The sequence below is a fragment of the Callospermophilus lateralis genome, unplaced genomic scaffold (assembly GCF_048772815.1).
Source record: "Callospermophilus lateralis isolate mCalLat2 unplaced genomic scaffold, mCalLat2.hap1 Scaffold_7405, whole genome shotgun sequence".
In the NCBI taxonomy this organism is placed as follows: Eukaryota; Metazoa; Chordata; class Mammalia; order Rodentia; family Sciuridae; genus Callospermophilus; species Callospermophilus lateralis.
The window spans coordinates 4,880-76,968 of NW_027515424.1; the positions used below are offsets into that span (position 1 = coordinate 4,880).

A 72,089-nucleotide genomic window follows, 5' to 3' on the forward strand; every position below is an offset into this window, starting at 1 on the left:
AATGAAAAAAAATACTTTTAAACAAATAACTTCATGAAATGTATATCAAAAGAGTTAGTTAACATTTTCAAACAAATTTTGAAAAAATAACATATTAGAAAAAAATCTAAGAAATAGTACAAATGGAGTTAAAACGTCATCAATAGAAGAGGATTTGTAGAAGATGGTGGAATAAGACATCTGAATTATATCACCCTCTAAATTCATACACCGAAGCCCTAAGCCTCAGTGTGATACATTGGAGTTATATTTGGATATATAGTTTAGAAGAGATCATTATGAGATTAGTATTCTTATTTACAAAAAAAAAAAAAATAGACACTAGAGAGCTTGCTCTTTTCCTTCATCACATGAGAGAATAATCTGTAAGCCAGAAGGAGTCCTCAAGAGTGCTTGACTGTACTGGCACCCTTATCTCAAACTTCCAGTCTCCCGACTACATGAAAATTTGTTTATTAAGCCACACAGTTTAGGCATTTTAGTATAGCAGACCAAGCAGCTAATACAGAAGAAATTTAAAACAGCCCTCTGTGCTGTATTAGTGAAATCATGAATTTGTTTGTTACTGTGCAACATACGAATACATTTTAAAACAATTTATTGAACACTTTATTTTATATTTTCTTCAAAAAGCAAAGCAGAGTATGTCACCAGGGTATTCTGGAGACCATCCACTCTAAGGAGATTATTTCCATGTTATATTTATAAAGGCTTTAAAAACCACAAATTGTCATTTTGAAAGATTTTCACTCCTCAACTTTCTAAATTGTACCTGATGTGAAGATAAACAATCACTCCCAGGATTGCTTCAAAAAGAAAAATATTGGAAAGTAGTGAAACCAGTCACTATATTGGGGTTTTCTATTTCTTGATCATTTTAGCATGGTATATGTTAAAATAAAAATATTTCATTTATCTATAGAGCATGTTCAGTAGAAGGCCAAACTATTGTAATCTGAGATTCTGTGGTGATAGTCTGACTTGTAGTGTGTCACAAAGAATTACTTTTAAAAATTCTAATAACTATATTACTTACTTATTTTTAGACATGACAAAATAGATACTTCAAAAGAGACTTCATTTGTATGAAAATGTAAAATACATAAGATATTTACCATTAAATAAAGTCAAGCATATTGTGAGGAGGGAAATGAACATTCTTTTTTTTTTTTTTTAAGTTTGCAAAGTTGATTCAGAAGAAATTTTTGTCCTTCTAAGAGATGTTTTTGGTAAGAAAACTGGGTTATCACCAAACATTGAAATAATATTATGAAAAGGGTTGACAGCTCTGATAATTCAGAAAAAGATAAATTCCTCAAAAATATTCAGCAGTCTGTTGAGATGCTGGTTCTTGTGGATGAGAATCCTAGGTTACTCAAGTGTGGCACCCTAGCCTATCAGTGCTAATTCATCTTTTCAATCAGTATGTATTTTTTGAATGATTAACAGGTGTTTTGGTACTACTAAGACAGAAGAAGTAGGCTGGGAAAAGTAAAAAAGCCCCAGATAGCTTAAAAGAAGGCGTTTAAATTGACAGAGGAGACTAGAATTTTATTCCCTATCCTGGTAGAAAACTATTATCTATTTGGGGACTGTGTGGTTTGAATGATCATTGTGTAATTGAATTCAAGTGTATTAACTGATTTCTTATTTCGAATACTGAAATCAAATAACTGTTTAAGAGATAAATATATGCAAAGTACACTGAAAATGCCATTTGCTGATTTTATTTTTTATTGACATTGTTACCTAAATATTCTGCACTTGGTCTGCTTTATAAAATTTCTCCTCAAAAATTAAGGTAATCTCAGATTTACCTCTGAGTCACCCTACCTTTTACATAAAATTTATCCTAAATTTTGGTAGAAGAGGTCTTGAATTATGCATCCTACCCATAGAAAAAGGATCTCAAAGTCCTCTTTTACTTTTGTATTCTCCCAGATTCTTTTAGTCCAAGCTGGTGTGGTTCTTTTAGAAAACTTCAAAAGTTTTGTATGTCAGTTTGTAATAGAATCCTTTATTTAATTCACCCAGAAAACTCTTTAAAATAAATCCTTGTTTCTTGCAATCTTTGTAAGCCTGCAGAAGGAACATCACCTCTAAGATTCTCAGATATCCTACTGTGTAGTCACAGAGGTAGGATAGACATGACCTTAAGATCCTTACAGGGGCTTTTGCCTCTGAAAGGATCTGTGAGATGTCCTTTTTAGTTTTTTGGGAGTCTTCATATGAACTTCATCTTTTTTTTCTGTTTAATTATTTATTTATTCTAATTTGTTATACATGATAGCAGAATGCAATTCATTTCATATTACACATACAGAGCACAATTTTTCAAGTCATTGATTGTACACAAAGTATTTTCACACCATTCGTGTCTTCATACATGTGCTTCAGGTAATGATGTCTAACTCATTCCACCATCATTCCTACTACCTTCTCCCCTCCATTTCCCTTCCTCCCCTTTGCCTTATGTAAAGTTCCTCCATTTCTCCCATGCTCCCCCCACATCGTCATTATGAGTTTCATATCAAAGAAATCATTAGGTCTTTGGTTTGGGGGATTGGCTTGCTTCACTTTGCATTATATTTTCCAACTTCATCCATTTATTGGCAAATGCCATTATTTTATATTCAATGTTGAGTAATGTTTATTGTGTGTATATAAACCAATGTTTCCTTATCCATTAATCTCCTGAAGGGCATCTAGGTTGATTCCAGAGCTATTGTGACTTGTGCTGCTATAAATATTGATGTGGCTGTGTCCCTGTAGTATTTTGTTTTTAAGTCCTTTGGGTATAAAGCAAGGAGTGAGATAGCTGGGTTGAATGGTGCACATAAACTTAATCTTTAAACTATGTTTTCCTTCACTATCTGAATTTGATCTTTGTCCAAAGCCATTTCTTAATTTTAGAATCATTTGCTCTCAGAGAAAAAAACCTGAAAAAATTAAAAGTTATTAATTTATTTTAAAACTTACAAGACTTGGCATCTTTAGATTAAATGGTTTATTCCTTATCTTCTTTTTTTCTACAACATAATTATTGTAGACAGCAAGAAGTCAGATGATATTTTCGATACTCCTCCTGTTACTATGATATTCTCATTTATAATGTTAAATTGCATAAGCATGATTCATTTTTTATATTGATCTTTTTGAAAGCACAAAATTTTGATGTTGTTGAACAAGCCTACTTTGTTTTGATTTAATAACATTAATAACCATTTTACTTTTAATTTATCTTGAACTATATCTTATTGTCTTTTTTTCTGAGTTATCTCCCTCAGAGCATTTAGTTAAAAAATTTCAGTGGGAAACCATTTTGTCACACTACTTATTTATTTTAATAGTTTATAAATATAATTCTCCAATTTTGAGATTACCAAAAGAAATTTGTAACTTTTAATTTTTATTGCACTGTTGAGAATGTGATATTTATCAAATGTTTCTTACAAAGAAAACTTCTAGGTACATAAAATACATTTAATAAATTGAAAAACTTGCAGATAAATTACACTGTATTATATTCTAGTCCATATCTTTTTTTAAAGCATTCAAATTTGACAGCTCAGCCAATAATGTTTAATTCTCATTTGAACTTTTTAAAATTGATTTTTAATTAATATATAACAGCAGAATGAATTAGAATTTATATTATACATATAGAGCATAAATTTTTCATATCTATGGTTCTATGCAAAGTTTATTCACTCCAATTCATATTTTCATACATGTACTTTGAATAATAATTACCATCACCTTAATTTCCGTAAAAAAATTACTTGTAAAACTTGTAAAAATATTAATAGTATTTCTTAGGTCAACAAATGTTGCATACAATACAGGATAGTAGTGCAAAGAAAAGGGAGGTCTTAGAAACAAACCGTCTAGTTTTGAATCTTAACTAAGTTATTATTCATAACTTGATCTTGGATAGATTTCTTGATTTTCCTAATCTGAAGTTAATTCATCTGTAGAGCTCAGTGTCATTGTAAAAATTAACTATAGTGAATATAAAATGCCTGGCACTTTATAGCTTGTAGCTCTTATGCTTTTTCTAAGTTCTCACAATAGGTACAGCACTTTAAAATCATGTGTTATATTTACCTGGAATTTAAGCCTCTGGTTCTTTTGCTCTCGTAATGTAGACATAGAATGTGCAACTATATAGGGCCAATATTATTACCTTACTCCAAAAGTATACTTTTAACACTGACAACGTTCTTGGTACTATCTTAGCAAAGGACATCGTGAGGAACAAACAGACATAAGTTCTGTCCAATTAGAAAACTAATTTAGAAGAAAGAAAAATAAGTGAATAACTAGATGAATAAGTACATATTATAAAATACACTCTACTCAAAATGTACAATTACTGCAAGGAAGCAGAACTGAAATGCCTGTGTTGCAATAGATTGTCCAAGAAGAGTCTGAGTCAATGAAATATAATCTGTTTCTTGAAGCATAAGTATGCTTAACACGTACATTAGAAATTATATTAGAATTAGAAATTATATTCTATGTCTGTCTTACTGTAAATCAAGTTCAAAGCAAGAAGTGTCACTTTGATATCCGTAAAACAAATTACTTGTAAAACTTGTAAAAATATTAATAGTATTTCTTAGATCAACAGATGTTGCATACAATACAGGATAGTAGTGCAAAGAAAAGGGAGGTCTTAGAAATAAAACGTCTAGTTTTGAATCTTGACTAAGTTATTATTCATAACTTGATCTTGGGTAGATTTCTTGACTTCCCTAATCTGGAGTTAATTCATCTGTAGAGCTCAGGGTCATTGTAAAAATAACTATAGTAAATATAAAATGCCTGGCACTTTATAGCTTGTAGCTCTTATGCTTTTTCTAAGTTCTCACAATAGGTACAGTGCTTTAAAATCATGTGTTATATTTATCTGGAAAATAAGCCTCATAGTGTTCCTTTGCTCTTATAAAGTATACATAGAATGTGCAACTATATAGGGCATCTGCTCTCTTATCTATTATGTAAATGCTTAGTATAGTGACATAAATGTTATCTGTTGTTGTTTAAACAGTATAAAGGATACATAAATTTTGGCTTCTATCTCAGAGCTGAGAGTGTTAATCTGTAATCCAAATAGAAAGGTGGACAAAAGACAGGTGAAGGGTACTTGCAGTTGGTGGCCCAGGTGGCTCCACAGAAAGGTGAATTGGATCATGAGGTCTAACCTCATCAGTGGATCAATCCACTGATGGGTTTATAATTTGACAGGATTATTGGGAGTTGGTAAAAACTGTAGGCAGTAGGGCATACATTTGTTACCAACTCCCAATGGGAGGGTAGGTCATTGGATTTGATTCCCTAGAAGGGGATATCTCATTCCTCAGATCTTTCTTTCCCTCACTTTTTTTTTTTTTTTTTTTTTTTTTTTATCTCTATGAGGTAAGCAGCTCTGTTTTGAAGCCAGGCTCCCTGGCTTGTTGATGTTCATTTTCTCCTGGTGTCTTTAAATATTCTTTCCCTTATACACATCTATATTCAAATTTCACCTTATAAGATTTCCAATCCTAGCAAATTAGAAGTCATCCTAATAATCTCGTGTTAATTTAATCCTCTCTTTAAAATGTTCTCTCCAAATACAGATACCTTCAGAGGCACTGGGGATTAGAACCCCAACATATTAATTTGGGGCAGGGACACTCTTCAGCTTATCCCAGAAGAATTTTTCTGTTTATCAAATCTCAAATGGGAAATGAAAAAAAAAAAGTACTCTAAAGGTAACTGATAAAACCATTATGTGCAATGTGTGGGGCTGGTTAGTTATTAAGTAACAAAGACATGCAAATACATACATAGAGTACACAATAGATACAACCATTTTCATTAGCCAAAAGCACATCGCCTTATTTAGAGAAAATGATAGAGCAAATGAACAAAATGTCCTGAGTAACTTTTATGTATAGACCATTGCTTTCAACTACTATCTCTCCGTCTTTCTCTTGCTTTCTCTTTTCTAGTCATGAATTTGAATTATCAAGAAAATATTTAAAATAGTTCAGAGAGTTAACCCTTCTGAACCACAGAGATCATTTCTTTTTTTTAAAATTTTTAAGGAAACATTAAGCATTTTACAATTTTGTCTCTGTCTACTCTATTTTAAGTCTCTTAAGAGCATCAAATATATTTTATGTGTCATGGACTCCAAGAGTCTTACACAGTGCTAGCTTAGTAAAGACACATGAGTGCTAGTAAATATTGGTTGGATAAAATGATGAATAATTTCAGATAAGTTAAGTCAGTCATTCAGGAGAATTATCAGGAGATTTCAGAACACAATTTTGATTGCTTTCAGGTGAGCATTTGATTCCCCTACACTGTTTACTTACATTGAATTTTTGAGTCAGTAGTTTTCTTTGTGTTATGAACTAAAAGTGAAAAGGAGAATAAAGAGAAGTCACTTGAACAATTAATCCTATATAAAGACATGTGCTTAGTCATCTTTTCTTACTTTCCAACTATAATTATTATGATATTATTATTATTATTATTATTATTATTATTATTATTATTATTATTACTGGTGCTGGGCATTGAACCCAGGGCCTTGTGCATGATAGGCAAGCACTGTACCAGCTGAGCTATATCCCCAGCCACTTTCTGATTATTATAACCATATTCATTACATGATATTATTCTATACAGATTTACCCAGAAAAAAAAATTATAATCCTTTCCATTGTATTCTACTACAACTATAATCTTACCTATTATTTTAAAATTTGAAAAATGTTATGTAATTGTCTGTTTCACTTTGTTTGAGAAATTTATATTATTTGTATCTTTGGCAATTTGAAAGTGATTCTTAAATTTTACTCATAATCATTAACTATAGAATGGTATATATGCATTGTAATTTTATTCTATACACTTCCTAGGGTATCTTGCTAAAGGCTCCTCTGTAGGAAAACTAACATTTAATTTAAAAATGCTCTTACTACTTGAAGAAATCACTTGGTGCTTGGCAATAGCACTCGGTACCTATGAATATAGTTAAAATAAGAAGACATATAGTTTTTTTGAAGACGATATAAAGATGACTATAACGATCTGAAAAGATGTTGGAAATCATTAGCATTAGGGAGATGCAATCTGAGACCATCTTGAGGCATCATCACACTTCACAGGTTAAACAAAGAAAACCAAAGTGGTAATACCAGATACAGATGATACAGGACGCAGAGAAACTGGATCTCTCATACCTTGCTGGTGAATACTGAGAATGGTACAGCCACTCTGAAAACAGGTCACTAGTTTCTTAAACAAGTAAACCTACCCTTATCACAGGGCCCAGCTCTGACTCTGGTGGATGTTTATTCCAATAAAAAGGAATGAAATGTTCACCCATGCAGCAACTCAGGTGAATCCCAAGGATATCATGCTGCATGGAAAAAGGCCAATCTCAAAAAGTCATATAGTGCATGATTCCATTCATAAAACATTCTTGAGATGACAAAATTATGGAGAGGGAGAAAAAGTTAGTGGATAGTGATGGGGGTGGTGTTGGCAGTGATGTTGTAAAAGGGTAGCAAGAGGGAGGAGAACTGGAGGACATTATATTAAGCAAAACAAGTCAGGCACAGAAAGACAAATACTGCCTGTTCACACTTACATGTGGAAACTAAAGGTGATCTCAAAGAAGTACAAGAAAGAATAGTGGTAACAGAGCCTGGGAGAGGTGTGTGTGGGTGTGTAGGCAGAGGATGATTAACAGGTGCAGGGGTGCAGATGGATGGAATGACTCCTTATTTTGTGTAACATGTAGGATAACTACGGCTCGCAATAAGTAATATTTCAAAACAGCTAATAATGAGAATTTTGAATGTTCCCCACACAAAGAATTGGCATGTCCTCTGTGAGAGATATGCCCATGACATGATTATTATACATTGTATTTATATATTGAAATGCCACTGTATACATATATTACATGCTATGATTACCATATGTAAACTCTACACATACACACAGACATACACACAACAGAAAATAGAAAGTGGAAAGAGAAATTTTAGTGGTAATGGAATAGTTCTCTATCTGGTTTGTATTGGTCACTACACAGATGATACAATGTCATAGAACTACAACACATTGTTCTAACATTGGTTGGTCTTCCTAGTTTTGATATTGCACTACAGTTGTATAAGAAGAAACCATTGGGGAAACCGAGTGGAAGGTACATACTACTGTTCTATACTTCCTTGAACACTTTCTGTGACTCTATAATTTTTCAAAACAACAAAAATCCCTTCACTTATTTCTTCCCATCTTGAATTGAGTTCTAAAAGAGGCAATACACTATTTTCTCTTTCTTTCCTCAATGCAATTTTCCATTACTTTATGTTACCATTGTTACGTTCTGGTGGGTTTCAAAACTCACTAGATTGAGCTTTCTCAGCAATGTTTTCTGCTTTTGTAACAGTAAATACGATTTTATGAAGAAAAAGTTTTGCAATCTCTGTACTCAAGCATAAGGCTAATTAATACACAGAACATAGTATGTTCATTCAGGAAACAGATATGCTTACATAGAAGGAAAATTTATTTTTAAGATAAACATTCAAAATATTGTATCAAATAGCTGAAGTAGTGATAGCTATCTATTTTTAGAAATATATAAATCCTCGCTTTTGACAAGTTGGTTATACTCAAGACATTACCAAATTGTAACTTGCTTTCATATTCTATATCACATATTTAATGTGAACAGAAAAATAAACAGGAATAAATTTTCAATTTATTCCCCAATCAAATGAAACACTATACAATGAAATGCTTTGCATTTTCATTTGTTGCACAGATGTGTCTGGAAGAAACTTGACTTGAAATCTGGGATATCTAGCCATCAATTATTCTCAGTGTGATACAGAGGATATACTTTTTAACTACTATTTTCACTGCTAAAGGATCCTTGAAAGCACTATTCAGGGATGATTGGGAAAATTTTTGAAATAAACAGTGAGATATTTATCCACTAGAGATACTTGGCTTAGGTCACAAGTTTAGAGAATAAACTATCAACTGTATACCAAGAAATCTAATTAATTTATGATTTTTCCTTATAAAGACTAAGGGATCACCTTATTTGTCAAAATTCTTTCAGTCTCTCACAAAAACTAAAAAATCAACATCCCAAGGAGAATTCTGATAGAACACTTAAATTGTTAAACATTTCTGCATATGAACATATGCTCTAAAAATATTTTTATACTTCTCTCTCTGTATAGATTTGTTAAATGTCTTTATGAGATAAAATATAAAAAGTGTTCCTGCAAGAAACTTTTTAAAACTTATTAAGCCCCCTTTCTATATAATACAGCAACGTTTATATTATTACTTTTATCATCTTCAATTCTTGGCTATTCTTATGTGCAGAAGTATATATTTTAGCAAAACTATTTCAACAAATACTTTTCCTTTTAGCTTCAAGTGTATTATATACTTTACATGGAGCTTAAAGTGCTGTATTGTTCTTGGAGCTGTTTTTCAGTCTTTCTTTTCATGATATTATATGCCCCTTAATAAATTCCATGAGAACAAAGCTCCAGAGTCCATAATCCTGAGGATGAAGTGGCCTGTATGGGGGATATTCAAGATGAAGTTGCTATTAATTCTGTACCCAAACCATCAAATTCCTTTAGAGGCATTAATCCTGAATATGAAAGGAGAAGAAATGTGTTGCCATGTGACAATACTATTCTTGTAGCCAAGGTGAGCTAAGGTCCTAGGCCAAAGACTACTGTGGTTTAGCCTTCCTTAGTGTGGCTCAGCCTTGCTCACTCTAAGTGCCACCTCCAGCTTCATATGCTCCCTGTGCTCAGCACTGGCCTACTCTTGTATAAAAAAATAAAAGCTGCATTTTGCCCTAAGCCTTACATAAAATAGAAAATGTATTTCTTAACTTAGTGACCCAGATTTCCTTTCAATGGGAAGAAGAATATCATCCCTTTCTTACTGGTTAATGGAAATTGCCAGGTAAAGTATGTATAATCACTCAAAAATCCTGAAGTAATTAAACTACTGAATGGACATTCCACATCTCTCCACCACCACTACTCTTAATCCTCATGCACACACACACATTACCGCCAAAGACCATTAGCTCATGTCTTTATGTAACCAGCCCTAGCTAAGAGCTGAGATTGGCACTGTGAAATAGATAGAAATATTGGTTTGAAGTCCTGTTGCTTTGGCATTTTCCAGAACATCTTAAAATGTCAGTGGTGAATATATGTTCAAATATTGTTGTCTGGCAAGTTGCCCAGAGCTCCAAAAATAAGATAGAATAAGTCCACATTTCATTAGTTACTGTGAAAGTTCCATCAAGCTTATCAGTTGGTTCTTAAGTCCCATTAGTTAAAGTCACCTGACTAGTTTTTCAGTTGTCAACTCTATCATTGTCCTTGCCTGAAGACCACAAGGTGTGTGTCAACACAGATGGACCCAAGGATTCAATGAAGCACTCCCTCTGCTTGTCAATGAGAGGAACTCTCTGTGGCTCCCACACACATCCTCAGGTGGATGGGCACTCCAGGATTCCATACCCTCATTTGCTTATTCATCTTGATCTGATTTTGTTCTGTATACAAATAAATGACTTGGAAACTCTCAGCGTGGCTGCTAGAGAAGTAAATCAAAGGGCTTCCTAAGCCTGAATCCAACTTAGGTCTTTAGAAGCAACAATTGAACCTCTTTCTCTTGCTCTACCAGGATAGGAAGGATACAGCACTATTTCCAACCAGTTCCCTAATTAAAATACCTTCAGAGTTGTCATTGTTTTTTAAAGTAGTTACTAAGCTGACTAAATAAGATTACATAGACTCAGCATCTCTAGGAAACCATAACAGGTAGAATATGGAGTTAGAAATGTTATTTTTAGCCCATATATTACAGCAAGAGATTAGCACTTGTGAAATTAGATTGTTGAAAAACTGCCTCATGAGGTTACTGAATTTCTTTATAGACCTGAAGATACATGAATCTCTGCACATACACAGATGAAAGTCCACACATTTTTTGTCAGGACAGTCATTTTGCATAAGATTCATTGGTATCTAAAACTCAAATTCAAATTCATTATGTGTTTGTGCCACTGGTGATTTGAATGACTTTGTGATCAATCTCAATTGCATAGGTTTAAAAAAGATTGTTTACATGATTTTTGTTTGTTTGTTTAGGTATGGGATTAAACCCAGGGATGCTTAACCACTGAGCCACATTCCCAGTTGTATTTATTTTATTTTGTTACAAAGTGTCTGTAAATTGCTGAGGCTGGCTTGGAACCCTTGGAATTAAAGGAATCTGTCACCACACCCTGCTAAGTTTACAAGATTTTTTTTTTTTTTTAATCCATGTCCTCATAAGACTAAGCCTTGATAAACAGGTAAAAAGTCCGATAGATAGGCACAAACTATTTTTAAAATAATTTTCCTAAAGATCAGATTATTTTGAAGTTATAGAAATCATATTATTTTTTTTGTTTCTTTTAGTAACATCATTGTTTGGTGCATTACAATTGTTCAAAATAACGGCCTTTGTTATTACACATTGGTACGTTCACATAACCTAATTTGGGTTATTAGATTTCCCAGTACCTTCTCTTACTCCTCCCTCTCCTCATGTCTGGAAATCACTTATTATCATCCCTGAGAGGGACATGAAAAAAGGAAATAAATTGCTGGATGACAGTTCTTCAGTGCCAAGGATCATTCAAAGTATCACCTACAGTGCATTGCTCCAAAATTGGGGGCAGAGACGAGGAAGCTACTCTGGTTAACTGTTGCAGAGTTTGATCAGTTCAATGGATTTTGGTCTTTGTTATATTTTGCCTGTCCCAAATAAAAGTTTTTCAAATGGACAAGCTAACCAGAAAAGCTGCTCCAGTCCCTTCTGTCCAGTCTAGTCTTTCTTACTCTAAGCAAATCATCCTAATGTTCCTCCCCAGCAACTGAGGAAACAAAGACTTATGATAGACATGAAAGAAAACTCCATTTTTTTATATCATTTGATACTCACTCCATGTCCATAAACTACTAAAGTGTTAGGGTCTGTAAACAAGTCAGGATGGCGCCTGGCATTTTGCCAGAGGGAGTGGTTTGTGAAGGAATGCCAGGGAGCCTTTAAGTGTGGAGATTCCTTATTGGTTGACTGCTGTATCTAGTTTATGTTAATTAAGATAAGCTGTGTTGAATGTATATATACCCCTCCTGTCCTACAATAAACAGCTCCCACTCCTGCTGTATCAATGTACACAAGTTGCTCCTCACACCCCGGTTATTTTGCTGCAGCCGGACTGTGGCACTAAAGGTTTGCAATAAATCATCTCAAATACTATTTCATCTGTGCTCATAAAAAGTAGACACATTTTAATTGTTGGAACCTTTTACCTCTCTTGGGACCGAGGCCATTATTGGTTGGTGGCTGAGGTGGCCTCATGGGTTCTTCCAGAGCATTTCCGTATACATGACCTGGCTGGATTGGTGTTCGCAGGCTTTTAGCCTCTGCATGGGCTTTTGACCTTAGTGCTGCCTAATGGTTAAATCTGAAATCTTCCTAGGCCCCTTAGTGATAGTGACGTACCTGCCCCTTCTTCGTTCTTCCTACTGTCTCTTCCTACTCCCTCCTTCTATCACTATATAAACTTGTCCCTGACAAAATAAAGTTGAGACTGTTGCACCTTCTTGGTTGACTCCTCTCCCGACTCAGTGTGATTGTGGGCCAGGTTGGGTGGCAGGCCAGGTTGAGATACTTACCCTCTAGCTCAGCCCAGGAGAAGCTAGTGTGCTTCACTACCTCTGTCAGAGGGTGGTTCCCACGGCTGGTGCCTTGGAGAGGACAGGCTGATCCTGCCTGCCTCCCGTGTACCCTTTGTCACAGGGAGCGACATTAATGTGAGACCAAATCAAATCCAGGGATAGACATTAATAGAATATCTCAAATAAGTATTTAATAAAAAGGCTAGCAAATTCAGGGTCTTTAATGAAACTTTAATAAAATTTATGAGACAAGGAAACTGAAAGCACAATATTTTCTTAGGAACTTTTCTGTTTGGTGTTATCTTCTTTACAACATAGAAGCTTTTCCTAAGAATGCAGGGAGTATGAAATTTCTAAGGCTCTCTTGCTGTTTTCTCCATTAAACCCCTGTCTTAAAAATCTTGAATCTATATTAATCTTTGTAATTTTCTGGCTACCTATATAACATATTTTGCTCAAGCATGCAGTGAGGTCGCTGTTTCCAAGAGCTCTTCAATTCTGAAATATAAGAAGTGTGTTTCCAGGCATTGAAACCCAAAGGCTCACCTAGACACAATGGAGTGAGCAGAATACATAAAAATCTCTCCTGACAAATCTGAACTCTGCTTTTCCCAACCATGTGAAGTCTATTGGAAGAAGATTCCAAGTAATTTGGCACGTCGAAGCAAAATATATACTTTGATATTCTTCTCAGGAGTAAGCCATGTTATGTTGCAGGAAGGCAGATTTTAGTGCTGAATTTCTGATTGTATCCCCCCAGAAGTTGTTCCAGGCATATCATGCAAGAATGTAACCTCCAGAAAATAAATTATAAAGGGAGAAAATTGGACTTCAGAAGGCTGGATAATATTTGCATGTTCATGCATTTTACCACACATCAGACCTTCTTCCTTCTTCCTTGCTCTGATGTGAAGCATGTGCTTCCATTTTTCATTTTGGCCTAACATGTTATCACTTAATAATAATTCAGTAAATTTACTTAGAACAAGAAAGTCACCTAATGACTCATGTCTGAGGGATGGTTTCAAAAAAAATTAATTGTGCATTTTGTACCATAGAGTATTCCCAGTGTTTCCTAGAATTGTTGCAACTGATGCTGGAAGCTTCGAAATAGAGCAGAAGGCATAAGGTCTGTGGCTTGTGACCCTTCCCAAAGTATGTAAGATCGGTAGACATTGAATGCAAACAAAAAACTATGCATCATTGAATTTTTTCCTGTCACTAAAATGCTAGCAGAGCTCAAGGAATTGTGAGTCCCTTTTTCTATAGTACAGGAAAAATAAGAAATTTCAAGACTTGAGTTACCTACAATTTCTGAGAACGTACCTTGGTACTTAGAAGGTTCTCAACTTAAAAACACAAAAAAAGAAATGTCATCATTTTCCATAGCATTTGGAAACTTTCCATAGGTTGGAAACTTTACTCTCAGAGGTCATCAGTTCTCAGATATTTATATGTTTTGAATACTTAGCCAATCTGACTTTGGGATGCATCTTCCAGTTGTTGTCTCAGTGATTTTGTTCATGCCTAACAACTGATGGCATCTTAATTTTGGTAAAATAATGTAAATGTTAAGGTGAAATTTAGAAATAAGAAAGGAAAAGCTGATATGGGTAGCTACTGGGTGTTTTGTCTCCCTTTTTTTTTATTTTTGTAAAGTGAAACAAAAGATAAACCAAAAGTTTCTATCTTAAGTTAGGTAAAATCAAAGAGGAGAAAAAAGAAGATAATATAGCTAATACTTCACTGCCACCTGTAATTTCTAAAACAACTAAGAGCATTTTTATTAAAATTAACTTTGTTGACATGTATATTAAATTATAGAGTAAATATTAAATAATTCAATCTATATTATATTATTTAAATTTACTTTGTTAAATTGTATTAATTTAAATGAAATTTAATGAATTTTTAAATATAAATCATACTATAATTCAAGTTAATCAACAATATCAGTTAATAAAATAAATGTAAATCAAACAATAGTATTAATAAAAGAAATTTAAACAATACTAATTAATAAAGTAAATTTAAATTCGATTAATTTATATTAAATGATAATATAATTTATATTTTAAAATATATTAAATTTAATTTAAATTAATTTTAATAAAAATGTTCTGAGTGGTTTTAGAGACGACAGGTGTCAGAGAAGTATGTGCTATGCAATCTGCTTTTTCTCTTCTCTGATTTCACCTACTTAAGATAGAAACTTTTGATTCATCTTTTACCTTAATTTATCAAAAGTTTGTAACTACTACTATTTTAAGCTTTTCATCTTTCAAAAACTGTTGTTAGCTTCTTTCTCTCCCCAACTTGTTTTGATCTACTGTTGTATAAAATGTGTTTATAAGAATTATTGTAGAGCCCCCAATAGTATGTAGATAAACAGTCCAGATATTTAATGATGCATTCTTACTAATTAACTTTTGCATTGGCAATGGATCATGTGATCCCACTTTGGGGTTGACTCATAAAAATACTCTTCCTTCTGGACATATTTAACATCTGGAAAACTGGATTAATGTGAAGTGACTTTTCTGTAGAAGTGGAAATAAGCAAAATGGATAGGGGTCATAGAATTGGGATTCAAAGCATCTTAGAATTTATCCACTAAGCTTCATGTTTAGGTCCTCCCCGTTGGAATTTTCCCTTGGCAGTTGTACAATGTTATCTTGGATAAAATAAATATTCTCAACTTTTTGCAACATTATATTTGGTTTTCATGTACTCTAAATCTGAGACCTCCTTCTTATGGGTTGGATTGTTCTTGTTTCCTGTAATTACATGTATCATTTTTATCTTAATGCCATTAAATTTAAGAAATATTATTCTTTTTTTAAAAAAAGAGGTTGGAACTAATGGTTCAAGAATGCTGCTCTGTACAGTTGCTCACAAAATTACATCAGAATTGATGACTGGTGATGATTAACTGCTACATTGGAACAAAATTCTATAAACAAAAAGTGCTACAAAAAACAAAACAAATTTTTAAAAAAGTACTATGGCAAAAAATCACAACAACAAGAACTCAAAAAATAAAATAAAATGCCTAGTACCTATACACTTACATACACCCGCTTTTTTGCTTTCTCTTACTGACACCACCATGATCTTTATGCAACAACTGCTCCATTTTGTCCTTTGGAATGTCCAGAATGCTCCCCATCAACTGCAATACTTCAAGACGTTTGCCTTTTGGTGCCTTGAAATGACCGATCAAAAGGTTTCTCATGAGGACCTTGTCTAGTTTTCCTTCTGTGCTGTTGACCAAAGTGGACAATTTCTGTTGTGCATGGTCCAACATTTCTTTTCGGAGCTCGTTTTGTTTTTTCAGTTCTTCCATCTCTTCTTCCTTGAGATCTAAGTCTTCTCTCAGTTTGGAAGCAGAATCCAACATAGCATTTGCTTCATGCAAACGTTCCTGCAATGATGATAATTCTCCTTCTAGCTTTTCGGCCTTGTTCTTCCATTCAGCTACCAACTGTTTTTCTTTGGCTAGTTCAGCAGAATGCATAGCTTTCTCTTCTTCTTGGGAGTGCTCTAGGTTACTTGATGACAGGGCACACTGCCTTACTCGTTCCTGGCAGAGCGAAAGCTGCAGTGCATTCTCATCCCTCTGTTGAGAGACCAGACTCAACTGTTCCTGCAGGGACTCTATCTGCACCCTGGCTTGATGACTTGCCTTAGAAGATGTAGCTAGCTTCTCCTCCAAGAGTGTGACTTTCTGTCTCAGTTGAATCTCTTTGTCTTCCGCAGCCAATATTTCCTGGGCGTAAGACTCTTCTGATTCCAAGAGCTGGCTGCGTAGCCTTTCTAGCTCCCGGTTTAGGCGTAATTCTTGGTCCTGTAAGTGTTGAACCTCTTTTGTTCTTAGGATTTTTACTTTGGTCTCTTGAAAAATATCAGAATTCAATGTTTGAGCATCTCCTCTTTCTCCAGGCAACTGGGCTTTTATTTTTTCAATAGTTGTCTGCAAGTTCTTAATCTCCTCCTCTTTGTCTAAAAGTAACTGGCTATGCGCAGCATTCATCTGCTCATATTGGTACTTCAATTCATCCATTTCCTCCTTCTGCTCCTGTAAAGACTGAAGTAGTTGCATTTTACGCTGGTTTTGATTTTCAATTATATTCAGATGGTCTTCAATTTCATCTTCCAGATGATTTTTGACTATATTCAGTTGAGATACCTCCAATTCTAGTTCTGTGATAGCATCAAGAGCTTTAGGCTCAGCCACTGGTACAGCTTGATTTTGCTGTTCCCTAAGTGTTTCCAGTTCGAATTGCAGATAGTTGTTTTCTGCTTTCATGTAGGTAAGATTTCTGTCCTTTCTTTCAATGACTTGCCTTAAAGTTTCATTTTCTCTTAAGGCCTGAGAACACTTATCTAAATCCTTTTGTAGTTCTGAATTTTTTTCTTCGAGTTTTTCAATAAAAACTTCTTTCTCATTTAGGACTTGTTTCAATTGCTCCTCGTCTTCTATATAAGATGCCAAAATTTCCTCCATTTCTTTTTCATCAGCAGTCATTTGCTCAATATTCTTTTTGAGTCCTGCTATTTCAAAGTCCTTCTCTTGATTGAGTTGCACTACACACTCGTGTTTCAGCTGTAAGGCAGAGGTATTCAAATGATGTGCATTGGAGAGTTCCTGAATAGTCTGCCTGTGATTATTTGCTTCTTCCAACAGTCTTTTTTCTGCCTGGTGAAGTTTGGCTTCTATCTCTTCTTTGTCTCTTTTTAGAGTCTCCATGATAGTGTCTTTTTCTTGAGAGATTTGATTGTTAGCAGCAATAGATTCTTCCAACTTACGCCTTACATCTTCACGTGCTAAAATCAACATTTCATTTTCTGTTTTGAGATCAATAGCAACTTTCTTTAAATTTTCATTGAGCTGTTCTACTTCAGAAAGATTTTGCCTTAAGTTGCCAATTTCTGCTTCCCGTTCTTTAAGCATGTCATCCTTACAATGACTGTTAGAGTCTTCATTCAGAGAACTTCGGTACTTACTCTTCAATCCAGACAGCTCATCTTCAATTTGTCTAATGGGATCCTTAAGCCCAAGGTTTTCCTGCTGGATGTTTAAACTATTTTTTTGTGACTGATTTAGCTGATCTACTAAATCTTCTACTTTACCTTCAAGCTTCTGCTTGGTTAAATGCAAATCACTGAGGCTCTGTGCATTCCCAGTCAACTTCTCCTTCTGCACATGCAACTCTTGGGATATGTTCATTTGATCATCCTCAAGTTGATGAACTCTCTTTTTTTCATCATCTAGTTCTTGTTCCAACTTCTTGATGACAAGGTCTCCTTCATTTTGTTGTTTGGATAGCTCATCTTTTATCAAAATCATGTGCTTTGTAGCTTCCTGATTCGGATGATCCAGTTCTTCTAACTCAGCTATCAGCATTTTCTTTTCATTGATAGTCTCATTCAGTTCTTCCTCCTTTGCCTTCAAGTGAACTTGTAAGTCTAGTAATCGTACATTCAAATTCATGTCTGTTGAAGCTCTGTTTTTCATGACTTGATGGTCACAGCTCAATTTTGACAGTGACATCTGAAGTTCCTCTTTTTCTTGACTCAATGATGACTTCTCTTTTTCTAAAGCTTCAACATGCATTTTAAGTTTCAGATTGTCTTCAGCAAGACGGTTATCCTGGTTTAAGCCATTTAGTCTCATGATTTCCTTCTCAGCATCAGCCAGGGCTTGTTTTAGCCTGAACACTTCTTCCACTGCTGAACTCGGAGGAAGGATTTTTCCCTTTTCTGCCACAGTAGAACTCTGCTCCAAAACTGACATTTCATGCTGATGATCATCTATGTCTGGACTTTGGTTTGGTTGAAGAGTCTTGATAGCATTTTGTACTTTGCAGATTTCACTTGTGTCAGAATGATATTTTCCCTGAGCCTCAGCAATCTGCCTCGAGTGACCAACTTCAGGTTCATATCTTGCAACTTTAATTGACAATCTGCTTGTTTCTTGTCGTGATAAAATTATGTCACTAAAATCCATGTCATCATCACGGAAGGCGGAAAAATGACTACTGATCCCGGAACCGAGTGGAGCCAGAGCAGTTGTTGTTGGTACGCCACCAGCTCCTGAAGGTACCCATTGAGCAGCTGCCTGTAGTTGAAACACTTGATTTTGCAGTACAATCTGTCTTGCTTTAAGATGGCGGCTGATCTCTACCTCTTTCTGTTGCAGTTGATATTGGTAACTTACAGACTGATGGTTTATTTGCAGCTCTGATGCTTCATGCTTTTCTTCCAGATCAGTACAATACTTTTTCAGTCTTTCATTCTCACATCTTAGTGTGGAATCAGTAGTTTTCATTTCCTCTTCCCAGCAATGATGTAATGCTGCTTCTGGGTCTCCTAAGTCATCCAGAAGTATTTCCCTGGTGAAGCTGGAGATATGGCCAGTGAGGGAAGCCAAGCTGCTCCCCACCTGACCCAAGAAGTGGCCCAAGCCTGAGACCAGGCCTCCAAACCAGGATGACATCGCCGCCACTTCAGTGATCCATCGGACCAGCTCCAAACACCGCGTCCATCACCGTCCACTTCTCTGCCCCGAACGTCCTCCAGCGTTGCTAGGGTCAATTATGACCCAAGCGCTCAGAATTCCTCACAGCGCGAGGTTCCTGGGGCTCCACCAATACCAACCATCCCTCCCTGCCTCTAAACTCAGAAGCCAGTCCTGGGCTTTGACCGGGGGCTGGCAGCCAGTAGCACACTCACCCCCTGCAGGGCCTCTGCTTCTTCCCTGCACTTGCCTGTCAGCTATTGGCTCACAGGATTGGGCAGGGTTGGCTGGGAGGAGCTAGAGATACAGGAAAGTGTCCTAGTTTGAGTCCAAAGGCACTCCCACGAAGAATCAATGTTGTAGTTGAAATCCAAAGGTACTTCACTGGACAGTTCCCTCTTGTCTGGGAGAGGTGGATTTTTTGTTGCTTTCAGTTGCATTCAGTTGACAAGGTGAGGTCTCGCTCCATTACAGAACGCAATCTATTTAATTAAAAGTCCCCGATTCAAAAGTAAATCTCACCCCAAAACACCAGAGTAATTACCAGAGTAATATTTGGCCAAATATGTGAGCATCATAGCTCAGATGGTTAATTTTATTTAACATATAAAATTAACCATCACAAAGTCTTAATCATTCTCAGAATTCAGATTATAATATGGATTAAATGTCACTAAAGAACCATCTTTACCCTTTCCAAAAATAATTTTTTGCTCTTAATCTATGAATGTTTGAGTTCATTTTAACATTATATGGTCCTTGTAAGTTCTGATTGAAGTTCATTTAAGTGCTCAAAAATTCCACTTCAATTGCACTTAAGAAACTTTGTTTTTGAGCCAAAAAGTTGATGTTCACTTAACCTATTGTTGTTTATCAATGCCAAATATAATCCAGGTTTGAACAGTGCAGAGTGAAATAAAAAGTTGAGAAATTTTCTACTATGGAGGAACAATCCTAAATTTAAATCCCATACCTAAAGTTAAGGATCAGAAGGAGTTAAGATAAGGCCCTGCTTTCCAAGGTGTTTAAATTCCAACAAGTTAATGAAGAGGCAGTTTTGTAGAGTTGGGGACAAAGCAAAGAGATGAAGCACATGGGATGTAACAGGCATACCAATTGGGACCAAAGCAATTTTGGAGCTAAACTGACAGAATGCATTTATAAAACCTCTCTCACTTGCAAGAGTTGAAGAGTAAATGAGAACATAGTGTGTAGTTCTCACCTGATGGCTGGTGCAGAGAAAGTGGCCAACAAATAGAGCCTGCTGCCATTTTGTTCATATTTGCTTTTTGTTTTGTTTAGGATCATTTTCCTTATTACCCTTTAGAAGGGGTTTGGGTTTGCTCCCATTACTCACTTCCCAGAGCCCATATTCAGGAGACTCTTTTCCTTGAGCTCTTCTTTCTATATGTGTATTCAGGGAGCAAATACTCAAGGTGGCAGAAATAAAATTTTAAGAAGGAAGAATTTTAGGAAAATTAATGGTTAAATAGATTCTAAGGATTATATTAATCACCTCATAATGTCTCTTGCCTTCAAGATAGAGCAAGTAGACATAATTCCTCAGATTGCTATCAGAAACTAGTGACTGCATTTGTGTCTTGTGCTAGAAAAGGAAATCTTCTTTGTCTTTCTTATTCATCTCCAAATCTGAGAGAGAAATCAGGCCTGTATTAGTCAATCTTTCTTCATAAAAGACTAATATGAAAATTTAAGCCCCTTTCAGCATCTGCTGAAGTTGAGAATCCACGCTATATCCCAGCTGTGTCTACTGTTGAAGAAGCCATCAACAATACCAAGTATCCTTTTCTCCCTTTTGACCATTCCTCCTGTGTGTGCGTGTGTGTGTGGGGGGTTGTGTTTGGGTGTCGGTGTGTGTGTGTGCGTTTTAGAAGGCACTACATAAAAAAAAATAAAGATGTTGTGTCCAATAAAGGCTAAATAATAAATATTTTTTTTAAAAAGAATTTAAAATGTCCATAAGTGTTATACAAACTGTGAAATTAGATGCTTTCGCATCTAGGGACTTTTATAACTAGGACAAAGAATTAAATGTAGTTCTGCTGTGTGTAAAATGATCAAAATAAATCACCAATATCATAAAGAAAGTTAAGTCTTGCCTATGTGGAAGCGATTGTTAAAGTCATGAGGATGGAGGATTTCACTGAGAAAAGAAGGCACATGGAGGAAAAGGAAGCTTCAGTTTTTCAATTGCTTATTATGTTTCAGCATTGGTTTGTTCTTTCCTAGACAGTATTTTATTTATTTAGTATAAAAATTTGGGGGGAATATCTAGTAGAAGAACTGGAAGAAAAAAAAAAGAGGAGAAGGATTTGAAGAAGAAAGAACATGAGAGGAGAAATGGATAAAGAAAAATCATGATATTGTTTGTGATTAAGGCAAAAGGAAAGAGGATGGGGGCAAAGGTTGGTGTACGTGGTCAGATGCTGCATGAGGGGCACATTGAGGATGAAACCTGAGGAAGTTGGTTATTGATGATCTTTGTGGTTCATGGGGAGTGAAAGTGGGATTTCAAGGTAGTCAGGATGAGCTGCTCCAAGGTTCAAGTCAGCATTCAACAAAGATAGTGCCTTTTCCTTCATATCCCCTTCACTCTACAGAACAAGACCTACTTCCCCTCATACTTTATCTCTTGTAACTTTCTCCTTGTGGTCTTCTGTCTCATTTCCTTCCATGTTTCTCTCTCTGAAAAAGAGGACCCTTGGATCCTGGATCCTCATTAAGCACATATTTATAAAATCCATTCATATACTGAATGCTGAAAAGGGAACAATGAAGTATTTTCCTTTCTAGTAGTTCTGAATATTTTCTTTATGTCAGAGACTCTTCCCTTTTATATATGTATAAATTGGTGATTTTGAAAAAAAAATATGTCATTTATATTGAATCTGTGAAAAATCACTAGTTCAAGACAAGTGTTAATTCTTACCTTGAGAGTTTTTGTTGATGTACATTAAGGTAGTCAGTAATTGATATATGGTTGGGTTATCTCCTGTTTTGCATTGATTTCATGGGTTTATCATGGAACTTTTTCTTAGGCAGATATACTTTATACTGATGCATTACATTTTCTTTGATTTTTCATTCCTAATATTTATAATCTAGTGGGTGCTAGGTTTTTATATCATTTCTTTCTTGCTTCTATTGCCAAACTGCTTATTAAAATACAGGCTAAAAAAATAATGTTATAATAAGAGTGGAATGAGTCTATTGTTTTTCTGAAAATCTTTCTAAGTTGTTCTCTTGGTTTCTGTTTCAATTTACAGCTACAGAAACTAAACAAACAACACCCCTCTAGGGAAGACAGGGATGTAACACACACAATGCTTATGGCCCTGTGAGACACATTTAAATTATTAGACAGGTGAAGAAAGGTCTTAAAGGGAAAGGTTGATTTTTTCCCATTTCTGTCTTGCACAGTAAGACAATGACAGCTCTTTGTGTGATTTTATAGTGTACAAATGTTCCAGTAGACTAGTCACCGATTTAATCAATCATCCAGATGTTTAATCAAACATTCAGATATTTTTGTCAACTCTATGTGAAATAATTTAATGCCCCAAAGTGACTTGTTATTATATTGTATAGAAGAATTGAACTATGGAAAGTATTGAATAGAACCCTTCCATACAACCTTAACAAAGAAATAGAAACTAACACACACCCATCAATTCTTATGGTCATGCTTATTTACAGTGATAATTTGAACTCAACAAAATTTGTTTTGTTCACAGAATCTAAGGCTTTAGTATAAGGTGATATTTTGAATATTTCTTCAGTTGTATAAATTGGAAAAATAATGTGAATTAGTAATTATATTTTATGTCTGTCTAACTGTAAATCAAGTTCAAAGCATGAAATGTCACTTTAATTTTTATAAAACAAATTACTTGTAAAACTTGTAAAAATATTAATAGTATTTCTTAGGTCAACAGATGTTGCATACAATACAGGATAGTAGTGCAAAGAATATGGAGGTCTTAGAAACAAACCATCTAGTTTTGAATCTCAACTAAGTTATTATACATAACTTGATCTTGGGTAGATTTCTTGACTTTCCTAATCTGAAGTTAATTCATCTGTAGAGCTCAGTGTCATTGTAAAAATTAACTATAGTGAATATAAAATGCCTGGCACTTTATAGCTTGTAGCTCTTATGCTTTTTCTAAGTTCTCACAATAGGTACAGTGCTTTAAAATCATGTGTTCTATTTATCTGGAAAATAAGCCTCATAGTGTTCCTTTGCTCTCCTAAAGTATACATAGAATGTGCAACTCTATAGGGCCAATATTATTACCTTACTCCAAAAGTATACTTTTAACACCGACAAGGTTCTTGGTACTATCTCAGCAAAGGAATTCGTGAGGAACAAACAGACATAATTTCTGTCCAATTAGAAAACTAATTTAGAAGAAAGAATAAATATGTGAATAACTAGATGAATAAGTACATATTATAAAATACACTCTACTCAAAATGTACAATTACTGCAAGGAAGCAGAACTGAAATGCCTGCTTTGCAATAGATAGTCCAAGAAGAGTCTGAGTCAATGAAATATCATCTGTTTCTTGAAGCATAAGTATGCTTAACACGTACATTAGAAATTATATTATAATTAGAAATTATATTTTATGTCTGTCTTACTGTAAATCAAGTTCAAAGCAAGAAATGTCACTTTAATATCCGTAAAACAAATTACTTGTAAAACTTGTAAAAATATTAATAGTATTTCTTAGATCAACAGATGTTGCATACAATACAGATAGTAGTGCAAAGAAAAGGGAGGTCTTAGAAATAAAACGTCTAGTTTTGAATCTTGACTAAGTTATTATTCATAACTTGATCTTGGGTAGATTTCTTGACTTCCCTAATCTGGAGTTAATTCATCTGTAGAGCTCAGTGTCATTGTAAAAATTAACTATAGTGAATATAAAATGCCTGGCACTTTATAGCTTGTAGCTCTTATGCTTTTTCTAAGTTCTCACAATAGGAACAGTGCTTTAAAATCATGTGTTCTATTTATCTGGAAAATAAGCCTCATAGTGTTCCTTTGCTCTCCTAAAGTGTACATAGAATGTGCAACTATATACGGCCAATATTATTACCTCACTCCAAAAGTATACTTTTAACAGTGACAAGGTTCTTGGTACTATCTCAGCAAAGGAATTCATGAGGAACAAACAGACATAAGTTCTGTCCAATTAGAAAACTAATTTAGAAGAAAGAATAAATAAGTGAATAACTAGATGAATAAGTACATATTTTAAAATATACTCTACTCAAAATGTACAATTATTACAAGAAAGCAGAACTGAAATGCTTGCTTTGCAATAGATTATCCAAAAAGAGTCTGAGTAAATGAAATATCATCTGTTTCTTGCAGCATTAAGTATGCTTAGCAGGTAAATTATGAAGAAATTTACAGTTCTAGGCAAAGAAAACTGATGTGTGAACTGTATCAGGAAAGAGTTTTTTTCTGCATTGACAAACTGAAACAAGACGGGTGGATTGGAACATCAGAATAAGGGGAGGCAGATCTGAGATCCCAGTGGAGGCTGGGGGAGTGGAAAAGACAAGGCATCAAAGGCATTTAGAGTAGCTTAGGTTTAATGTTTTTTTTTTTTTTTCTGGTATATAGGATTGAACCTAGGGCCATTAAACACTGAGTCACATTCGCAACCCTTTTTTAACTTTTTCTTTTGAGACAGGGTCTTTCTAACTTGTATAAAGACTCACAAAATCGCTGGGGCTTTCTTTGAACTCCTGATGATCCTGTCTCTAAATAAAATACCAAACAGTGAGATCCTGTCTCTAAATAAAATACCAAACAGGGCTGGGGATGTGGGTCCAGAGTCCCTGATTCAATCCCTAATAGCCACTCCCCCCCCCAAAAAAAAAGACATCTGCTCTCTTATCTATTATGTAAATGCTTAGTATAGTGACATAAATGTTATCTGTTGTTGTTTAAACAGTATAAAGGATACATAAATTTTGGCTTCTATCTCAGAGCTGAGAGTGTTAATCTGTAATCCAAATAGAAAGGTGGACAAAAGACAGGTGAAGGGTAACTTGCAGTTGGTGGCCCAGGTGGCTCCACAGAAAGGTGAATTGGATCATGAGGTCAAACCTCATCGGTGGATCAATCCACTGATGGGTTTATAATTTGACAGGATTATTGGGAGTTGGTAAAAACTGTAGGCAGTAGGGCATACATTTGTTACCAACTCCCAATGGGAGGGTAGGTCATTGGAGTTGATTCCCTAGAAGGGGACATCTCATTCCTCAGATCTTTCTTTCCCTCACTGGTGTTTTTTTTTTTTTTTTTTTTTTTTTTTTTTTTTTTATCTCTATGAGATAAGCAGCTCTGTTTTGAAGCCAGGCTCCCTGGCTTGTTGATGTTCATTTTCTCCTGGTGTCTTTAAATATTCTTTCCCTTATACACATCTATATACAAATTTCACCTTATAAGATTTCCAATCCTAGCAAATTAGAAGTCATCCTAATAATCTCGTGTTAATTTAATCCTCTCTTTAAAATGTTCTCTCCAAATACAGATACCTTCAGAGGCACTGGGGATTAGAACCCCAACATATTAATTTGGGGCAGGGACACTCTTCAGCATATCCCAGAAGAATTTTTCTGATTATCAAATCTCAAATGGGAAAGAAAAAAAAAAAGTACTCTAAAGGTAACTGATAAAACCGTTATGTGCAATCTGTGGGGCTGGTTAGTTATTAAGTAACAAAGACATGCAAATACATACATAGAGTACACAATAGATACAACCATTTTCATTAGCCAAAAGCACATCGCCTTATTTAGAGAAAGTGATAGAGCAAATGAACAAAATGTCCTGAGTAACTTTTATGTATAGACCATTGCTTTCAACTACTATCTCTCCGTCTTTCTCTTGCTTTCTCTTTTCTAGTCATGAATTTGAATTATCAAGAAAATATTTAAAATAGTTCAGAGAGTTAACCCTTCTGAACCACAGAGATCATTTCTTTTTTTTTTAAATTTTTAAGGAAACATTAAGCATTTTACAATTTTGTCTCTGTCTACTTTATTTTAAGTCTCTTAAGAGCATCAAATATATTTTATGTGTCATGGACTCCAAGAGTCTTACACAGTGCTAGCTTAGTAAAGACACATGAGTGCTAGTAAATATTGGTTGGATAAAATGATGAATAATTTCAGATAAGTTAAGTGAGTCATTCAGGAGAATTATCAGGAGATTTCAAAACACAATTTTGATTGCTTTCAGGTGAGCATTTGATTCCGCTACACTGTTTACTTACATTGAATTTTTGAGTCAGTAGTTTTCTTTGTGTTATGAACTAAAAGTGAAAAGGAGAATAAAGAGAAGTCACTTGAACAATTAATCCTATATAAAGACAAGTGCTTAGTCATCTTTTCTTACTTTCCGACTCTAATTCTTATGATATTATTATTATTATTATTATTATTATTATTATTATTATTATTACTGGTGCTGGGCATTGAACCCAGGGCCTTGTGCATGATAGGCAAGCACTGTACCAGCTGAGCTATATCCCCAGCCACTTTCTGATTATTATAACCATATTCATTACATGATATTCTTCTATACAGATTTACCCAGAAAAAAAAAATTATAATCCTTTCCATTGTATTCTACTACAACTATAATCTTACCTATTATTTTAAAATTTGAAAAATGTTATGTAATTGTCTGTTTCACTTTGTTTGAGAAATTTATATTATTTGTATCTTTGGCAATTTGAAAGTGATTCTTAAATTTTACTCATAATCATTAACTATAGAATGGTATATATGCATTGTAATTTTATTCTATACACTTCCTAGGGTATCTTGCTAAAGGGTCCTCTGTAGGAAAACTAACATTTAATTTAAAAATGCTCTTACTACTTGAAGAAATCACTTGGTGCTTGGCAATAGCACTCGGTACCTATGAATATAGTTAAAATAAGAAGACATATAGTTTTTTTGAAGACGATATAAAGATGACTATAACGATCTGAAAAGATGTTGGAAATCATTAGCATTAGGGAGATGCAATCTGAGACCATCTTGAGGCATCATCACACTTCACAGGTTAAACAAAGAAAACCAAAGTGGTAATACCAGATACAGATGATACAGGACGCAGAGAAACTGGATCTCTCATACCTTGCTGGTGAATACTGAGAATGGTACAGCCACTCTGAAAACAGGTCACTAGTTTCTTAAACAAGTAAACCTACCCTTATCACAGGGCCCAGCTCTGACTCTGGTGGATGTTTATTCCAATAAAAAGGAATGAAATGTTCACCCATGCAGCAACTCAAGTGAATCCCAAGGATATCATGCTGCATGGAAAAAGGCCAATCTCAAAAAGTCATATAGTGCATGATTCCATTCATAAAACATTCTTGAGATGACAAAATTATGGAGAGGGAGAAAAAGTTAGTGGATAGTGATGGGGGTGGTGTTGGCAGTGATGTTGTAAAAGGGTAGCAAGAGGGAGGAGAACTGGAGGACATTATATTAAGCAAAACAAGTCAGGCACAGAAAGACAAATACTGCCTGTTCACACTTACATGTGGAAACTAAAGGTGATCTCAAAGAAGTACAAGAAAGAATAGTGGTAACAGAGCCTGGGAGAGGCATGTATGGGTGTGTAGGCAGAGAATGATTAATAGGTGCAGGGGTGCAGATGGATGGAATGACTCCTTATTTTGTGTAACATGTAGGATAACTACGGCTCACAATAAGTAATATTTCAGAACAGCTAATAATGAGAATTTTGAATGTTCCCCACACAAAGAATTGGCATGTCCTCTGTGAGAGATATGCCCATGACATGATTATTATACATTGTATTTATATATTGAAATGCCACTGTATACATATATTACATGCTATGATTACCATATGTAAACTCTACACATACACACAGACATACACACATCAGAAAATAGAAAGTGGAAAGAGAAATTTTTGTGGTAATGGAATAGTTCTCTATCTGGTTTGTATTGGTCACTACACAGATGATACAGTGTCGTAGAACTACAACACATTGTTCTAACATTGGTTGGTCTTCCTAGTTTTGATATTGCACTACAGTTGTATAAGAAGAAACCATTGGGGAAACCGAGTGGAAGGTACATACTACTGTTCTATACTTCCTTGAACACTTTCTGTGACTCTATAATTTTTCAAAACAACAAAATCCCTTCACTTATTTCTTTCCATCTTGAATTGAGTTCTAAAAGAGGCAATACACTATTTTCTCTGTCTTTCCTCAATGCAATTTTCCATTATTTTATGTTACCATTGTTACGTTCTGGTGGGTTTCAAAACTCACTAGATTGAGCTTTCTCAGCAATGTTTTCTGCTTTTGTAACAGTAAATACGATTTTATGAAGAAAAAGTTTTGCAATCTCTGTACTCAAGCATAAAGCTAATTAATACACAGAACATAGTATGTTCATTCAGGAAACAGATATGCTTACATAGAAGGAAAATTTATTTTTAAGATAAACATTCAAAATAATGTATCAAATAGCTGAAGTAGTGATAGCTATCTATTTTTAGAAATATATAAATCCTCGCTTTTGACAAGTTGGTTATACTCAAGACATTACCAAATTGTAACTTGCTTTCATATTCTATATCACATATTTAATGTGAACAGAAAAATAAACAGGAATAAATTTTCAATTTATTCCCCAATCAAATGAAACACTATACAATGTAATGCTTTGCATTTTCATTTGTTGCACAGATGTGTCTGGAAGAAACTTGACTTGAAATCTGGGATATCTAGCCATCAATTATTCTCAGTGTGATACAGAGGATATACTTTTTAACTACTATTTTTACTGCTAAAGAATCCTTGAAAGCACTATTCAGGGATGATTGGGAAAATTTTTGAAATAAACAGTGAGATATTTATCCACTGGAGATACTTGGCTTAGGTCACAAGTTTAGAGAATAAACTATCAACTGTATACCAAGAAATCTAATTAATTTATGATTTTTCCTTATAAAGCCTAAGGGATCACCTTATTTGTCAAAATTCTTTCAGTCTCTCACAAAAACTAAAAAATCAACATCCCAAGGAGAATTCTGATAGAACACTTACATTGTTATACATTTCTGCATATGAACATTTGCTCTAAAAATATTTTTATACTTCTCTCTCTGTATATATTTGTTGAATGTCTTTATGAGATAAAATATAAAAAGTGTTCCTGTAAGAAACTTTTTAAAACTTATTAAGGCCCCTTTCTATATAATAAAGCAACGTTTATATTATTACTTTTATCATCTTCAATTCTTGGCTATTCTTATGTGCAGAAGTATATATTTTAGGAAAACTATTTCAACAAATACTTTTCCTTTTAGCTTCAAGTCTATTATATACTTTACATGGAGCTTAAAGTGCTGTATTGTTCTAGGAGCTGTTTTTCAGTCTTTCTTTTCATGATATGATATGCCCCTTAATAAATTCCATGAGAACAAAGCTCCAGAGTCCATAATCCTGAGGATGAAGTGGCCTGTATGGGGGATATTCAAGATGAAGTTGCTATTACTTCTGTACCCAAACCATCAAATTCCTTTAGAAGCATTAATCCTGAATATGAAAGGAGAAGAAATGTGTTGCCATATGACAATACTGTTCTTGTAGCCAAGGTGAGCTAAGGTCCTAGGCCAAAGACTACTGTGGTTTAGCCTTCCTTAGTGTGGCTCAGCCTTGCTCACTGTAAGTGCCACCTCCAGCTTCATATGCTCCCTGTGCTCACCACTGGCCTACTCTTGTATAAAAAAATAAAAGCTGCATTTAGCCCTAAGCCTTACATAAAATAGAAAATGTATTTCTTAACTTAGTGACCCAGATTTCCTTTCAATGGGAAGGAGAATATCATCCCTTTCTTACTGGTTAATGGAAATTGCCAGGTAAAGTATGTATAATCACTCAAAACTCCTAAAGTAATTAAACTACTGAATGGACATTCCACATCTCTCCACCACCACTACTCTTAGTCCTCATGCACACACACACATTACCGCCAAAGACCATTAGCTCATGTCTTTATGTAACCAGCCCTAGCTAAGAGCTGAGATTGGCACTGTGAAATAGATAGAAATATTGGTTTGAAGTCCTGTTGCTTTGGCATTTTCCAGAACATCTTAAAATGTCAGTGGTGAATATATGTTCAAATATTGTTGTCTGGCAAGTTGCCCAGAGCTCCAAAAATAAGATAGAATAAGTCCACATTTCATTAGTTACTGTGAAAGTTCCATCAAGCTTATCAGTTGGTTCTTAAGTCCCATTAGTTAAAGTCACCTGACTAGTTTTTCAGTTGTCAACTCTATCATTGTCCTTGCCTGAAGACCACAAGGTGTGTGTCAACACAGATGGACCCAAGGATTCAATGAAGCACTCCCTCTGCTTGTCAATGAGAGGAACTCTCTGTGGCTCCCACACACATCCTCAGGTGCATGGGCACTCCAGGATTCCATACCCTCATTTGCTTATTCATCTTGATCTGATTTTGTTCTGTATACACATAAATGACTTGGAAACTCTCAGCGTGGCTGCTGGAGAAGTAAATCAAAGGGCTTCCTAAGCCTGAATCCAACTTAGGTCTTTAGAAGCAACAATTGAACCTCTTTCTCTTGCTCTACCAGGATAGGAAGGATACAGCACTATTTCCAACCAGTTCCCTAATTAAAATACCTTCAGAGTTGTCATTGTTTTTTAAAGTAGTTACTAAGCTGACTAAATAAGATTACATAGGCTCAGCATCTCTAGGAAACCATAACAGGTAGAATATGGAGTTAGAAATGTTATTTTTAGCCCATATATTACAGCAAGAGATTAGCACTTGTGAAATTAGATTGTTGAAAAACTGCCTCATGAGGTTACTGAATTTCTTTATAGACCTGAAGATACATGAATCTCTGCACATACACAGATGAAAGTCCACACATTTTTTGTCAGGACAGTCATTTTGCATAAGATTCATTGGTATCTAAAACTCAAATTCAAATTCATTATGTGTTTGTGCCACTGGTGATTTGAATGACTTTGTGATCAATCTCAATTGCATAGGTTTAAAAAAAGATTGTTTATATGATTTTTGTTTGTTTGTTTAGGTATGGGATTAAACCCAGGGATGCTTAACCACTGAGCCACATTCCCAGTTGTATTTATTTTATTTTGTTACAGAGTGTCTGTAAATTGCTGAGGCTGGCTTGGAACCCCTGGAATTAAAGGAATCTGTCACCACACCCTGCTAAGTTTACAAGATTTTTTTTTTTTTAATCCATGTCCTCATAAGACTAAGCCTTGATAAACAGGTAAAAAGTCCGATAGATAAGCACAAACTATTTTTAAAATAGTTTTCCTAAAGATCAGATTATTTTGAAGTTATAGAAATCATATTATTCTTTTTGTTTCTTTTAGTAACATCATTGTTTGGTGCATTACAATTGTTCAAAATAACGGCCTTTGTTATTACACATTGGTACCTTCACATGACCTAATTTGGGTTATTAGATTTCCCAGTACCTTCTCTTTCTCCTCCCTCTCCTCATGTCTGGAAATCACTTATTATCATCCCTGAGAAGGACATGAAAAAAGGAAATAAATTGCTGGATGACAGTTCTTCAGTGCCAAGGATCATTCAAAGTATCACCTACAGTGCATTGCTCCAAAATTGGGGCCAGAGACGAGGAAGCTACTCTGGTTAACTGTTGCAGGGTTTGATCAGTTCAATGGATTTTGGTCTTTGTTATATTTTGCCTGTCCCAGATAAAAGTTTTTCAAATGGACAAGCTAACCAGAAAAGCTGCTCCAGTCCCTTCTGTCCAGTCTAGTCTTTCTTACTCTAAGCAAATCATCCTAATGTTCCTCCCCAGCAACTGAGGAAACAAAGACTTATGATAGACATGAAAGAAAACTCCATTTTTTTATATCATTTGATACTCACTCCATGTCCATAAACTACTAAAGTGTTAGGGTCTGTAAACAAGTCAGGATGGCGCCTGGCATTTTGCCAGAGGGAGTGGTTTGTGAAGGAACGCCAGGGAGCCTTTAAGTGTGGAGATTCCTTATTGGTTGACTGCTGTATCTAGTTTATGTTGATTAAGATAAGCTGTGTGGAATGTATATATACCCCTCCTGTCCTACAATAAACAGCTCCCACTCCTGCTGTATCAATGTACACAAGTTGCTCCTCACACCCCGGTTATTTTGCTGCAGCCGGACTGTGGCACTAAAGGTTTGCAATAAATCATCTCAAATACTATTTCATCTGTGCTCATAAAAAGTAGACACATTTTAATTGTTGGAACCTTTTACCTCTCTTGGGACCGAGGCTATTATTGGTTGGTGGCTGAGGTGGCCTCATGGGTTCTTCCAGAGCATTTCCGTATACATGACCTGGCTGGATTGGTGTTCGCAGGCTTTTAGCCTCTGCATGGGCTTTTGACCTTCGTGCTGCCTAATGGTTGAATCTGAAATCTTCCTAGGCCCCTTAGTGATAGTGACGTACCTGCCCCTTCTTCGTTCTTCCTACTGTCTCTTCCTACTCCCTCCTTCTATCACTATATAAACTTGTCCCTGACAAAATAAAGTTGAGACTGTTGCACCTTCTTGGTTGTCTCCTCTCCCGACTCAGTGTGATTGTGGGCCAGGTTGGGTGGCAGGCCAGGTTGAGATACTTACCCTCTAGCTCAGCCCAGGAGAAGCTAGTGTGCTTCACTACCTCTGTCAGAGGGTGGTTCCCACAGCTGGTGCCTTGGAGAGGACAGGCTGATCCTGCCTGCCTCCCGTGTACCCTTTGTCACAGGGAGCGACATTAATGTGAGACCAAATCAAATCCAGGGATAGACATTAATAGAATATCTCAAATAAGTATTTAATAAAAAGGCTAGCAAATTCAGGGTCTTTAATGAAACTTTAATAAAATTTATGAGACAAGGAAACTGAAAGCACAATATTTTCTTAGGAACTTTTCTGTTTGGTGTTATCTTCTTTACAACATAGAAGCTTTTCCTAAGAATGCAGGGAGTATGAAATTTCTAAGGCTCTCTTGCTGTTTTCTCCATTAAACCCCTGTCTTAAAAATCTTGAATCTATATTAATCTTTGTAATTTTCCGGCTACCTATATAACATGTTTTTCTCAAGCATGCAGTGAGGTCGCTGTTTCCAAGAGCTCTTCAATTCTGAAATATAAGAAGTGTGTTTCCAGGCATTGAAACCCAAAGGCTCACCTAGACACAATGGAGTGAGCAGAATACATAAAAATCTCTCCTGACAAATCTGAACTCTGCTTTTCCCAACCATGTGAAGTCTACTGGAAGAAGATTCCAAGTAATTTGGCACGTCGAAGCAAAATATATACTTTGATATTCTTCTCAGGAGTTAGCCATGTTATGTTGCAGGAAGGCAGATTTTAGTGCTGAATTTCTGATTGTATTCCCCCAAAAGTTGTTCCAGGCATATCATGCAAGAATGTAACCTCCAAAAAATAAATTATAAAGGGAGAAAATTAGACTTCAGAAGGCTGGATAATATTTGCATGTTCATGCATTTTACCACACATCAGACCTTCTTCCTTCTTCCTTGCTCTGATGTGAAGCATGTGCTTTCATTTTTCATTTTGGCTTAACATGTTATCATTTAATAATAATTCAGTAAATATACTTAGAACAAGAAAGTCACCTAATGACTCATGTCTTAGGGATGGTTTCAAAAAAAATTAATTGTGCATTTTGTACCATAGAGTATTCCCAGTGTTTCCTAGAATTGTTGCAACTGATGCTGGAAGCTTCGAAATAGAGCAGAAGGCATAAGGTCTGTGGCTTGTGACCCTTCCCAAAGTATGTAAGATCGGTAGACATTGAATGCAAACAAAAAACTATGCATCATTGAAGTTTTTCCTGTCACTAAAATGCTAGCAGAGCTCAAGGAATTGTGAGTCCCTTTTTCTATAGTACAGGAAAAATAAGAAATTTCAAGACTTGAGTTACCTACAATTTCTGAGAACGTACCTTGGTACTTAGAAAGTTCTCAACTTAAAAAGAAATGTCATCATTTTCCATAGCATTTGGAAACTTTCCATAGGTTGGAAACTTTACTCTCAGAGGTCATCAGTTCTCAGATATTTATATGTTTTGAATACTTAGCCAATCTGACTTTGGGATGCATCTTCCAGTTGTTGTCTCAGTGATTTTGTTCATGCCTAACAACTGATGGCATCTTAATTTTGGTAAAATAATGTAAATGTTAAGGTGAAATTTAGAAATAAGAAAGGAAAAGCTGATATGGGTAGCTACTGGGTGTTTTGTCTTCCTTTTTTTTATTTTTGTAAAGTGAAACAAAAGATAAACCAAAAGTTTCTATCTTAAGTTAGGTAAAATCAAAGAGGAGAAAAAAGAAGATAATATAGCTAATACTTCACTGCCACCTGTAATTTCTAAAACAACTAAGAGCATTTTTATTAAAATTAACTTTGTTGACATGTATATTAAATTATAGAGTAAATATTAAATAATTCAATCTATATTATATTATTTAAATTTACTTTGTTAAATTGTATTAATTTAAATGAAATTTAATGAATTTTTAAATATAAATCATACTATAATTCAAGTTAATCAACAATATCAGTTAATAAAATAAATGTAAATCAAACAATAGTATTAATAAAAGAAATTTAAACAATACTAATTAATAAAGTAAATTTAAATTCGATTAATTTATATTAAATGATAATATAATTTATATTTTAAAATATATTAAATTTAATTTAAATTAATTTTAATAAAAATGTTCTGAGTGGTTTTAGAGACGACAGGTGTCAGAGAAGTATGTGCTATGCAATCTGCTTTTTCTCTTCTCTGATTTCACCTACTTAAGATAGAAACTTTTGATTGATCTTTTACCTTAATTTATCAAAAGTTTGTAACTACTACTATTTTAAGCTTTTCATCTTTCAAAAACTGTTGTTAGCTTATTTCTCTCCCCAACTTGTTTTGATCTACTGTTGTATAAAATGTGTTTATAAGAATTATTGTAGAGCCCCCAATAGTATGTAGATAAACAGTCCAGATATTTAATGATGCATTCTTACTAATTAACTTTTGCATTGGCAATGGATCATGTGATCCCACTTTGGGGTTGACTCATAAAAATACTCTTCCTTCTGGACATATTTAACATCTGGAAAACTGGATTAATGTGAAGTGACTTTTCTGTAGAAGTGGAAATAAGCAAAATGGATAGGGGTCATAGAATTGGGATTCAAAGCATCTTAGAATTTATCCACTAAGCTTCATGTTTAGGTCCTCCCCGTTGGAATTTTCCCTTGGCAGTTGTACAATGTTATCTTGGATAAAATAAATATTCTCAACTTTTTGCAACATTATATTTGGTTTTCATGTACTCTAAATCTGAGACCTCCTTCTTATGGGTTGGATTGTTCTTGTTTCCTGTAATTACATGTATCATTTTTATCTTAATGCCATTAAATTTAAGAAATATTATTCTTTTTTTAAAAAAAGAGGTTGGAACTAATGGTTCAAGAATGCTGCTCTGTACAGTTGCTCACAAAATTACATCAGAATTGATGACTGGTGATGATTAACTGCTACATTGGAACAAAATTCTATAAACAAAAAGTGCTACAAAAAACAAAACAAATTTTTAAAAAAGTACTATGGCAAAAAATCACAACAACAAGAACTCAAAAAATAAAATAAAATGCCTAGTACCTATACACTTACATACACCCGCTTTTTTGCTTTCTCTTACTGACACCACCATGATCTTTATGCAACAACTGCTCCATTTTGTCCTTTGGAATGTCCAGAATGCTCCCCATCAACTGCAATACTTCAAGACGTTTGCCTTTTGGTGCCTTGAAATGACCGATCAAAAGGTTTCTCATGAGGACCTTGTCTAGTTTTCCTTCTGTGCTGTTGACCAAAGTGGACAATTTCTGTTGTGCATGGTCCAACATTTCTTTTCGGAGCTCGTTTTGTTTTTTCAGTTCTTCCATCTCTTCTTCCTTGAGATCTAAGTCTTCTCTCAGTTTGGAAGCAGAATCCAACATAGCATTTGCTTCATGCAAACGTTCCTGCAATGATGATACTTCTCCTTCTAGCTTTTCGGCCTTGTTCTTCCATTCAGCTACCAACTGTTTTTCTTTGGCTAGTTCAGCAGAATGCATAGCTTTCTCTTCTTCTTGGGAGTGCTCTAGGTTACTTGATGACAGGGCACACTGCCTTACTCGTTCCTGGCAGAGCGAAAGCTGCAGTGCATTCTCATCCCTCTGTTGAGAGACCAGACTCAACTGTTCCTGCAGGGACTCTATCTGCACCCTGGCTTGATGACTTGCCTTAGAAGATGTAGCTAGCTTCTCCTCCAAGAGTGTGACTTTCTGTCTCAGTTGAATCTCTTTGTCTTCCGCAGCCAATATTTCCTGGGCGTAAGACTCTTCTGATTCCAAGAGCTGGCTGCGTAGCCTTTCTAGCTCCCGGTTTAGGCGTAATTCTTGGTCCTGTAAGTGTTGAACCTCTTTTGTTCTTAGGATTTTTACTTTGGTCTCTTGAAAAATATCAGAATTCAATGTTTGAGCATCTCCTCTTTCTCCAGGCAACTGGGCTTTTATTTTTTCAATAGTTGTCTGCAAGTTCTTAATCTCCTCCTCTTTGTCTAAAAGTAACTGGCTATGCGCAGCATTCATCTGCTCATATTGGTACTTCAATTCATCCATTTCCTCCTTCTGCTCCTGTAAAGACTGAAGTAGTTGCATTTTACGCTGGTTTTGATTTTCAATTATATTCAGATGGTCTTCAATTTCATCTTCCAGATGATTTTTGACTATATTCAGTTGAGATACCTCCAATTCTAGTTCTGTGATAGCATCAAGAGCTTTAGGCTCAGCCACTGGTACAGCTTGATTTTGCTGTTCCCTAAGTGTTTCCAGTTCGAATTGCAGATAGTTGTTTTCTGCTTTCATGTAGGTAAGATTTCTGTCCTTTCTTTCAATGACTTGCCTTAAAGTTTCATTTTCTCTTAAGGCCTGAGAACACTTATCTAAATCCTTTTGTAGTTCTGAATTTTTTTCTTCGAGTTTTTCAATAAAAACTTCTTTCTCATTTAGGACTTGTTTCAATTGCTCCTCGTCTTCTATATAAGATGCCAAAATTTCCTCCATTTCTTTTTCATCAGCAGTCATTTGCTCAATATTCTTTTTGAGTCCTGCTATTTCAAAGTCCTTCTCTTGATTGAGTTGCACTACACACTCGTGTTTCAGCTGTAAGGCAGAGGTATTCAAATGATGTGCATTGGAGAGTTCCTGAATAGTCTGCCTGTGATTATTTGCTTCTTCCAACAGTCTTTTTTCTGCCTGGTGAAGTTTGGCTTCTATCTCTTCTTTGTCTCTTTTTAGAGTCTCCATGATAGTGTCTTTTTCTTGAGAGATTTGATTGTTAGCAGCAATAGATTCTTCCAACTTACGCCTTACATCTTCACGTGCTAAAATCAACATTTCATTTTCTGTTTTGAGATCAATAGCAACTTTCTTTAAATTTTCATTGAGCTGTTCTACTTCAGAAAGATTTTGCCTTAAGTTGCCAATTTCTGCTTCCCGTTCTTTAAGCATGTCATCCTTACAATGACTGTTAGAGTCTTCATTCAGAGAACTTCGGTACTTACTCTTCAATCCAGACAGCTCATCTTCAATTTGTCTAATGGGATCCTTAAGCCCAAGGTTTTCCTGCTGGATGTTTAAACTATTTTTTTGTGACTGATTTAGCTGATCTACTAAATCTTCTACTTTACCTTCAAGCTTCTGCTTGGTTAAATGCAAATCACTGAGGCTCTGTGCATTCCCAGTCAACTTCTCCTTCTGCACATGCAACTCTTGGGATATGTTCATTTGATCATCCTCAAGTTGATGAACTCTCGTTTTTTCATCATCTAGTTCTTGTTCCAACTTCTTGATGACAAGGTCTCCTTCATTTTGTTGTTTGGATAGCTCATCTTTTATCAAAATCATGTGCTTTGTAGCTTCCTGATTCGGATGATCCAGTTCTTCTAACTCAGCTATCAGCATTTTCTCTTCATTGATAGTCTCATTCAGTTCTTCCTCCTTTGCCTTCAAGTGAACTTGTAAGTCTAGTAATCGTACATTCAAATTCATGTCTGTTGAAGCTCTGTTTTTCATGACTTGATGGTCACAGCTCAATTTTGACAGTGACATCTGAAGTTCCTCTTTTTCTTGACTCAATGATGACTTCTCTTTTTCTAAAGCTTCAACATGCATTTTAAGTTTCAGATTGTCTTCAGCAAGACGGTTATCCTGGTTTAAGCCATTTAGTCTCTTGATTTCCTTCTCAGCATCAGCCAGGGCTTGTTTTAGCCTGAACACTTCTTCCACTGCTGAACTCTGAGGAAGGATTTTTCCCTTTTCTGCCACAGTAGAACTCTGCTCCAAAACTGACATTTCATGCTGATGATCATCTATGTCTGGACTTTGGTTTGGTTGAAGAGTCTTGATAGCATTTTGTACTTTGCAGATTTCACTTGTGTCAGAATGATATTTTCCCTGAGCCTCAGCAATCTGCCTCGAGTGACCAACTTCAGGTTCATATCTTGCAACTTTAATTGACAATCTGCTTGTTTCTTGTCGTGATAAAATTATGTCACTAAAATCCATGTCATCATCACGGAAGGCGGAAAAATGACTACTGATCCCGGAACCGAATGGAGCCAGAGCAGTTGTTGTTGGTACGCCACCAGCTCCTGAAGGTACCCATTGAGCAGCTGCCTGTAGTTGAAACACTTGATTTTGCAGTACAATCTGTCTTGCTTTAAGATGGCGGCTGATCTCTACCTCTTTCTGTTGCAGTTGATATTGGTAACTTACAGACTGATGGTTTATTTGCAGCTCTGATGCTTCATGCTTTTCTTCCAGATCAGTACAATCCTTTTTCAGTCTTTCATTCTCACATCTTAGTGTGGAATCAGTAGTTTCCATTTCCTCTTCCCAGCAATGATGTAATGCTGCTTCTGGGTCTCCTAAGTCATCCAGAAGTATTTCCCTGGTGAAGCTGGAGATATGGCCAGTGAGGGAAGCCAAGCTGCTCCCCACCTGACCCAAGAAGTGGCCCAAGCCTGAGACCAGGCCTCCAAACCAGGACGACATCGCCGCCACTTCAGTGATCCATCGGACCAGCTCCAAACACCGCGTCCATCACCGTCCACTTCTCTGCCCCGAACGTCCTCCAGCGTTGCTAGGGTCAATTATGACCCAAGCGCTCAGAATTCCTCACAGCGCGAGGTTCCTGGGGCTCCACCAATACCAACCATCCCTCCCTGCCTCTAAACTCAGAAGCCGGTCCTGGGCTTTGACCGGGGGCTGGCAGCCAGTAGCACACTCACCCCCTGCAGGGCCTCTGCTTCTTCCCTGCACTTGCCTGTCAGCTATTGGCTCACAGGATTGGGCAGGGTTGGCTGGGAGGAGCTAGAGATACAGGAAAGTGTCCTAGTTTGAGTCCAAAGGAACTCCCAGGAAGAATCAATGTTGTAGTTGAAATCCAAAGGTAGTTCACTGGACCAGTTCCCTCTTGTCTGGGAGAGGTGGATTTTTTGTTGCTTTCAGTTGCATTCAGTTGACAAGGTGAGGTCTCGCTCCATTACAGAACGCAATCTATTAAATTAAAAGTCCCCGATTCAAAAGTAAATCTCACCCCAAAACACCAGAGTAATTACCAGAGTAATATTTGGCCAAATATGTGAGCATCATAGCTCAGATGGTTAATTTTATTTAACATATAAAATTAACCATCACAAAGTCTTAATCATTCTCAGAATTCAGATTATAATATGGATTAAATGTCACTAAAGAACCATCTTTACCCTTTCCAAAAATAATTTTTTGCTCTTAATCTATAAATGTTTGAGTTCATTTTAACATTATATGGTCCTTGTAAGTTCTGATTGAAGTTCATTTAAGTGCTCAAAAATTCCACTTCAATTGCACTTAAGAAACTTTGTTTTTGAGCCAAAAGGTTGATGTTCACTTAACCTATTGTTGTTTATCAATGCCAAATATAATCCAGGTTTGAACAGTGCAGAGTGAAATAAAAAGTTGAGAAATTTTCTACTATGCAGGAACAATCCTAAATTTTAATCCCATACCTAAAGTTAAGGATCAGAAGGAGTTAAGATAAGGCCCTGCTTTCCAAGGTGTTTAAATTCCAACAAGTTAATGAAGAGGCAGTTTTGTAGAGTTGGGGACAAAGCAAAGAGATGAAGCACATGGGATGTAACAGGCATACCAATTGGGACCAAAGCAATTTTGGAGCTAAACTGACAGAATGCATTTATAAAACCTCTCTCACTTGCAAGAGTTGAAGAGTAAATGAGAACATAGTGTGTAGTTCTCACCTGATGGCTGGTGCAGAGAAAGTGGCCAACAAATAGAGCCTGCTGCCATTTTGTTCATATTTGCTTTTTGTTTTGTTTAGGATCATTTTCCTTATTACCCTTTAGAAGGGGTTTGGGTTTGCTCCCATTACTCACTTCCCAGAGCCCATATTCAGGAGACTCTTTTCCTTGAGCTCTTCTTTCTATATGTGTATTCAGGGAGCAAATACTCAAGGTGGCAGAAATAAAATTTTAAGAAGGAAGAATTTTAGGAAAATTAATGGTTAAATAGATTCTAAGGATTATATTAATCACCTCATAATGTCTCTTGCCTTCAAGATAGAGCAAGTAGACATAATTCCTCAGATTGCTATCAGAAACTAGTGACTGCATTTGTGTCTTGTGCTAGAAAAGGAAATCTTCTTTGTCTTTCTTATTCATCTCCAAATCTGAGAGAGAAATCAGGCCTGTATTAGTCAATCTTTCTTCATAAAAGACTAATATAAAAATTTAAGCCCCTTTCAGCATCTGCTGAAGTTGAGAATCCATGCTATATCCAAGCTGTGTCTACTGTTGAAGAAGCCATCAACAATACCAAGTATCCTTTTCTCCCTTTTGACCATTCCTCCTGTGTGTGTGTGTGTGTGGTGGGGGGGGTTGTGTTTGGATGTCGGTGTGAGTGTGTGCGTTTTAGAAGGCACTACATAAAAAAAAAAATAAAGATGTTGTGTCCAATAAAGGCTAAATAATAAATATTTTTTTAAAAAAGAATTTAAAATGTCCATAAATGTTATACAAACTGTGAAATTAGATGCTTTCACATCTAGTGACTTTTATAACTAGGACAAAGAATTAAATGTAGTTCTGCTGTGTATAAAATGATCAAAATAAATCACCAATATCATAAAGAAAGTTAAGTCTTGCCTATGTGGAAGCGATTGTTAAAGTCATGAGGATGGAGGATTTCACTGAGAAAAGAAGGCACATGGAGGAAAAGGAAGCTTCAGTTTTTCAATTGCTTATTATGTTTCAGCATTGGTTTGTTCTTTCCTAGACAGTATTTTATTTATTTAGTATAAAAATTTGGGTTGGAATATCTAGTAGAAGAACTGGAAGAAAAAAAAAAGAGGAGAAGGATTTGAAGAAGAAAGAACATGAGAGGAGAAATGGATAAAGAAAAATCATGATATTGTTTGTGATTAAGGCAAAAGGAAAGATGGTGGGGGCAAAGGTTGGTGTACATGGTCAGATGCTGCATGAGGGGCACATTGAGGATGAAACCTGAGGAAGTTGGTTATTGATGATCTTTGTGGTTCATGGGGAGTGAAAGTGGGATTTCAAGGTAGTCAGGATGAGCTGCTCAAAGGTTCAAGTCAGCATTCAACAAAGATAGTGCCTTTTCCTTCATATCCCCTTCACGCTACAGAACAAGTCCTACTTCCCCTCATACTTTATCTCTTGTAACTTTCTCCTGTGGTCTTCTGTCTCATTTCCTTCCATGTTTCTCTCTCTGAAAAAGAGGACCCTTGGACCCTGATCCTCATTAAGCACATATTTATAAAATCCATTCATATACTGAATGCTGAAAAGGGAACAATGAAGTATTTTCCTTTCTAGTAGTTCTGAATATTTTCTTTATGTCAGAGACTCTTCCCTTTTATATATGTATAAATTGGTGATTTTGAAAAAAAAATGTCATTTAAATTTAATCTGTGAAAAATCACTAGTTCAAGACAAGTGTTAATTCTTACCTTGAGAGTTTTTGTTGATGTACATTAAGGTAGTCAGTAATTGATATATGGTTGGGTTATCTCCTGTTTTGCATTGATTTCATGGGTTTATCATGGAACTTTTTCTTAGGCAGATATACTTTATACTGATGCATTACATTTTCTTTGATTTTTCTTTCCTAATATTTATAATCTAGTGGGTGCTAGGTTTTTATATCATTTCTTTCTTGCTTCTATTGCCAAACTGCTTAATACAGGCTAAATGAAAATAATGTTATAATAAGAGTGGAATGAGTCTATTGTTTTTCTGAAAATCTTTCTAAGTTATTCTCTTGGTTTCTGTTTCAATTTACAGCCACAGAAACTAAACAAACAACACCCCTCTAGGGAAGACAGGAATGTAACACACACAATGCTTATGGCCCTGTGAGACACATTTAGATTATTAGGCAGGTGAAGAAAGGTCTTAAAGGGAAAGGTTGATTTTTTTCCCATTTCTGTCTTGCACAGTAAGACAATGACAGCTCTTTGTGTGATTTTATAGTGTACAAATGTTCCAGTAGAGTAGTCACCGATTTAATCAATCATCCAGATGTTTAATCAAACATTTAGATATTTTTGTCAACTCTATGTGAAATAATTTAATGCCCCAAAGTGACTTGTTATTATAATGTATAGAAGAATTGAACTATGGAAAGTATTGAATAGAACCCTTCCATACAACCTTAACAAAGAAATAGAAACTAACACACACCCATCAATTCTTATGGTCATGCTTATTTACAGTGATAATTTGAACTCAACAAAATTTGTTTTGTTCACAGAATCTAAGGCTTTAGTATAAGGTGATATTTTGAATATTTCTTCAGTTGTATAAATTGGAAAAATAATGTGAATTAGTAATTATATTTTATGTCTGTCTTACTGTAAATCAAGTTCAAAGCATGAAATGTCACTTTAATTTTTATAAAACAAATTACTTGTAAAACTTGTAAAAATATTAATAGTATTTCTTAGGTCAACAGATGTTGCATACAATACAGGATAGTAGTGCAAAGAATATGGAGGTCTTAGAAACAAACCATCTAGTTTTGAATCTCAACTAAGTTATTATTCATAACTTGATCTTGGGTAGATTTCTTGACTTTCCTAATCTGAAGTTAATTCATCTGTAGAGCTCAGTGTCATTGTAAAAATTAACTATAGTGAATATAAAATGCCTGGCACTTTATAGCTTATAGCTCTTATGCTTTTTCTAAGTTCTCACAATAGGTACAGTGCTTTAAAATCATGAGTTCTATTTATCTGGAAAATAAGCCTCATAGTGTTCCTTTGCTCTCCTAAAGTATACATAGAATGTGCAACTCTGTAGGGCCAATATTATTACCTTACTCCAAAAGTATACTTTTAACACCGACAAGGTTCTTGGTACTATCTCAGCAAAGGAATTCGTGAGGAACAAACAGACATAAGTTCTGTCCAATTAGAAAACTAATTTAGAAGAAAGAATAAATAAGTGAATAACTAGATGAATAAGTACATATTATAAAATACACTCTACTCAAAATGTACAATTACTGCAAGGAAGCAGAACTGAAATGCCTGCTTTGCAATAGATAGTCCAAGAAGAGTCTGAGTCAATGAAATATCATCTGTTTCTTGAAGCATAAGTATGCTTAACACGTACATTAGAAATTATATTATAATTAGAAATTATATTTTATGTCTGTCTTACTGTAAATCAAGTTCAAAGCAAGAAATGTCACTTTAATATCCGTAAAACAAATTACTTGTAAAACTTGTAAAAATATTAATAGTATTTCTTAGATCAACAGATGTTGCATACAATACAGGATAGTAGTGCAAAGAAAAGGGAGGTCTTAGAAATAAAACGTCTAGTTTTGAATCTTGACTAAGTTATTATTCATAACTTGATCTTGGGTAGATTTCTTGACTTCCCTAATCTGGAGTTAATTCATCTGTAGAGCTCAGTGTCATTGTAAAAATTAACTATAGTGAATATAAAATGCCTGGCACTTTATAGCTTGTAGCTCTTATGCTTTTTCTAAGTTCTCACAATAGGTACAGTGCTTTAAAATCATGTGTTCTATTTATCTGGAAAATAAGCCTCATAGTGTTCCTTTGCTCTCCTAAAGTATACATAGAATGTGCAACTCTATAGGGCCAATATTATTACCTCACTCCAAAAGTATACTTTTAACACTGACAAGGTTCTTGGTACTATCTCAGCAAAGGAATTCATGAGGAACAAACAGACATAAGTTCTGTCCAATTAGAAAACTAATTTAGAAGAAAGAATAAATAAGTGAATAACTAGATGAATAAGTACATATTTTAAAATATACTCTACTCAAAATGTACAATTATTACAAGAAAGCAGAACTGAAATGCTTGCTTTGCAATAGATTATCCAAAAAGAGTCTGAGTAAATGAAATATCTGTTTCTTGCAGCATTAAGTATGCTTAGCAGGTAAATTATGAAGAAATTTACAGTTCTAGGCAAAGAAAACTGATGTGTGAACTGTATCAGGAAAGAGTTTTTTTCTGCATTGACAAACTGATACAAGACGGGTGGATTGGAACGTCAGAATAAGGGGAGGCAGATCTGAGATCCCAGTGGAGGCTGTTGGAGTGGAAAAGACAAGGCATCAAAGGCATTTAGAGTAGCTTAGGTTTAATGTTTTTTTTTTTTTTTTTTTTTTTTTTCTGGTATATAGGATTGAACCTAGGGCCATTAAACACTGAGTCACATTCGCAACCCTTTTTTAACTTTTTCTTTTGAGACAGGGTCTTTCTAACTTGTATAAAGACTCACAAAATCGCTGGGGCTTTCTTTGAACTCCTGATGATCCTGTCTCTAAATAAAATACCAAACAGTGAGATCCTGTCTCTAAATAAAATACCAAACAGGGCTGGGGATGTGGGTCCAGAGTCCCTGATTCAATCCCTAATAGCCACTCCCCCCCAAAAAAAAAAGACATCTGCTCTCTTATCTATTATGTAAATGCTTAGTATAGTGACATAAATGTTATCTGTTGTTGTTTAAGCAGTATAAAGGATACATAAATTTTGGCTTCTATCTCAGAGGTGAGAGTGTTAATCTGTAATCCAAATAGAAAGGTGGACAAAAGACAGGTGAAGGGTAACTTGCAGTTGGTGGCCCAGGTGGCTCCACAGAAAGGTGAATTGGATCATGAGGTCAAATGTCATCAGTGGATCAATCCACTGATGGGTTTATAATTTGACAGGATTATTGGGAGTTGGTAAAAACTGTAGGCAGTAGGGCATACATTTGTTACCAACTCCCAATGGGAGGGTAGGTCATTGGAGTTGATTCCCTAGAAGGGGACATCTCATTCCTCAGATCTTTCTTTCCCTCACTGGTTTTTTGTTGTTGTTGTTGTTGTTGTTTTTATCTCTATGAGATATGCAGCTCTGTTTTGAAGCCAGGCTCACTGCCTTGTTGATGTTCATTTTCTCCTGGTGTCTTTAGATATACTTTCCCTTATACACATCTATATTCAAATTTCACCTTATAAGATTTCCAATCCTAGCAAATTAGAAGTCATCCTAATAATCTCGTGTTAATTTAATCCTCTCTTTAAAATGTTCTCTCCAAATACAGATACCTTCAGAGGCACTGGGGATTAGAACCCCAACATATTAATTTGGGGCAGGGACACTCTTCAGCTTATTCCAGAAGAATTTTTCTGATTATCAAATCTCAAATGGGAAAGAAAAAAAAAAAAAGTACTCTAAAGGTAACTGATAAAACCATTATGTGCAATGTGTGGGGCTGGTTAGTTATTAAGTAACAAAGACATGCAAATACATACATAGAGTACACAATAGATACAACCATTTTCATTAGCCAAAAGCACATCGCCTTATTTAGAGAAAATGATAGAGCAAATGAACAAAATGTCCTGAGTAACTTTTATGTATAGACCATTGCTTTCAACTACTATCTCTCCGTCTTTCTCTTGCTTTCTCTTTTCTAGTCATGAATTTGAATTATCAAGAAAATATTTAAAATAGTTCAGAGAGTTAACCCTTCTGAACCACAGAGATCATTTCTTTTTTAAAAAATTTTTAAGGAAACATTAAGCATTTTACAAGTTTGTCTCTGTCTACTCTATTTTAAGTCTCTTAAGAGCATCAAATATATTTTATGTGTCATGGACTCCAAGAGTCTTACACAGTGCTAGCTTAGTAAAGACACATGAGTGCTAGTAAATATTGGTTGGATAAAATGATGAATAATTTCAGATAAGTTAAGTGAGTCATTCAGGAGAATTATCAGGAGATTTCAAAACACAATTTTGATTGCTTTCAGGTGAGCATTTGATTCCCCTACACTGTTTACTTACATTGAATTTTTGAGTCAGTAGTTTTCTTTGTGTTATGAACTAAAAGTGAAAAGGAGAATAAAGAGAAGTCACTTGAACAATTAATCCTATATAAAGACATGTGCTTAGTCATCTTTTCTTACTTTCCAACTATAATTATTATGATATTATTATTATTATTATTATTATTACTGGTGCTGGGCATTGAACCCAGGGCCTTGTGCATGATAGGCAAGCACTGTACCAGCTGAGCTATATCCCCAGCCACTTTCTGATTATTATAACCATATTCATTACATGATATTATTCTATACAGATTTACCCAGAAAAAAAATTATAATCCTTTCCATTGTATTCTACTACAACTATAATCTTACCTAATATTTTAAAATTTGAAAAATGTTATGTAATTGTCTGTTTCACTTTGTTTGAGAAATTTATATTATTTGTATCTTTGGCAATTTGAAAGTGATTCTTAAATTTTACTCATAATCATTAACTATAGAATGGTATATATGCATTGTAATTTTATTCTATACACTTCCTAGGGTATCTTGCTAAAGGGTCCTCTGTAGGAAAACTAACATTTAATATAAAAATGCTCTTACTACTTGAAGAAATCACTTGGTGCTTGGCAATAGCCTCGGTACCTATGAATATAGTTAAAATAAGAAGACATATAGTTTTTTTGAAGACGATATAAAGATGACTATAACGATCTGAAAAGATGTTGGAAATCATTAGCATTAGGGAGATGCAATCTGAGACCATCTTGAGGCATCATCACACTTCACAGGTTAAACAAAACCAAAGTGGTAATACCAGATACAGATGATACAGGACGCAGAGAAACTGGATCTCTCATACCTTGCTGGTGAATACTGAGAATGGTACAGCCACTCTGAAAACAGGTCACTAGATTCTTAAACAAGTAAACCTACCCTTATCACAGGGCCCAGCTCTGACTCTGGTGGATGTTTATTCCAATAAAAAGGAATGAAATGTTCACCCATGCAGCAACTCAGGTGAATCCCAAGGATATCATGCTGCATGGAAAAAGGCCAATCTCAAAAAGTCATATAGTGCATGATTCCATTCATAAAACATTCTTGAGATGACAAAATTATGGAGAGGGAGAAAAAGTTAGTGGATAGTGATGGGGGTGGTGTTGGCAGTGATGTTGTAAAAAGGTAGCAAGAGGGAGGAGAACTGGAGGACATTATATTAAGCAAAACAAGTCAGGCACAGAAAGACAAATACTGCCTGTTCACACTTACATGTGGAAACTAAAGGTGATCTCAAAGAAGTACAAGAAAGAATAGTGGTAACAGAGCCTGGGAGAGGTGTGTGTGGGTGTGTAGGCAGAGAATGATTAATAGGTGCAGGGGTGCAGATGGATGGAATGACTCCTTATTTTGTGTAACATGTAGGATAACTACGGCTCACAATAAGTAATATTTCAGAACAGCTAATAATGAGAATTTTGAATGTTCCCCACACAAAGAATTGGCATGTCCTCTGTGAGAGATATGCCCATGACATGATTATTATACATTGTATTTATATATTGAAATGCCACTGTATACATATATTACATGCTATGATTACCATATGTAAACTCTACACATACACACAGACATACACACAACAGAAAATAGAAAGTGGAAAGAGAAATTTTAGTGGTAATGGAATAGTTCTCTATCTGGTTTGTATTGGTCACTACACAGATGATACAGTGTCGTAGAACTACAACACATTGTTCTAACATTGGTTGGTCTTCCTAGTTTTGATATTGCACTACAGTTGTATAAGAAGAAACCATTGGGGAAACCGAGTGGAAGGTACATACTACTGTTCTATACTTCCTTGAACACTTTCTGTGACTCTATAATTTTTCAAAACAACAAAATCCCTTCACTTATTTCTTTCCATCTTGAATTGAGTTCTAAAAGAGGCAATACACTATTTTCTCTGTCTTTCCTCAATGCAATTTTCCATTATTTTATGTTACCATTGTTACGTTCTGGTGGGTTTCAAAACTCACTAGATTGAGCTTTCTCAGCAATGTTTTCTGCTTTTGTAACAGTAAATACGATTTTATGAAGAAAAAGTTTTGCAATCTCTGTACTCAAGCATAAAGCTAATTAATACACAGAACATAGTATGTTCATTCAGGAAACAGATATGCTTACATAGAAGGAAAATTTATTTTTAAGATAAACATTCAAAATATTGTATCAAATAGCTGAAGTAGTGATAGCTATCTATTTTTAGAAATATATAAATCTTCGCTTTTGACAAGTTGGTTATACTCAAGACATTACAAAATTGTAACTTGCTTTCATATTCTATATCACATATTTAATGTGAACAGAAAAGTAAACAGGAATAAATTTTCAATTTATTCCCCAATCAAATGAAACACTATACAATGAAATGCTTTGCATTTTCATTTGTTGCACAGATGTGTCTGGAAGAAACTTGACTTGAAATCTGAGATATCTAGCCATCAATTATTCTCAGTGTGATACAGAGGATATACTTTTTAACTACTATTTTTAGTGCTAAAGTATCCTAGAAAGCACTATTCAGGGATGATTGGGAAAATTTTTGAAATAAACAGTGAGATATTTATCCACTAGAGATACTTGGCTTAGGTCACAAGTTTAGAGAATAAACTGTCAATTGTATACCAAGAAATCTAATTAATTTATGATTTTTCCTTATAAAGCCTAAGGGATCACCTTATTTGTCAAAATTCTTTCAGTCTCTCACAAAAACTAAAAAATCAACATCCCAAGGAGAATTCTGATAGAACACTTAAATTGTTATACATTTCTGCATATGAACATTTGCTCTAAAAAGATTTTTATACTTCTCTCTCTGTATAGATTTGTTAAATGTCTTTATGAGATAAAATATAAAAAGTGTTCCTGCAAGAAACTTTTTAAAACTTATTAAGGCCCCTTTCTATATAATACAGCAACGTTTATATTATTACTTTTATCATCTTCAATTCTTGGCTATTCTTATGTGCAGAAGTATATATTTTAGCAAAACTATTTCAACAAATACTTTTCCTTTTAGCTTCAAGTGTATTATGTACTTTACATGGAGCTTAAAGTGCTGTATTGTTCTTGGAGCTGTTTTTCAGTCTTTCTTTTCATGATATGATATGCCCCTTAATAAATTCCATGAGAACAAAGCTCCAGAGTCCATATTCCTGAGGATGAAGTGGCCTGTATGGGGGATATTCAAGATGAAGTTGCTATTAATTCTGTACCCAAACCATCAAATTCCTTTAGAAGCATTAATCCTGAATATGAAAGGAGAAGAAATGTGTTGCCATGTGACAATACTATTCTTGTAGCCAAGGTGAGCTAAGGTCCTAGGCCAAAGACTACTGTGGTTTAGCCTTCCTTAGTGTGGCTCAGCCTTGCTCACTGTAAGTGCCACCTCCAGCTTCATATGCTCCCTGTGCTCAGCACTGGCCTACTCTTGTATAAAAAAATAAAAGCTGCATTTAGCCCTAAGCCTTACATAAAATAGAAAATGTATTTCTTAACTTAGTGACCCAGATTTCCTTTCAATGGGAAGGAGAATATCATCCCTTTCTTACTGGTTAATGGAAATTGCCAGGTAAAGTATGTATAATCACTCAAAAATCCTGAAGTAATTAAACTACTGAATGGACATTCCACATCTCTCCACCACCACTACTCTTAATCCTCATGCACACACACACATTACCGCCAAAGACCATTAGCTCATGTCTTTATGTAACCAGCCCTAGCTAAGAGCTGAGATTGGCACTGTGAAATAGATAGAAATATTGGTTTGAAGTCCTATTGCTTTGGCATTTTCCAGAACATCTTAAAATGTCAGTGGTGAATATATGTTCAAATATTGTTGTCTGGCAAGTTGCCCAGAGCTCCAAAAATAAGATAGAATAAGTCCACATTTCATTAGTTACTGTGAAAGTTCCATCAAGCTTATCAGTTGGTTCTTAAGTCCCATTAGTTAAAGTCACCTGACTAGTTTTTCAGTTGTCAACTCTATCATTGTCCTTGCCTGAAGACCACAAGGTGTGTGTCAACACAGATGGACCCAAGGATTCAATGAAGCACTCCCTCTGCTTGTCAATGAGAGGAACTCTCTGTGGCTCCCACACACATCCTCAGGTGGATGGGCACTCCAGGATTCCATACCCTCATTTGCTTATTCATCTTGATCTGATTTTGTTCTGTATACACATAAATGACTTGGAAACTCTCAGCGTGGCTGCTAGAGAAGTAAATCAAAGGGCTTCCTAAGCCTGAATCCAACTTAGGTCTTTAGAAGCAACAATTGAACCTCTTTCTCTTGCTCTACCAGGATAGGAAGGATACAGCACTATTTCCAACCAGTTCCCTAATTAAAATACCTTCAGAGTTGTCATTGTTTTTTAAAGTAGTTACTAAGCTGACTAAATAAGATTACATAGACTCAGCATCTCTAGGAAACCATAACAGGTAGAATATGGAGTTAGAAATGTTATTTTTAGCCCATATATTACAGCAAGAGATTAGCACTTGTGAAATTAGATTGTTGAAAAACTGCCTCATGAGGTTACTGAATTTCTTTATAGACCCGAAGATACATGAATCTCTGCACATACACAGATGAAAGTCCACACATTTTTTGTTAGGACAGTCATTTTGCATAAGATTCATTGGTATCTAAAACTCAAATTCAAATTCATTATGTGTTTGTGCCACTGGTGATTTGAATGACTTTGTGATCAATCTCAATTGCATAGGTTTAAAAAAAGATTGTTTATATGATTTTTGTTTGTTTGTTTAGGTATGGGATTAAACCCAGGGATGCTTAACCACTGAGCCACATTCCCAGTTGTATTTATTTTATTTTGTTACAGAGTGTCTGTAAATTGCTGAGGCTGGCTTGGAACCCCTGGAATTAAAGGAATCTGTCACCACACCCTGCTAAGTTTACAAGATTTTTTTTTTTTTTAATCCATGTCCTCATAAGACTAAGCCTTGATAAACAGGTAAAAAGTCCGATAGATAAGCACAAACTATTTTTAAAATAGTTTTCCTAAAGATCAGATTATTTTGAAGTTATAGAAATCATATTATTCTTTTTGTTTCTTTTAGTAACATCATTGTTTGGTGCATTACAATTGTTCAAAATAACGGCCTTTGTTATTACACATTGGTACCTTCACATGACCTAATTTGGGTTATTAGATTTCCCAGTACCTTCTCTTTCTCCTCCCTCTCCTCATGTCTGGAAATCACTTATTATCATCCCTGAGAAGGACATGAAAAAAGGAAATAAATTGCTGGATGACAGTTCTTCAGTGCCAAGGATCATTCAAAGTATCACCTACAGTGCATTGCTCCAAAATTGGGGCCAGAGACGAGGAAGCTACTCTGGTTAACTGTTGCAGGGTTTGATCAGTTCAATGGATTTTGGTCTTTGTTATATTTTGCCTGTCCCAGATAAAAGTTTTTCAAATGGACAAGCTAACCAGAAAAGCTGCTCCAGTCCCTTCTGTCCAGTCTAGTCTTTCTTACTCTAAGCAAATCATCCTAATGTTCCTCCCCAGCAACTGAGGAAACAAAGACTTATGATAGACATGAAAGAAAACTCCATTTTTTTATATCATTTGATACTCACTCCATGTCCATAAACTACTAAAGTGTTAGGGTCTGTAAACAAGTCAGGATGGCGCCTGGCATTTTGCCAGAGGGAGTGGTTTGTGAAGGAACGCCAGGGAGCCTTTAAGTGTGGAGATTCCTTATTGGTTGACTGCTGTATCTAGTTTATGTTGATTAAGATAAGCTGTGTGGAATGTATATATACCCCTCCTGTCCTACAATAAACAGCTCCCACTCCTGCTGTATCAATGTACACAAGTTGCTCCTCACACCCCGGTTATTTTGCTGCAGCCGGACTGTGGCACTAAAGGTTTGCAATAAATCATCTCAAATACTATTTCATCTGTGCTCATAAAAAGTAGACACATTTTAATTGTTGGAACCTTTTACCTCTCTTGGGACCGAGGCCATTATTGTTTGGTGGCTGAGGTGGCCTCATGGGTTCTTCCAGAGCATTTCCGTATACATGACCTGGCTGGATTGGTGTTCGCAGGCTTTTAGCCTCTGCATGGGCTTTTGACCTTCGTGCTGCCTAATGGTTGAATCTGAAATCTTCCTAGGCCCCTTAGTGATAGTGAAGGTACCTGCCCCTTCTTCGTTCTTCCTACTGTCTCTTCCTACTCCCTCCTTCTATCACTATATAAACTTGTCCCTGACAAAATAAAGTTGAGACTGTTGCACCTTCTTGGTTGACTCCTCTCCCGACTCAGTGTGATTGTGGGCCAGGTTGGGTGGCAGGCCAGGTTGAGATACTTACCCTCTAGCTCAGCCCAGGAGAAGCTAGTGTGCTTCACTACCTCTGTCAGAGGGTGGTTCCCAGGGCTGGTGCCTTGGAGAGGACAGGCTGATCCTGCCTGCCTCCCGTGTACCCTTTGTCACAGGGAGCGACATTAATGTGAGACCAAATCAAATCCAGGGATAGACATTAATAGAATATCTCAAATAAGTATTTAATAAAAAGGCTAGCAAATTCAGGGTCTTTAATGAAACTTTAATAAAATTTATGAGACAAGGAAACTGAAAGCACAATATTTTCTTAGGAACTTTTCTGTTTGGTGTTATCTTCTTTACAACATAGAAGCTTTTCCTAAGAATGCAGGGAGTATGAAATTTCTAAGGCTCTCTTGCTGTTTTCTCCATTAAACCCCTGTCTTAAGAATCTTGAATCTATATTAATCTTTGTAATTTTCTGGCTACCTATATAACATGTTTTTCTCAAGCATGCAGTGAGGTCGCTGTTTCCAAGAGCTCTTCAATTCTGAAATATAAGAAGTGTGTTTCCAGGCATTGAAACCCAAAGGCTCACCTAGACACAATGGAGTGAGCAGAATACATAAAAATCTCTCCTGACAAATCTGAACTCTGCTTTTCCCAACCATGTGAAGTCTATTGGAAGAAGATTCCAAGTAATTTGGCACGTCGAAGCAAAATATATACTTTGATATTCTTCTCAGGAGTTAGCCATGTTATGTTGCAGGAAGGCAGATTTTAGTGCTGAATTTCTGATTTTATCCCCCCAAAAGTTGTTCCAGGCATATCATGCAAGAATGTAACCTCCAAAAAATAAATTATAAAGGGAGAAAATTAGACTTCAGAAGGCTGGATAATATTTGCATGTTCATGCATTTTACCACACATCAGACCTTCTTCCTTCTTCCTTGCTCTGATGTGAAGCATGTGCTTTCATTTTTCATTTTGGCTTAACATGTTATCATTTAATAATAATTCAGTAAATATACTTAGAACAAGAAAGTCACCTAATGACTCATGTCTTAGGGATGGTTTCAAAAAAAATTAATTGTGCATTTTGTACCATAGAGTATTCCCAGTGTTTCCTAGAATTGTTGCAACTGATGCTGGAAGCTTCGAAATAGAGCAGAAGGCATAAGGTCTGTGGCTTGTGACCCTTCCCAAAGTATGTAAGATCGGTAGACATTGAATGCAAACAAAAAACTATGCATCATTGAAGTTTTTCCTGTCACTAAAATGCTAGCAGAGCTCAAGGAATTGTGAGTCCCTTTTTCTATAGTACAGGAAAAATAAGAAATTTCAAGACTTGAGTTACCTACAATTTCTGAGAACGTACCTTGGTACTTAGAAGGTTCTCAACTTAAAAAGAAATGTCATCATTTTCCATAGCATTTGGAAACTTTCCATAGGTTGGAAACTTTACTCTCAGAGGTCATCAGTTCTCAGATATTTATATGTTTTGAATACTTAGCCAATCTGACTTTGGGATGCATCTTCCAGTTGTTGTGTCAGTGATTTTGTTCATGCCTAACAACTGATGGCATCTTAATTTTGGTAAAATAATGTAAATGTTAAGGTGAAATTTAGAAATAAGAAAGGAAAAGCTGATATGGGTAGCTACTGGGTGTTTTGTCTTCCTTTTTTTTATTTTTGTAAAGTGAAACAAAAGATAAACCAAAAGTTTCTATCTTAAGTTAGGTAAAATCAAAGAGGAGAAAAAAGAAGATAATATAGCTAATACTTCACTGCCACCTGTAATTTCTAAAACAACTAAGAGCATTTTTATTAAAATTAACTTTGTTGACATGTATATTAAATTATAGAGTAAATATTAAATAATTCAATCTATATTATATTATTTAAATTTACTTTGTTAAATTGTATTAATTTAAATGAAATTTAATGAATTTTTAAATATAAATCATACTATAATTCAAGTTAATCAACAATATCAGTTAATAAAATAAATGTAAATCAAACAATAGTATTAATAAAAGAAATTTAAACAATACTAATTAATAAAGTAAATTTAAATTCGATTAATTTATATTAAATGATAATATAATTTATATTTTAAAATATATTAAATTTAATTTAAATTAATTTTAATAAAAATGTTCTGAGTGGTTTTAGAGACGACAGGTGTCAGAGAAGTATGTGCTATGCAATCTGCTTTTTCTCTTCTCTGATTTCACCTACTTAAGATAGAAACTTTTGATTCATCTTTTACCTTAATTTATCAAAAGTTTGTAACTACTACTATTTTAAGCTTTTCATCTTTCAAAAACTGTTGTTAGCTTCTTTCTCTCCCCAACTTGTTTTGATCTACTGTTGTATAAAATGTGTTTATAAGAATTATTGTAGAGCCCCCAATAGTATGTAGATAAACAGTCCAGATATTTAATGATGCATTCTTACTAATTAACTTTTGCATTGGCAATGGATCATGTGATCCCACTTTGGGGTTGACTCATAAAAATACTCTTCCTTCTGGACATATTTAACATCTGGAAAACTGGATTAATGTGAAGTGACTTTTCTGTAGAAGTGGAAATAAGCAAAATGGATAGGGGTCATAGAATTGGGATTCAAAGCATCTTAGAATTTATCCACTAAGCTTCATGTTTAGGTCCTCCCCGTTGGAATTTTCCCTTGGCAGTTGTACAATGTTATCTTGGATAAAATAAATATTCTCAACTTTTTGCAACATTATATTTGGTTTTCATGTACTCTAAATCTGAGACCTCCTTCTTATGGGTTGGATTGTTCTTGTTTCCTGTAATTACATGTATCATTTTTATCTTAATGCCATTAAATTTAAGAAATATTATTCTTTTTTTAAAAAAAGAGGTTGGAACTAATGGTTCAAGAATGCTGCTCTGTACAGTTGCTCACAAAATTACATCAGAATTGATGACTGGTGATGATTAACTGCTACATTGGAACAAAATTCTATAAACAAAAAGTGCTACAAAAAACAAAACAAATTTTTAAAAAAGTACTATGGCAAAAAATCACAACAACAAGAACTCAAAAAATAAAATAAAATGCCTAGTACCTATACACTTACATACACCCGCTTTTTTGCTTTCTCTTACTGACACCACCATGATCTTTATGCAACAACTGCTCCATTTTGTCCTTTGGAATGTCCAGAATGCTCCCCATCAACTGCAATACTTCAAGACGTTTGCCTTTTGGTGCCTTGAAATGACCGATCAAAAGGTTTCTCATGAGGACCTTGTCTAGTTTTCCTTCTGTGCTGTTGACCAAAGTGGACAATTTCTGTTGTGCATGGTCCAACATTTCTTTTCGGAGCTCGTTTTGTTTTTTCAGTTCTTCCATCTCTTCTTCCTTGAGATCTAAGTCTTCTCTCAGTTTGGAAGCAGAATCCAACATAGCATTTGCTTCATGCAAACGTTCCTGCAATGATGATACTTCTCCTTCTAGCTTTTTGGCCTTGTTCTTCCATTCAGCTACCAACTGTTTTTCTTTGGCTAGTTCAGCAGAATGCATAGCTTTCTCTTCTTCTTGGGAGTGCTCTAGGTTACTTGATGACAGGGCACACTGCCTTACTCGTTCCTGGCAGAGCGAAAGCTGCAGTGCATTCTCATCCCTCTGTTGAGAGACCAGACTCAACTGTTCCTGCAGGGACTCTATCTGCACCCTGGCTTGATGACTTGCCTTAGAAGATGTAGCTAGCTTCTCCTCCAAGAGTGTGACTTTCTGTCTCAGTTGAATCTCTTTGTCTTCCGCAGCCAATATTTCCTGGGCGTAAGACTCTTCTGATTCCAAGAGCTGGCTGCGTAGCCTTTCTAGCTCCCGGTTTAGGCGTAATTCTTGGTCCTGTAAGTGTTGAACCTCTTTTGTTCTTAGGATTTTTACTTTGGTCTCTTGAAAAATATCAGAATTCAATGTTTGAGCATCTCCTCTTTCTCCAGGCAACTGGGCTTTTATTTTTTCAATAGTTGTCTGCAAGTTCTTAATCTCCTCCTCTTTGTCTAAAAGTAACTGGCTATGCGCAGCATTCATCTGCTCATATTGGTACTTCAATTCATCCATTTCCTCCTTCTGCTCCTGTAAAGACTGAAGTAGTTGCATTTTACGCTGGTTTTGATTTTCAATTATATTCAGATGGTCTTCAATTTCATCTTCCAGATGATTTTTGACTATATTCAGTTGAGATACCTCCAATTCTAGTTCTGTGATAGCATCAAGAGCTTTAGGCTCAGCCACTGGTACAGCTTGATTTTGCTGTTCCCTAAGTGTTTCCAGTTCGAATTGCAGATAGTTGTTTTCTGCTTTCATGTAGGTAAGATTTCTGTCCTTTCTTTCAATGACTTGCCTTAAAGTTTCATTTTCTCTTAAGGCCTGAGAACACTTATCTAAATCCTTTTGTAGTTCTGAATTTTTTTCTTCGAGTTTTTCAATAAAAACTTCTTTCTCATTTAGGACTTGTTTCAATTGCTCCTCGTCTTCTATATAAGATGCCAAAATTTCCTCCATTTCTTTTTCATCAGCAGTCATTTGCTCAATATTCTTTTTGAGTCCTGCTATTTCAAAGTCCTTCTCTTGATTGAGTTGCACTACACACTCGTGTTTCAGCTGTAAGGCAGAGGTATTCAAATGATGTGCATTGGAGAGTTCCTGAATAGTCTGCCTGTGATTATTTGCTTCTTCCAACAGTCTTTTTTCTGCCTGGTGAAGTTTGGCTTCTATCTCTTCTTTGTCTCTTTTTAGAGTCTCCATGATAGTGTCTTTTTCTTGAGAGATTTGATTGTTAGCAGCAATAGATTCTTCCAACTTACGCCTTACATCTTCACGTGCTAAAATCAACATTTCATTTTCTGTTTTGAGATCAATAGCAACTTTCTTTAAATTTTCATTGAGCTGTTCTACTTCAGAAAGATTTTGCCTTAAGTTGCCAATTTCTGCTTCCCGTTCTTTAAGCATGTCATCCTTACAATGACTGTTAGAGTCTTCATTCAGAGAACTTCGGTACTTACTCTTCAATCCAGACAGCTCATCTTCAATTTGTCTAATGGGATCCTTAAGCCCAAGGTTTTCCTGCTGGATGTTTAAACTATTTTTTTGTGACTGATTTAGCTGATCTACTAAATCTTCTACTTTACCTTCAAGCTTCTGCTTGGTTAAATGCAAATCACTGAGGCTCTGTGCATTCCCAGTCAACTTCTCCTTCTGCACATGCAACTCTTGGGATATGTTCATTTGATCATCCTCAAGTTGATGAACTCTCTTTTTTTCATCATCTAGTTCTTGTTCCAACTTCTTGATGACAAGGTCTCCTTCATTTTGTTGTTTGGATAGCTCATCTTTTATCAAAATCATGTGCTTTGTAGCTTCCTGATTCGGATGATCCAGTTCTTCTAACTCAGCTATCAGCATTTTCTTTTCATTGATAGTCTCATTCAGTTCTTCCTCCTTTGCCTTCAAGTGAACTTGTAAGTCTAGTAATCGTACATTCAAATTCATGTCTGTTGAAGCTCTGTTTTTCATGACTTGATGGTCACAGCTCAATTTTGACAGTGACATCTGAAGTTCCTCTTTTTCTTGACTCAATGATGACTTCTCTTTTTCTAAAGCTTCAACATGCATTTTAAGTTTCAGATTGTCTTCAGCAAGACGGTTATCCTGGTTTAAGCCATTTAGTCTCATGATTTCCTTCTCAGCATCAGCCAGGGCTTGTTTTAGCCTGAACACTTCTTCCACTGCTGAACTCGGAGGAAGGATTTTTCCCTTTTCTGCCACAGTAGAACTCTGCTCCAAAACTGACATTTCATGCTGATGATCATCTATGTCTGGACTTTGGTTTGGTTGAAGAGTCTTGATAGCATTTTGTACTTTGCAGATTTCACTTGTGTCAGAATGATATTTTCCCTGAGCCTCAGCAATCTGCCTCGAGTGACCAACTTCAGGTTCATATCTTGCAACTTTAATTGACAATCTGCTTGTTTCTTGTCGTGATAAAATTATGTCACTAAAATCCATGTCATCATCACGGAAGGCGGAAAAATGACTACTGATCCCGGAACCGAGTGGAGCCAGAGCAGTTGTTGTTGGTACGCCACCAGCTCCTGAAGGTACCCATTGAGCAGCTGCCTGTAGTTGAAACACTTGATTTTGCAGTACAATCTGTCTTGCTTTAAGATGGCGGCTGATCTCTACCTCTTTCTGTTGCAGTTGATATTGGTAACTTACAGACTGATGGTTTATTTGCAGCTCTGATGCTTCATGCTTTTCTTCCAGATCAGTACAATACTTTTTCAGTCTTTCATTCTCACATCTTAGTGTGGAATCAGTAGTTTTCATTTCCTCTTCCCAGCAATGATGTAATGCTGCTTCTGGGTCTCCTAAGTCATCCAGAAGTATTTCCCTGGTGAAGCTGGAGATATGGCCAGTGAGGGAAGCCAAGCTGCTCCCCACCTGACCCAAGAAGTGGCCCAAGCCTGAGACCAGGCCTCCAAACCAGGATGACATCGCCGCCACTTCAGTGATCCATCGGACCAGCTCCAAACACCGCGTCCATCACCGTCCACTTCTCTGCCCCGAACGTCCTCCAGCGTTGCTAGGGTCAATTATGACCCAAGCGCTCAGAATTCCTCACAGCGCGAGGTTCCTGGGGCTCCACCAATACCAACCATCCCTCCCTGCCTCTAAACTCAGAAGCCAGTCCTGGGCTTTGACCGGGGGCTGGCAGCCAGTAGCACACTCACCCCCTGCAGGGCCTCTGCTTCTTCCCTGCACTTGCCTGTCAGCTATTGGCTCACAGGATTGGGCAGGGTTGGCTGGGAGGAGCTAGAGATACAGGAAAGTGTCCTAGTTTGAGTCCAAAGGCACTCCCACGAAGAATCAATGTTGTAGTTGAAATCCAAAGGTACTTCACTGGACAGTTCCCTCTTGTCTGGGAGAGGTGGATTTTTTGTTGCTTTCAGTTGCATTCAGTTGACAAGGTGAGGTCTCGCTCCATTACAGAACGCAATCTATTTAATTAAAAGTCCCCGATTCAAAAGTAAATCTCACCCCAAAACACCAGAGTAATTACCAGAGTAATATTTGGCCAAATATGTGAGCATCATAGCTCAGATGGTTAATTTTATTTAACATATAAAATTAACCATCACAAAGTCTTAATCATTCTCAGAATTCAGATTATAATATGGATTAAATGTCACTAAAGAACCATCTTTACCCTTTCCAAAAATAATTTTTTGCTCTTAATCTATGAATGTTTGAGTTCATTTTAACATTATATGGTCCTTGTAAGTTCTGATTGAAGTTCATTTAAGTGCTCAAAAATTCCACTTCAATTGCACTTAAGAAACTTTGTTTTTGAGCCAAAAAGTTGATGTTCACTTAACCTATTGTTGTTTATCAATGCCAAATATAATCCAGGTTTGAACAGTGCAGAGTGAAATAAAAAGTTGAGAAATTTTCTACTATGGAGGAACAATCCTAAATTTAAATCCCATACCTAAAGTTAAGGATCAGAAGGAGTTAAGATAAGGCCCTGCTTTCCAAGGTGTTTAAATTCCAACAAGTTAATGAAGAGGCAGTTTTGTAGAGTTGGGGACAAAGCAAAGAGATGAAGCACATGGGATGTAACAGGCATACCAATTGGGACCAAAGCAATTTTGGAGCTAAACTGACAGAATGCATTTATAAAACCTCTCTCACTTGCAAGAGTTGAAGAGTAAATGAGAACATAGTGTGTAGTTCTCACCTGATGGCTGGTGCAGAGAAAGTGGCCAACAAATAGAGCCTGCTGCCATTTTGTTCATATTTGCTTTTTGTTTTGTTTAGGATCATTTTCCTTATTACCCTTTAGAAGGGGTTTGGGTTTGCTCCCATTACTCACTTCCCAGAGCCCATATTCAGGAGACTCTTTTCCTTGAGCTCTTCTTTCTATATGTGTATTCAGGGAGCAAATACTCAAGGTGGCAGAAATAAAATTTTAAGAAGGAAGAATTTTAGGAAAATTAATGGTTAAATAGATTCTAAGGATTATATTAATCACCTCATAATGTCTCTTGCCTTCAAGATAGAGCAAGTAGACATAATTCCTCAGATTGCTATCAGAAACTAGTGACTGCATTTGTGTCTTGTGCTAGAAAAGGAAATCTTCTTTGTCTTTCTTATTCATCTCCAAATCTGAGAGAGAAATCAGGCCTGTATTAGTCAATCTTTCTTCATAAAAGACTAATATGAAAATTTAAGCCCCTTTCAGCATCTGCTGAAGTTGAGAATCCACGCTATATCCCAGCTGTGTCTACTGTTGAAGAAGCCATCAACAATACCAAGTATCCTTTTCTCCCTTTTGACCATTCCTCCTGTGTGTGCGTGTGTGTGTGGGGGGTTGTGTTTGGGTGTCGGTGTGTGTGTGTGCGTTTTAGAAGGCACTACATAAAAAAAAATAAAGATGTTGTGTCCAATAAAGGCTAAATAATAAATATTTTTTTTAAAAAGAATTTAAAATGTCCATAAGTGTTATACAAACTGTGAAATTAGATGCTTTCGCATCTAGGGACTTTTATAACTAGGACAAAGAATTAAATGTAGTTCTGCTGTGTGTAAAATGATCAAAATAAATCACCAATATCATAAAGAAAGTTAAGTCTTGCCTATGTGGAAGCGATTGTTAAAGTCATGAGGATGGAGGATTTCACTGAGAAAAGAAGGCACATGGAGGAAAAGGAAGCTTCAGTTTTTCAATTGCTTATTATGTTTCAGCATTGGTTTGTTCTTTCCTAGACAGTATTTTATTTATTTAGTATAAAAATTTGGGGGGAATATCTAGTAGAAGAACTGGAAGAAAAAAAAAAGAGGAGAAGGATTTGAAGAAGAAAGAACATGAGAGGAGAAATGGATAAAGAAAAATCATGATATTGTTTGTGATTAAGGCAAAAGGAAAGAGGATGGGGGCAAAGGTTGGTGTACGTGGTCAGATGCTGCATGAGGGGCACATTGAGGATGAAACCTGAGGAAGTTGGTTATTGATGATCTTTGTGGTTCATGGGGAGTGAAAGTGGGATTTCAAGGTAGTCAGGATGAGCTGCTCCAAGGTTCAAGTCAGCATTCAACAAAGATAGTGCCTTTTCCTTCATATCCCCTTCACTCTACAGAACAAGACCTACTTCCCCTCATACTTTATCTCTTGTAACTTTCTCCTTGTGGTCTTCTGTCTCATTTCCTTCCATGTTTCTCTCTCTGAAAAAGAGGACCCTTGGATCCTGGATCCTCATTAAGCACATATTTATAAAATCCATTCATATACTGAATGCTGAAAAGGGAACAATGAAGTATTTTCCTTTCTAGTAGTTCTGAATATTTTCTTTATGTCAGAGACTCTTCCCTTTTATATATGTATAAATTGGTGATTTTGAAAAAAAAATATGTCATTTATATTGAATCTGTGAAAAATCACTAGTTCAAGACAAGTGTTAATTCTTACCTTGAGAGTTTTTGTTGATGTACATTAAGGTAGTCAGTAATTGATATATGGTTGGGTTATCTCCTGTTTTGCATTGATTTCATGGGTTTATCATGGAACTTTTTCTTAGGCAGATATACTTTATACTGATGCATTACATTTTCTTTGATTTTTCATTCCTAATATTTATAATCTAGTGGGTGCTAGGTTTTTATATCATTTCTTTCTTGCTTCTATTGCCAAACTGCTTATTAAAATACAGGCTAAAAAAATAATGTTATAATAAGAGTGGAATGAGTCTATTGTTTTTCTGAAAATCTTTCTAAGTTGTTCTCTTGGTTTCTGTTTCAATTTACAGCTACAGAAACTAAACAAACAACACCCCTCTAGGGAAGACAGGGATGTAACACACACAATGCTTATGGCCCTGTGAGACACATTTAAATTATTAGACAGGTGAAGAAAGGTCTTAAAGGGAAAGGTTGATTTTTTCCCATTTCTGTCTTGCACAGTAAGACAATGACAGCTCTTTGTGTGATTTTATAGTGTACAAATGTTCCAGTAGACTAGTCACCGATTTAATCAATCATCCAGATGTTTAATCAAACATTCAGATATTTTTGTCAACTCTATGTGAAATAATTTAATGCCCCAAAGTGACTTGTTATTATATTGTATAGAAGAATTGAACTATGGAAAGTATTGAATAGAACCCTTCCATACAACCTTAACAAAGAAATAGAAACTAACACACACCCATCAATTCTTATGGTCATGCTTATTTACAGTGATAATTTGAACTCAACAAAATTTGTTTTGTTCACAGAATCTAAGGCTTTAGTATAAGGTGATATTTTGAATATTTCTTCAGTTGTATAAATTGGAAAAATAATGTGAATTAGTAATTATATTTTATGTCTGTCTAACTGTAAATCAAGTTCAAAGCATGAAATGTCACTTTAATTTTTATAAAACAAATTACTTGTAAAACTTGTAAAAATATTAATAGTATTTCTTAGGTCAACAGATGTTGCATACAATACAGGATAGTAGTGCAAAGAATATGGAGGTCTTAGAAACAAACCATCTAGTTTTGAATCTCAACTAAGTTATTATACATAACTTGATCTTGGGTAGATTTCTTGACTTTCCTAATCTGAAGTTAATTCATCTGTAGAGCTCAGTGTCATTGTAAAAATTAACTATAGTGAATATAAAATGCCTGGCACTTTATAGCTTGTAGCTCTTATGCTTTTTCTAAGTTCTCACAATAGGTACAGTGCTTTAAAATCATGTGTTCTATTTATCTGGAAAATAAGCCTCATAGTGTTCCTTTGCTCTCCTAAAGTATACATAGAATGTGCAACTCTATAGGGCCAATATTATTACCTTACTCCAAAAGTATACTTTTAACACCGACAAGGTTCTTGGTACTATCTCAGCAAAGGAATTCGTGAGGAACAAACAGACATAATTTCTGTCCAATTAGAAAACTAATTTAGAAGAAAGAATAAATATGTGAATAACTAGATGAATAAGTACATATTATAAAATACACTCTACTCAAAATGTACAATTACTGCAAGGAAGCAGAACTGAAATGCCTGCTTTGCAATAGATAGTCCAAGAAGAGTCTGAGTCAATGAAATATCATCTGTTTCTTGAAGCATAAGTATGCTTAACACGTACATTAGAAATTATATTATAATTAGAAATTATATTTTATGTCTGTCTTACTGTAAATCAAGTTCAAAGCAAGAAATGTCACTTTAATATCCGTAAAACAAATTACTTGTAAAACTTGTAAAAATATTAATAGTATTTCTTAGATCAACAGATGTTGCATACAATACAGATAGTAGTGCAAAGAAAAGGGAGGTCTTAGAAATAAAACGTCTAGTTTTGAATCTTGACTAAGTTATTATTCATAACTTGATCTTGGGTAGATTTCTTGACTTCCCTAATCTGGAGTTAATTCATCTGTAGAGCTCAGTGTCATTGTAAAAATTAACTATAGTGAATATAAAATGCCTGGCACTTTATAGCTTGTAGCTCTTATGCTTTTTCTAAGTTCTCACAATAGGAACAGTGCTTTAAAATCATGTGTTCTATTTATCTGGAAAATAAGCCTCATAGTGTTCCTTTGCTCTCCTAAAGTGTACATAGAATGTGCAACTATATACGGCCAATATTATTACCTCACTCCAAAAGTATACTTTTAACAGTGACAAGGTTCTTGGTACTATCTCAGCAAAGGAATTCATGAGGAACAAACAGACATAAGTTCTGTCCAATTAGAAAACTAATTTAGAAGAAAGAATAAATAAGTGAATAACTAGATGAATAAGTACATATTTTAAAATATACTCTACTCAAAATGTACAATTATTACAAGAAAGCAGAACTGAAATGCTTGCTTTGCAATAGATTATCCAAAAAGAGTCTGAGTAAATGAAATATCATCTGTTTCTTGCAGCATTAAGTATGCTTAGCAGGTAAATTATGAAGAAATTTACAGTTCTAGGCAAAGAAAACTGATGTGTGAACTGTATCAGGAAAGAGTTTTTTTCTGCATTGACAAACTGAAACAAGACGGGTGGATTGGAACATCAGAATAAGGGGAGGCAGATCTGAGATCCCAGTGGAGGCTGGGGGAGTGGAAAAGACAAGGCATCAAAGGCATTTAGAGTAGCTTAGGTTTAATGTTTTTTTTTTTTTTTCTGGTATATAGGATTGAACCTAGGGCCATTAAACACTGAGTCACATTCGCAACCCTTTTTTAACTTTTTCTTTTGAGACAGGGTCTTTCTAACTTGTATAAAGACTCACAAAATCGCTGGGGCTTTCTTTGAACTCCTGATGATCCTGTCTCTAAATAAAATACCAAACAGTGAGATCCTGTCTCTAAATAAAATACCAAACAGGGCTGGGGATGTGGGTCCAGAGTCCCTGATTCAATCCCTAATAGCCACTCCCCCCCCCAAAAAAAAAGACATCTGCTCTCTTATCTATTATGTAAATGCTTAGTATAGTGACATAAATGTTATCTGTTGTTGTTTAAACAGTATAAAGGATACATAAATTTTGGCTTCTATCTCAGAGCTGAGAGTGTTAATCTGTAATCCAAATAGAAAGGTGGACAAAAGACAGGTGAAGGGTAACTTGCAGTTGGTGGCCCAGGTGGCTCCACAGAAAGGTGAATTGGATCATGAGGTCAAACCTCATCGGTGGATCAATCCACTGATGGGTTTATAATTTGACAGGATTATTGGGAGTTGGTAAAAACTGTAGGCAGTAGGGCATACATTTGTTACCAACTCCCAATGGGAGGGTAGGTCATTGGAGTTGATTCCCTAGAAGGGGACATCTCATTCCTCAGATCTTTCTTTCCCTCACTGGTGTTTTTTTTTTTTTTTTTTTTTTTTTTTTTTTTTTTATCTCTATGAGATAAGCAGCTCTGTTTTGAAGCCAGGCTCCCTGGCTTGTTGATGTTCATTTTCTCCTGGTGTCTTTAAATATTCTTTCCCTTATACACATCTATATACAAATTTCACCTTATAAGATTTCCAATCCTAGCAAATTAGAAGTCATCCTAATAATCTCGTGTTAATTTAATCCTCTCTTTAAAATGTTCTCTCCAAATACAGATACCTTCAGAGGCACTGGGGATTAGAACCCCAACATATTAATTTGGGGCAGGGACACTCTTCAGCATATCCCAGAAGAATTTTTCTGATTATCAAATCTCAAATGGGAAAGAAAAAAAAAAAGTACTCTAAAGGTAACTGATAAAACCGTTATGTGCAATCTGTGGGGCTGGTTAGTTATTAAGTAACAAAGACATGCAAATACATACATAGAGTACACAATAGATACAACCATTTTCATTAGCCAAAAGCACATCGCCTTATTTAGAGAAAGTGATAGAGCAAATGAACAAAATGTCCTGAGTAACTTTTATGTATAGACCATTGCTTTCAACTACTATCTCTCCGTCTTTCTCTTGCTTTCTCTTTTCTAGTCATGAATTTGAATTATCAAGAAAATATTTAAAATAGTTCAGAGAGTTAACCCTTCTGAACCACAGAGATCATTTCTTTTTTTTTTAAATTTTTAAGGAAACATTAAGCATTTTACAATTTTGTCTCTGTCTACTTTATTTTAAGTCTCTTAAGAGCATCAAATATATTTTATGTGTCATGGACTCCAAGAGTCTTACACAGTGCTAGCTTAGTAAAGACACATGAGTGCTAGTAAATATTGGTTGGATAAAATGATGAATAATTTCAGATAAGTTAAGTGAGTCATTCAGGAGAATTATCAGGAGATTTCAAAACACAATTTTGATTGCTTTCAGGTGAGCATTTGATTCCGCTACACTGTTTACTTACATTGAATTTTTGAGTCAGTAGTTTTCTTTGTGTTATGAACTAAAAGTGAAAAGGAGAATAAAGAGAAGTCACTTGAACAATTAATCCTATATAAAGACAAGTGCTTAGTCATCTTTTCTTACTTTCCGACTCTAATTCTTATGATATTATTATTATTATTATTATTATTATTATTATTATTATTATTACTGGTGCTGGGCATTGAACCCAGGGCCTTGTGCATGATAGGCAAGCACTGTACCAGCTGAGCTATATCCCCAGCCACTTTCTGATTATTATAACCATATTCATTACATGATATTCTTCTATACAGATTTACCCAGAAAAAAAAAATTATAATCCTTTCCATTGTATTCTACTACAACTATAATCTTACCTATTATTTTAAAATTTGAAAAATGTTATGTAATTGTCTGTTTCACTTTGTTTGAGAAATTTATATTATTTGTATCTTTGGCAATTTGAAAGTGATTCTTAAATTTTACTCATAATCATTAACTATAGAATGGTATATATGCATTGTAATTTTATTCTATACACTTCCTAGGGTATCTTGCTAAAGGGTCCTCTGTAGGAAAACTAACATTTAATTTAAAAATGCTCTTACTACTTGAAGAAATCACTTGGTGCTTGGCAATAGCACTCGGTACCTATGAATATAGTTAAAATAAGAAGACATATAGTTTTTTTGAAGACGATATAAAGATGACTATAACGATCTGAAAAGATGTTGGAAATCATTAGCATTAGGGAGATGCAATCTGAGACCATCTTGAGGCATCATCACACTTCACAGGTTAAACAAAGAAAACCAAAGTGGTAATACCAGATACAGATGATACAGGACGCAGAGAAACTGGATCTCTCATACCTTGCTGGTGAATACTGAGAATGGTACAGCCACTCTGAAAACAGGTCACTAGTTTCTTAAACAAGTAAACCTACCCTTATCACAGGGCCCAGCTCTGACTCTGGTGGATGTTTATTCCAATAAAAAGGAATGAAATGTTCACCCATGCAGCAACTCAAGTGAATCCCAAGGATATCATGCTGCATGGAAAAAGGCCAATCTCAAAAAGTCATATAGTGCATGATTCCATTCATAAAACATTCTTGAGATGACAAAATTATGGAGAGGGAGAAAAAGTTAGTGGATAGTGATGGGGGTGGTGTTGGCAGTGATGTTGTAAAAGGGTAGCAAGAGGGAGGAGAACTGGAGGACATTATATTAAGCAAAACAAGTCAGGCACAGAAAGACAAATACTGCCTGTTCACACTTACATGTGGAAACTAAAGGTGATCTCAAAGAAGTACAAGAAAGAATAGTGGTAACAGAGCCTGGGAGAGGCATGTATGGGTGTGTAGGCAGAGAATGATTAATAGGTGCAGGGGTGCAGATGGATGGAATGACTCCTTATTTTGTGTAACATGTAGGATAACTACGGCTCACAATAAGTAATATTTCAGAACAGCTAATAATGAGAATTTTGAATGTTCCCCACACAAAGAATTGGCATGTCCTCTGTGAGAGATATGCCCATGACATGATTATTATACATTGTATTTATATATTGAAATGCCACTGTATACATATATTACATGCTATGATTACCATATGTAAACTCTACACATACACACAGACATACACACATCAGAAAATAGAAAGTGGAAAGAGAAATTTTTGTGGTAATGGAATAGTTCTCTATCTGGTTTGTATTGGTCACTACACAGATGATACAGTGTCGTAGAACTACAACACATTGTTCTAACATTGGTTGGTCTTCCTAGTTTTGATATTGCACTACAGTTGTATAAGAAGAAACCATTGGGGAAACCGAGTGGAAGGTACATACTACTGTTCTATACTTCCTTGAACACTTTCTGTGACTCTATAATTTTTCAAAACAACAAAATCCCTTCACTTATTTCTTTCCATCTTGAATTGAGTTCTAAAAGAGGCAATACACTATTTTCTCTGTCTTTCCTCAATGCAATTTTCCATTATTTTATGTTACCATTGTTACGTTCTGGTGGGTTTCAAAACTCACTAGATTGAGCTTTCTCAGCAATGTTTTCTGCTTTTGTAACAGTAAATACGATTTTATGAAGAAAAAGTTTTGCAATCTCTGTACTCAAGCATAAAGCTAATTAATACACAGAACATAGTATGTTCATTCAGGAAACAGATATGCTTACATAGAAGGAAAATTTATTTTTAAGATAAACATTCAAAATAATGTATCAAATAGCTGAAGTAGTGATAGCTATCTATTTTTAGAAATATATAAATCCTCGCTTTTGACAAGTTGGTTATACTCAAGACATTACCAAATTGTAACTTGCTTTCATATTCTATATCACATATTTAATGTGAACAGAAAAATAAACAGGAATAAATTTTCAATTTATTCCCCAATCAAATGAAACACTATACAATGTAATGCTTTGCATTTTCATTTGTTGCACAGATGTGTCTGGAAGAAACTTGACTTGAAATCTGGGATATCTAGCCATCAATTATTCTCAGTGTGATACAGAGGATATACTTTTTAACTACTATTTTTACTGCTAAAGAATCCTTGAAAGCACTATTCAGGGATGATTGGGAAAATTTTTGAAATAAACAGTGAGATATTTATCCACTGGAGATACTTGGCTTAGGTCACAAGTTTAGAGAATAAACTATCAACTGTATACCAAGAAATCTAATTAATTTATGATTTTTCCTTATAAAGCCTAAGGGATCACCTTATTTGTCAAAATTCTTTCAGTCTCTCACAAAAACTAAAAAATCAACATCCCAAGGAGAATTCTGATAGAACACTTACATTGTTATACATTTCTGCATATGAACATTTGCTCTAAAAATATTTTTATACTTCTCTCTCTGTATATATTTGTTGAATGTCTTTATGAGATAAAATATAAAAAGTGTTCCTGTAAGAAACTTTTTAAAACTTATTAAGGCCCCTTTCTATATAATAAAGCAACGTTTATATTATTACTTTTATCATCTTCAATTCTTGGCTATTCTTATGTGCAGAAGTATATATTTTAGGAAAACTATTTCAACAAATACTTTTCCTTTTAGCTTCAAGTCTATTATATACTTTACATGGAGCTTAAAGTGCTGTATTGTTCTAGGAGCTGTTTTTCAGTCTTTCTTTTCATGATATGATATGCCCCTTAATAAATTCCATGAGAACAAAGCTCCAGAGTCCATAATCCTGAGGATGAAGTGGCCTGTATGGGGGATATTCAAGATGAAGTTGCTATTACTTCTGTACCCAAACCATCAAATTCCTTTAGAAGCATTAATCCTGAATATGAAAGGAGAAGAAATGTGTTGCCATATGACAATACTGTTCTTGTAGCCAAGGTGAGCTAAGGTCCTAGGCCAAAGACTACTGTGGTTTAGCCTTCCTTAGTGTGGCTCAGCCTTGCTCACTGTAAGTGCCACCTCCAGCTTCATATGCTCCCTGTGCTCAGCACTGGCCTACTCTTGTATAAAAAAATAAAAGCTGCATTTAGCCCTAAGCCTTACATAAAATAGAAAATGTATTTCTTAACTTAGTGACCCAGATTTCCTTTCAATGGGAAGGAGAATATCATCCCTTTCTTACTGGTTAATGGAAATTGCCAGGTAAAGTATGTATAATCACTCAAAACTCCTAAAGTAATTAAACTACTGAATGGACATTCCACATCTCTCCACCACCACTACTCTTAGTCCTCATGCACACACACACATTACCGCCAAAGACCATTAGCTCATGTCTTTATGTAACCAGCCCTAGCTAAGAGCTGAGATTGGCACTGTGAAATAGATAGAAATATTGGTTTGAAGTCCTGTTGCTTTGGCATTTTCCAGAACATCTTAAAATGTCAGTGGTGAATATATGTTCAAATATTGTTGTCTGGCAAGTTGCCCAGAGCTCCAAAAATAAGATAGAATAAGTCCACATTTCATTAGTTACTGTGAAAGTTCCATCAAGCTTATCAGTTGGTTCTTAAGTCCCATTAGTTAAAGTCACCTGACTAGTTTTTCAGTTGTCAACTCTATCATTGTCCTTGCCTGAAGACCACAAGGTGTGTGTCAACACAGATGGACCCAAGGATTCAATGAAGCACTCCCTCTGCTTGTCAATGAGAGGAACTCTCTGTGGCTCCCACACACATCCTCAGGTGCATGGGCACTCCAGGATTCCATACCCTCATTTGCTTATTCATCTTGATCTGATTTTGTTCTGTATACACATAAATGACTTGGAAACTCTCAGCGTGGCTGCTGGAGAAGTAAATCAAAGGGCTTCCTAAGCCTGAATCCAACTTAGGTCTTTAGAAGCAACAATTGAACCTCTTTCTCTTGCTCTACCAGGATAGGAAGGATACAGCACTATTTCCAACCAGTTCCCTAATTAAAATACCTTCAGAGTTGTCATTGTTTTTTAAAGTAGTTACTAAGCTGACTAAATAAGATTACATAGGCTCAGCATCTCTAGGAAACCATAACAGGTAGAATATGGAGTTAGAAATGTTATTTTTAGCCCATATATTACAGCAAGAGATTAGCACTTGTGAAATTAGATTGTTGAAAAACTGCCTCATGAGGTTACTGAATTTCTTTATAGACCTGAAGATACATGAATCTCTGCACATACACAGATGAAAGTCCACACATTTTTTGTCAGGACAGTCATTTTGCATAAGATTCATTGGTATCTAAAACTCAAATTCAAATTCATTATGTGTTTGTGCCACTGGTGATTTGAATGACTTTGTGATCAATCTCAATTGCATAGGTTTAAAAAAAGATTGTTTATATGATTTTTGTTTGTTTGTTTAGGTATGGGATTAAACCCAGGGATGCTTAACCACTGAGCCACATTCCCAGTTGTATTTATTTTATTTTGTTACAGAGTGTCTGTAAATTGCTGAGGCTGGCTTGGAACCCCTGGAATTAAAGGAATCTGTCA

The 72,089-nt window shown here is 35.4% G+C and overlaps 1 protein-coding gene across 1 annotated transcript; it reads right to left on the reverse strand.

Moving 5' to 3' along the window:
- Positions 1–15,890: 15,890 nt before the first annotated feature.
- Positions 15,891–59,772, reverse strand: LOC143640918 (thyroid receptor-interacting protein 11-like; the record flags this gene model as incomplete). Its single annotated transcript, XM_077108438.1, has 5 exons — positions 59,062–59,772; positions 38,906–39,571; positions 36,929–38,788; positions 18,655–19,320; positions 15,891–16,650 (listed from the first exon to the last, which is right to left on the reverse strand). Coding segments are annotated over exons 1-5 (4,663 nt in total), but the record flags the coding sequence as incomplete, so codon positions are not given.
- Between the last annotated feature and the right edge of the window lie 12,317 nt (positions 59,773–72,089).